General features: G+C 49.8%; 3 protein-coding genes across 4 annotated transcripts; 1 reads left to right on the top strand and 2 right to left on the bottom strand.

Annotated features, from left to right (window-relative positions):
* Nucleotides 1–1,145: 1,145 nt before the first annotated feature.
* On the bottom strand, nt 1,146–28,840 carry UNC45B (unc-45 myosin chaperone B). 2 transcript variants are annotated; one of them, XM_080681454.1, is made up of 20 exons: nt 28,434–28,840; nt 27,908–28,075; nt 27,362–27,398; nt 26,087–26,262; nt 24,738–24,827; nt 23,429–23,596; nt 22,700–22,868; nt 19,314–19,484; nt 18,194–18,365; nt 17,332–17,632; nt 15,725–15,819; nt 15,409–15,550; nt 14,518–14,658; nt 11,780–11,907; nt 10,817–10,883; nt 10,185–10,298; nt 8,820–8,935; nt 7,579–7,696; nt 5,144–5,299; nt 1,146–2,827 (listed from the first exon to the last, which is right to left on the bottom strand). In XM_080681454.1, the coding sequence occupies exons 1-20, from the start codon at nt 28,599–28,601 to the stop codon at nt 2,567–2,569; spliced, it is 2,958 nt and encodes a 985-aa protein (XP_080537580.1). In that variant the 5' UTR covers nt 28,602–28,840; the 3' UTR covers nt 1,146–2,566. The 2 variants fall into 2 exon arrangements, with proteins under 2 accessions (XP_080537580.1, XP_080537581.1); XM_080681455.1 differs by lacking the exon at nt 10,185–10,298 and having other exon boundaries at nt 1,147–2,827; nt 28,434–28,544.
* Nucleotides 28,841–33,086: 4,246 nt separating this feature from the next.
* NLE1 (notchless homolog 1) lies at nt 33,087–42,864 on the top strand. Its single transcript, XM_080679519.1, has 13 exons — nt 33,087–33,118; nt 33,255–33,398; nt 34,362–34,579; nt 35,178–35,257; nt 36,194–36,270; nt 36,417–36,514; nt 36,760–36,952; nt 37,464–37,599; nt 37,764–37,810; nt 39,701–39,903; nt 41,608–41,767; nt 41,863–41,933; nt 42,540–42,864. Exons 1-13 carry the CDS (start codon nt 33,101–33,103, stop codon nt 42,550–42,552), a joined length of 1,458 nt encoding a protein of 485 aa, XP_080535645.1. The 5' UTR covers nt 33,087–33,100; the 3' UTR covers nt 42,553–42,864.
* Nucleotides 42,865–44,338: 1,474 nt separating this feature from the next.
* On the bottom strand, nt 44,339–51,124 carry FNDC8 (fibronectin type III domain containing 8; the record flags this gene model as incomplete). The annotated part of the gene is made up of 4 exons (XM_080679631.1): nt 44,339–44,491; nt 45,051–45,287; nt 46,870–47,239; nt 50,919–51,124. The coding sequence occupies 4 exons, from the start codon at nt 51,122–51,124 to the stop codon at nt 44,339–44,341; spliced, it is 966 nt and encodes a 321-aa protein (XP_080535757.1).
* Between the last annotated feature and the right edge of the window lie 211 nt (nt 51,125–51,335).

Raw genomic sequence — 51,335 nt, 5'->3', positions numbered from 1 at the left:
GTGCGCGCGCGCGTGCGGGGGAAGGGGGGGGGCGGGGGACTGGATATAAGGCTTGACTGAGTAGGTCAGTTGGTCAAAGTGTTATCTGATATGCCAAGGCTGTGGGTTTGATCCCCAGTCAGGGCACATACAAGAATCAACCAATGGCCCAGCTGGTGTGGCTCAGTGTTTGAGCATCAACCTATGAACCAGGAGGTCACAGTTCAATTCCCGGTCAGGGCACATGGCTGGGTTGTGGCTCAATCCCCAGTGTGTGGCCTGCTGGAGGCAGCTGATCAATGATTCTCTCTCTTCATTGATGTTTTTATCTCTCTCTTCCTCTCCCTTCCTCTCTGAAATCAATAAAATATATAAAAAATAATCAACCAATGAATGCATGAGTAAGTGGAACAATAAATGGATGTTTTCCTCTCTCTCACTCAAAATCCATCAATAAATTTTTTTAAGTTAAACCCTGGATACATGGGAAGGGGGAGCCCAGTAGGACAGCTGAGGAGTGGGCTACAGGTCAGGATCCAAAGGAAAAGGGCTAAGGGGAATATATCCTGATGATACAAAATTATTGCTGATGGTAATGTGTATAATTAACAACAACAAGTTTTCTTGTCTGAGGCAGAGAATTTGGAAGTTAATTACTGTTAGATACATAGAAAACTAAACAAGCATAAAGTCAGATGATTATAAATCCTAAGTCAAGCAGAAAAGTGTACAGGAAATGAGATGTTCTCACAGTGTATGATCTAACACAGCTGTGACTAGAGAGTCATAACAAGATAAACATTGAATATTGTCCTAACCCAAAATGATATAACCATGTCAGCAGGATGTGCATAGGGGTAGACAGAGAGCAAGATTTGAGAGTTAAAAAGAACTGGAAATATTTGACTCCACTAGGAAGAGCAAAATAAGAATAACCATAAGCTCTGGCCAGTCTAGCTCAGTTGGTTGGGCATCATCTTGTGCACTGAAAGGTTGTGGGGTTTGATTCCTGATCAGGGTACATGTGCCAATTATGGGCTCTATCCCCCGTAGGGGCGTGCAGGAGGCAGCTGATCAATAATTCTCTCTTATCATTGATGTTTCTCTCTCTCCCTCTCCCTTTCCCTCTGAAATACATAAAAATGTGTTTTTAAAAAAGACAGTCATCACTATTTTTGACTTTTATTTTCACATACATTTCAGAAACAACTTACCAGTCTCTGCTCCCCTCACCACCACCACCACCTACCCCCCACCAAAGGCTCAGAGTTTGGTCGGTATTTCCTAGAGTCTATATGTCAATTTGGGGAGAATTTACATACATCTCTATAATGTTGAGTCATCCAATCCATGAACATGGTACTACTTCTCATTTATGTAGGTTTTCTTTTTTCCTCTCAATAATCCTATATAATAAAAGGCTAATATGCAAATTGTCCCCACAGAGCGGGAGTTCAACTGGTGGGGAGTTAGATGTGTGCTGACCACCAGGGGGCGGCGTGGAACATGGCAAGTGTCCTCCACAGGGCTCTGGCAGCGGGCAGCAGTGGAGGCGCTGCCAGCCCCAATGGGCCCTGATGAGAGCAAGACCATGGCGGGATGGTGGAGCAGGTGAGCGGGTGGAGCCAGGCCAAGGTGGGTGCGAGCAGGCCCCACTCCCCCATTGCTCTGCCAGTTGCCCCACAGATCATGCACCAGGCCTCTGGTAACTATATAAGCCTGGAGCTCCTGTGGACTATCTTCTCTACCACATGGAGAGAGGCTACCAGAAAATAAGGTCAACCCAGAGGAAATCAAAGTCAAGATACAGGGAGGGAGGGTGAAAGAGAGATTAAGACACCCACCTAGAAAATAATGTTGGTGACAATATTTGAACCCTGGACCTAATAATACCAGACCTTTCCCTGGATAGACAAGCTGTATGAACCAGTGAAATTGTTTTTCTTAAAGTACTTTGAGTTGATCTCATTTAAATTCATCATGTTCGTCTTGCTTGGAAGATTTACCCAAACAAATTGCAAAACTTATGTCACCCTGTTGAATGTGAGCCCTATTTCCATCATAGTTGAGCGATGGGATGTGATATGGGGCTGGGATAGGGCACTGCAGCTAAAACATACAGTTCTAGGCAGTTTTATTCAAACAGTATGGGAGAGAGAAGATGAAAACCAGCACAGATCAACATCCAGATACAATAGCACTAACCTTTATATTCACACACCTATAAGGCCCTACCTTACCACACAATTCCTTTTTCAAAATATTAAGAACTTCAGCCCATTATCCCGGCCTTTGGAATGGGTACAGAAAGAATTATCCAACTGTCTTCCAAATTACAGATAAAAATTATTCTAGGAATTTCTATGACATGACAGATATAGGGGGACAGGGAGCAAGAGATCTAATGGAACAGACACACTTTGGGAGAAGGAGAAGATTTACAACTCAGGGAACAATCAAGTATTTTTTTACATGGAGACTTCATTGTCACTACCACGATCCCTAGATGAACTGACATTCTAAGAGTTCCCTGCTCAGGACTCTGCACAATATAGAATCAGCCCCAGCATCCCTGGTGGGCTCCTGTCTAAGATACTGGTTTAATGAAGCCATAATCCATGCACTTGATGAGACATTCCCGGGCTGTCTGAATCACCGCTGCCCTCTTCTCGTCCGGTTCCTGTTTGCCCACCACAGTCAGGATCTCCAGCAGCTCACTCTCTACCAGCTTCTTGGCCAGCTCAGCATCAGCCTGCAGCAGGTTGTAGGCAATGACCAGGCCCCGGTGTTGGACAGACAGCTGGTCATGCAGGCAAAGCCGTTGTAGGATCTCCAACCACTGGGTTGTCTGAAGGGGGGAAGATGGATAAGGAAGGAATGGAGGAATTAGTGGGTGGACAGAGAGAGGAGATTTTGGACAAGATAAATAGAAGGCATTGGCCAGGCCCCGATTCTGGGCTCTGAAAGGGCAAGTAAGCGGGTACTCTGGTTATGTGTGTATGGGACTCAGGATATGCCTACTTGGGCCCCTTGGGACCAACTTCATGATACCCATCTTACCAGAACCCGAGCAGGAATTGGAGAACTAGAAGGAACTTGAAATAATCCAATCCCTTTCATTTTGTAAGTGGAGGGACTGAGGTCCAGGGAGAGAAAGTAACTTAGCCATCTATGGTGACACAAATCAGGAAATTGTAGAAAATAAATATCCACACATCCATTTATTTTTTAAGCATCTTAAGAAGCAAAGGAACAGGCTCACTGCATGCCTGAGCAGAATGAGGATGGAGGGTCTCAAAGAGGAGGATTCTAATGCTGGGCACATGGTCAAGGCCTGTTTCTGCTAACCCAGGTGCCCCTTGAGACATGAGCTCTAGGTATGCATTCCACCAGCCTTGACTTCAACTGGATCAACACTCTCTTCCATCCCTCTTCTCTCTCTCTCTCTCTCTCTCTCTCTCTCTCTCTCTCTCTCTCTCTCTCTCTCTCTGTCTCTCTTCCATTCTCAGGTGTGAAGCATCCCAACCATCGTGCACGGGAAGACAGGACTCTAGATCCTTCTGATCACCCCAGGAGACAGAGATGGAGCTGAGAATAAAACCAGGAGGCTTGGCTCTTAATCATTCAACAGACATACGTGGGAAGCAGAGTAGAATAGTTATCAGCATGGGTCTTGGAGTCAAAAGGACCAGTGTTCAGGTCCCAGCTCAGCCACTTACCAATGGTATGACCTGGGCTAAGTCATTTAACCTCTGCAAGCCTCAGGAGATGATCCGTGGAAAGAGCTTAGCATGGGAGCTGGAGCATAGTGAGAGCTCAACAAATAAAAGTGGACAGGAATGATGATTGTAGACCAGGGGTGGGCAAACTTTTTGACTCGAGGGCCACAATGGGTTCTTAAACTGGACCGGAGGGCCGGAACAAAAGCATGGATGGAGTGTTTGTGTGAACGAATATAAATTCAAAGTAAAGGAGCGGAGGGGAGAGCAAGAGAACCGGATAGAATAGCCAGATCCGGCTTGCGGGGCCGTAGTTTGCCCAAGGCTGTTGTAGACACTAACCCAAAGATGTCCTCTGTGCTTCCTGGTACCTGTTACCACACCCTCCATTAGTAAGCAGGAATGCCTTTCTACGTACACTGCTCTGAGATGGGGAGAGGACAGGGGAAAGAAAAGGCAAATTCTTGACTTCCAAGCTTCTAGGTAGACTTTTGCAAACTCTACACTGAGTCTCCTACCACAAAGAAAGTAAGTGAAAGTTCAGCTAGCTGTGGTAGGGTCCAGGGAAAGACTCAATGCTGGTGGACTGACTGATAATGGGCCCAGTGTCCATCAGTCCCTGGAATGAGCCGCTGGGGGTGAAAGGAAGGGTGATGATCCTGTTGGGATAGGATCCCAGCAGAAAAATCTATTGCCTGGCTTCCCAGGGCATATCCCAGCAGGTGTGAGACTTAGGCCCAGCATCCAACATGGCCCCAGGGTTGTACAAAAGATGGGCCTGGCCAGCTTCAAGGAGTCGTCAGGATGCCATTGTGGGTACAGGAATGCAGCCAATATTTCTGAGCCCCTCAGGAAGAAGGGAGACATGGCCAGGAGTGGGTCAGCAAGCCTACAGGATTCCAGTTCCTTTCCAACTAACTAGCTGAGTGGCCTTGAGCTACTTTTCTGCACTCAGTTTCCTCATCGGTAAAATGGGGATCATCATCATCACACCCACTGCACAGGGTTTGGGGGAGGATGGAGTGACTTAATATATATAAATACTCAGAGCAATGCCTGGGGCCTGTAAGTGGAAGAGTCACAGAGCACCCTGCAGAGGAGTGTCAGTAGGAGTTGTGTGGCCAGATACTTCAGCAGAGGCTGCTTAGGGCCGCAGTTTCCATGTGGTCCCCAGGCTGGAAGCACCCCACCCTGGTACCGAATCAGAATATCTGGGAAAGTACTTTAACCAGCCCACCAGGTGACTCTTGCACACCCTACAGTGTTGAGAAGCTTGCCTTAAGAAACAAAAGCTGAAGCCCCTTAAGTGGTAGAAACAGGGGGGCTGGGAGTGGTTACCACGGAGACAGACTTCTCCCCAGAGGATCACCCAGGGCAATATGGTCAGGATGAGGAGAGATTCCCTAGAGCCCATCCCCTTACTGGCCTCCAGGGCCCACTCTCACCACTTGGGTCATCTTGAGGCACAGTTTCTTGTGTGCTGCTGTCAGCATGGCCAGGGCCCCTGCGGCTGCATTCTGCAACTTGTCATCATCCTCCCCGCAGAGCAGTACCACCAGCTTCAGCCGGTCATTCCCATCCGCCAGGAACCTCTCCTGTACCTATGGGAGGAAGGTACATGGCTCAGAAAAAATGCCCTCACCTGCCCAGCCTGGGGAGGGAAAGATGCACCGGAAGCCACATTCCCTGACCCAGGATCTCTGGGAGCTTTCCTTTGAGCAGCTCACCCATGCCGCCTCCCCCTGGAAGTCTTCCCTGATTGGCTGGATGAAGGGGCTACAATCTCCTCCAGCTAAAAGGTTAGAGAAAATAAGGGATTCCCCAGATAGCGTGCTCCACAACCTCTGTTTGCATTCAGCTATCCACCCAGGGAAAGAGGCAGACAGACTTCTCAAGGGTAGATGTTGCCCCTTTGGGGGAAGCCTGGAATGTTTCTCTCACAACGGTTGGGCCTTCAGGGTCTGCCCTAAAATGACTTTGCACTCCCCAAAGGCACAGGGGCTTGGCAAGAGCAGGGGATGGTTGGGTAGTTTACCTGGTTTTAAGGAACAGCTGTACTGTCTCCACCAGGGGAGAGCTGAGGCTTTACAAGGATTCAGAAGCAGGAGAGGAGCCTCCTGGGGCCCAGGGCCCTGACAGAGCCCAATGACCCCCCCCCAACCCCCCACCCCCGCCTCTCCTTACTCCTCAGCTCTACAGTAATATCTGGTTGGTCAAGTTTAAGGGCATTTTGATGGGTCAGGTTTCCTAGAAGTGGAGCTCCAAAGGAGTCAAAGGTCACCGCTGCCCAGGTTATGACTCTCCCTTCAGTGGTCCTCAGAAGGGAGAGTATGGCAGGATGGTCAGGGCGGTCCCCCCTCCTGGGGCACAGTTGTGAATGGGAAGCAACTGCCCCAAAGGAGTATGTTCCACCACCCCTTGCACCTAGACGCAGTCATAACTAGTTCTCAGCAATGGGACGTGAGTGGAAATGATGTGTGTCACTTCCAGGCCACCATGGTAAAGAACCACGGGTGCCTCTCCCATGGTCTCTCTCCCCATTCACCATCGGAATAGAGACCACTCCCAAGGTGGCAGAGGGGTAGACACTGCTTGATGATCAAAGAAGACTGGATCCCTGAGTCACTGCTCGGAAGGGAACCACCTGACACAGATGCGAGCGAGAACTTACATGAGTGAGAGATGAACTATCCTGTTAGGGCCACTGTATACTTTTATTTTGGTTGTTGCCGCAGCTGGTGCTCCCACAGGGAAGGTTGCTGCCCCTCCCACTGTTTCTCCCCTCCCCTTTCCGTGGACACACTCTCTTCTCCCTCGGGGCTGCCAGGCCCCCAGCCCAGCCTTAGGCCAGCTCCCTGGCAGGCCCTGGTAGCTTTATATCTTTTGACTTTAACAGGCTTTTATGGGTCAAGTTTTTCTGCTACAACAGTGAGAAGATCTAAGACTTAAGTTGAGGAGAAACAGTGTGTCTCACACACTAGGCCAGCCGTGGGCAAACTACGGCCCGCGGGCTGGATCCGGCTGTTCTATCCGGTTCTCTTGCTCTCCCCTCCGCTCCTTTACTTTGAATTTATATTAGTTCACACAAACACTCCATCCATGCTTTTGTTCCGGCCCTCCGGTCCAGTTCAAGAACCCATTGTGGCCTTCGAGTCAAAAAGTTTGCCCACCCCTGCACTAGGCCCTCTGTGAGTGCCCAGGTGGCCTGTGTCTGCCTGCCCTCCTGTCCCCCCTCCCCCATTTACAGGGAACCTCAGGTTTACACCCTGTTGTTACCTCTGATCAGGTTATACCTACAGGCACAGCAAAATACTCTAGCAGGACGCCTTAGCTAGTTTGGCTCAATGGCTAGAGTGCCAGCCTGCGGACTGAAGTGTCCCGGGTTCGATTCCAGTCAAGGGCACATGCCCGGGTTGTGGGCTTGATCCCCAGTAGGAGGTGTGCAGGAGGCAGCCGGTCAATGATTCTCTCTCATCATTGATGTGTCTATATCTCTCTCCCTTCCTCTCTGAAATCAATAAAAAATATATTTTTTAAAAATATTCTTGCAGGATGGAAAGAATAAGACATGTATTCATCTTATGGGTACAATTTATCCCATTACTGGACCATAAGGTCATTGACGTGTTCTGGATTCATTTTATTATTATAAATCCTGTGATTATTCTGTGAAGAGCACAGATATAGAGAAATGTAGTTTCTATGGAAACAGCAATATTTCATTCATGTTAACATTTAAAATATTCTAAAATTGTAACTATTTCCACATTTCTTCCATATATATTCAATGCTACCTTAGTACCATTCACTCCCGGCCCTGGCCTATGGCCTGACTCTCCATGCCTCGATCACTCCCCATCCCCATGCGGAACCCCCTCACCTCCTTGTTCAACACCATGTTGCACATGCACTCGGTGGCCGCCTGCCGCAGCTGGTCATGATTCTCAAACATGTAGTTCTCGATGTCTGGCAAGGCCTTCTCCTTAAAGATCTTCTGCCTAGGGCGGGAGGAGTGGAGCAAGAGAGGCCACTGAGTTCTCCATCGTGAACAAATAGGATTCTGGGCCACCTAGGTGCCCTTTCCCCATCCTGGTGGTATCCCTCCCACATCCTCGGCCGGCAGGGCTCCTGTGGCATAGATCCTGCCCCCAGCTCCAGGAGGGGCACCAGTGGGCATAAACTAAATGATGTAGCACAGCATCCTGGCCACAGTCACGGGTTCCAGGGTGAAAACATCACTGCAACATGTGCCCTGACCGGGGAGAGAACCGCAGCCTTTTGGTGTATGGGATGACCGTCCAACCAACGGAGCCACCCGGCCAGGGCTGGAGGCTCTTTGGTATTATTGCTGAAGAAGAGAAATTCTCTTTGTCTCTCTTTCCTGCTGGATATGAAGATGAAGCCTTGTGACTGAGGGAGAGGGGGAAAGCCCATCTGAGAGTTAAAACACAGCAGGAGCCCAGCCGGCATGGCTCATTGGTTGAGCGTTGACCTATGAACCAGGAGGTCATGGTTCAATTCCCGGTCAGAGCACATGCTGGGTTGAGGGTTCTATCCCCAGTGTGGGGTTTGCAGGAGGCAGCCGATCAATGATTCTCTCTCAACACTAATGTTTCTATCTCTCTCTCCCTCTCCCTTCATCCCTGAAGTCAATAAAAGTAGACGGGAGAGGTACAGAGAACCAGGCCCCAGGACAGCTTTGTAACCCCTGCATCAAGTGCACCTGAATCCGGAGTCCCCAGACTGTATTTACATGAGCCAGTAAATACCCTTTACGCTCAAACCAGTTGGAGCTGAGTTTCCTGCCACTTGGTACCAAAAGAATCGCCACCCAATGCACTGCACCATCCCCTGCTTCTGAGAAGGAATACACTTCTCCCTACCCATCCTCCTGGGCATCTTTTTACAACTTAAGAAAGAAGTCTTTTCCGTCTCCTCTGACTTGCACGTTCACCATGTGGTTTGTCCCAGTTAATTCAAGCCCCTGCCGTTGTATTTCTTCCGCTGCCTTCGATCCAGTCCTTGGAGGAGCGCAGTTTTCGCACGTGGTATACGTGCAACTCAACCGAACACTCCATGGGACAACTGTCTTCACTCCTGCTCCCTCCACACCCCACTCACCGCAGTCTGTCGCTCCGCCCAGACAGGTTGGTGAGGCCGAGGAGGGCCTCGTAGTTCTGCAGCCCGTCCCTCTGTGTGTCCAGGAGTCTCACAAGGGGCCGCACCACCTCATACACCTGCGGGGGAGGAAGGAAGCGGGGGAGGTGGAGGAAGGAAGGAGGTGGAGGCTATGATCCCCCAGTCCCTGACATTTACAGGTGTCCAGCTTTAGAATTTCCAAAGCACTTATCCGCCCACTGGTCTGGTTTGACCGTAATGATGACCCTGAAAAGCAGGATCATTCCCTTTACTGGCAGGTGAGAGGAGTTCCCAGAGGACAGCCCTGTGAGGCAGGCAGAGCGAGGCCTGGACGCCAGGCGCCTCCAATCCATGGCCCTCTCCGTGACAACACCATGGCCCTCTCCGTGACAACACCATGGCCCTCTCCATGACAACACCATGGCCCTCTCCGTGACAACACCATGGCCCTCTCCGTGACAACACCATGGCCCTCTCCGTGACAACACCATGGCCCTCTCCGTGACAACACCATGGCCCTCTCCGTGACAACACCATGGCCCTCTCCGTGACAACACCATGGCCCTCTCTGTGACAACACCATGGCCCTCTCCGTGACAACACCATGGCCCTCTCTGTGACAACACCATGGCCCTCTCCGTGACAACACCATGGCCCTCTCCGTGACAACACCATGGCCCTCTCTGTGACAACACCATGGCCCTCTCCGTGACAACACCATGGCCCTCTCCGTGACAACACCATGGCCCTCTCCGTGACAACACCATGGCCCTCTCCGTGACAACACCATGGCCCTCTCTGTGACAACACCATGGCCCTCTCTGTGACAACACCATGGCCCTCTCCGTGACAACACCATGGCCCTCTCTGTGACAACACCATGGCCCTCTCCGTGACAACACCATGGCCCTCTCCGTGACAACACCATGGCCCTCTCCGTGACAACACCATGGCCCTCTCTGTGACAACACCATGGCCCTCTCTGTGACAACACCATGGCCCTCTCCGTGACAACACCATGGCCCTCTCCGTGACAACACCATGGCCCTCTCCGTGACAACACCATGGCCCTCTCTGTGACAACACCATGGCCCTCTCTGTGACAACACCATGGCCCTCTCTGTGACAACACCATGGCCCTCTCTGTGACAACACCATGGCCCTCTCTGTGACAACACCATGGCCCTCTCTGTGACAACACCATGGCCCTCTCTGTGACAACACCATGGCCCTCTCTGTGACAACACCATGGCCCTCCCAAGCCAGGAGCAGGGTGACAAGAAGAAAGGCCCCTAGGAGCAGAGGAGACCCCTCCCACTGCCCCATCCCACCCACCCAAACACCCACCCGCTCCCCGGGGAATGCGATGTCCGGGTTGGAGACAGCAGCGATCTTTGCTAGGGCATGGGCCGCCTTCACCTTGCCCACGTCCGTGCCCTCCAAGGCCAGGGGAATCAGGGCCTGCAAGAAAGGGCATGGTCACTCCTGGGTCACAGACATCCTGTGACATTCTGCAAAGTGTGTGCTTTCCCCCCATTTTACAGGTGAGGAAACTGTGGCTCAGGGAGGTTAAGTAATTTGCCCAAGGTTATGCAGCTGACATGGGGACGGACAAGGACTCCATGATGAGTCTTCCGTAGCAGAGTGCACGGTCTTGGTATCTGCACCATGCTTCCTTCCAGTCGCCAGGAAGATAGATGGGATTCCACAGGAAGTCCCATGACACATCACAGAATCAGGCAGAAATGGGATTGGGGCCATGAGAACAGACAGCGCAGTTACCTGAATGACCATATTCCAGGAGGTCAGGTGGAATTCCAGGAGAGGGTACATTATTCTTGAGTTAGGCATAGAGTATGCATGCATGTGCGTACACACACACACACACACACACACACACACACACACACACACTTATGCTCCTCCCTAGTAGAGTACCTTTTAGGATGCCAAGAACCTTATCCCACCCAATTAATTACCTTGCCACCACCTTGAGCCACAATGGTGCCTCGGTCCTTTGGGCTGTCACACAGTGCCAGGAATACCCTGTGGAGTAAGGATAAAGGGCATTTAATGTGCCAGCACACCCCTCGTAGGCATCAGCAGGCCAGCCGGTCAGAGCCCGGGAAGCCCTGGAAAGTGCTGCTGGTGTGCGCGTGCACCTTGGGAAGGCACTGCCAAGCACATAAGTGGCTGGGGAGGAAGTGAGGCTGCAAAGAGCCACCTCATCCTTATTTAGGGAGATAACCAATGGCTCCTTGCTGCCCACTCACCAGGAGAAACACCCCAGGACCGCTGTGACCTGGCCCTTGTCTCCCTCTCTGGTCTTACCTAGCACAACTCGCTCCTATGCACTCCGTGCTCCAGACATATTGCAGGAAAACCCCAAATGCACTCATTCTTCCTCCATCCTTGGTGTCTCTGCATATGCTGTTCCACCCACATGAAACCCTTCCCTCCCCTGCAGTGGAGCGGCTCCCTTGTTCCTTCAGGGCTCCCTTGAGTGGTCACATCCTCCAGGAAGCCTTCCTGGCTGCCCACCTCTCCAGGCTGGCTGGTGGGGTGCCACTGCTGTGCTCCAACCAACACTCTGTCTTTCCCCCATCATGGCACCCGCTGCATTGTATTGTACTGTGAGCCTGGCTGCCTGCCCCACCAGGTTGCACAGATACTGTGCCTTTCATCTCTGGAATAGCAGGTCCCACGCAAGACCTGGGAACCAGGCAACCGGACAGTGACCTCTTTCCTCCTGATGCAAACTTCCACTTGTGAGGACCTACCCGCCATGTCACTTTCAATGCCCATCCCCTTTAGGCTCCTCTCCAGCACTCCCCTTCCCTCCTTCCCCCCCCTCCCCCGCCATGGCTCATTCCTTATTTACTCCCGGCCATTTCTCTCTCCCTGCCCAGCCAGAGCCCAGCCCTGGCCCCCTGCAGCCACACCTGGCCAGCAGCTCTTTGGTCTGGTCGGTGAGGATGGCACTGTCTGCTTTCACCATGCAGGCCAGCGCCGAGATGACGCCAGCCTTCAGGAGCCGCTTCACCCGCATGTCTACGAAGTCCTTCTTGTCCTGGGGAGACAAAAGGGTGGCAATGGGCAAGGGGCCTGGGCACGAGGCCAATCTGTATTGGTACTAAGATGGCACATTTCTGACTTCTTGGGGTACTTTGAATAATGGGCCCTACAGGTGTCCATGTCCTAATCCCCAGAACCCGTGAATATGTTACCTTACATGGCACAAGGGACTTTGCAGATATGATTAAGTTACGGATCTCGAGCTGGGGACATAGTCCTCGGTTATCTGGGCAGGCCCAATGTCATCATTAGGGACTTTAACAAGGGAGGCAGAGGGGCAAAGGTAGCAGTGACCGCAGAAGCAAAAGGCTGAAGTAATTCAAGGTCACGAGCCAAGGAAGGTGGCTTTCAGAAGCTGAAAAAGACAAGAAAACAGATTGTGTCCTCGAGCCTCCAGAAACCACCCTACTGATTCCTTGACTTTGATCCAGTGAAATCGATTTTAGATGTCAGACCTCCAGAACAGGAAGATAATAAATTTGTGTTATTTGGGGCAACGGTGTTTGTGGCCATTGGTTATAACAGTAATGGAAACGAATACGCTTCTCCAGATTCCCTTTGTCCAAACAGCCGAGGGGGTTACCACATGTTCTGCCAATGTGAATGTCAGAACAACCCCTCCTCTTCCTTTGCCCCCCCACCCCTCCCAGCACAGAGCCTGGGTAGCTGATAGGGCAAGGAAATCAATCCCAAAGACTCTTCATTCACAGAGGAGTGAAATGAAAGAATGATGATCCAAAACACTGCATGACCCAAATGCTAGTTTTGCAAATGGCTGACTTGCCATTAGGGTATGTGGCCGGTGGGAGGGTAGGAGAAGGTAGGCAGTTAGACAAGAGCAGAGCAAGGACAATGGGCCAGGTACAGAACGTCACCAGGGTGCAAAGCCCCAGGTGCCCAGCACTGCACAATCAATTATAGGGTGGGACCTTGCCCCCAGAGTGACTTTTCCTCCCCTAACATATCGCTGGTCCTGAGGTTTGGACCCCTGACCTTTCCTCCATAGAGATAACATCTAGGCCTCGGGTGTGTTTCAGCTCCAGGCCCAGATAAACAACAAAACCAGCCATGGCTGACATCAGGACCAGCTGCATTGAATAATGACCCCCTGCCCTGGTGCCGGCCAGTCAATCCTGAATGTTCCACTGAGATCTTCCTCTGGGACCTCCCCTGAAATCTCCACCCTTAAAACCCTTAGGACGGAGGACCCAGGGCGCTCTCCCCACCCTGGGAGCACGCTCTTGCCTTTTTCTTTCCCTTCCCTCTCGCACCGACGCCCCCCCCACCCCTTCCAGGCACCATTAGCTTCCTCGCTCCCAAGCTCCAAGGGCCCTTCCTTTACCTCCTCCATAACTTGTTTCCTAAGCCCATTTCTTCTAGGAATTACCTTTTCTACCTCTGTAATTTACCCAATAAATGTTCTCTTACAGTTTGGGTCTTGCTCTGAATTCTTTCCTAGCCAGAGCCCAAATATTGAGGTTGCTGAACCCAGGTTTGGTCTGACCTCGCCCCTCCCCACCAGTCTGACACATGGTGCCTTTCTGCCGCCTACAATGGGGGGTATAGGCAGGAGTGAGAGGGGATATGTCAGACAAAACTGACATAACAATGGATCGGGTTTTGCTGGAAACCCAAAGTCAGCCCCAGGGTTGAACAGTCTTTACAGATGATCCTCAGAGTAGCTGGCGAGAGACTGACAGTCAATCGCTAGATGCCACCTTTGAGCATTACAGCAGCAGTGTATGCTCTGCACTCTAGCCTGCGTGAAATACTACGCAGCTTTGAAAAATGATTCAGAGAATGATGCAGCCATGAGAAAGCACAAAGTGAGTACAACTTTACAACTACATTCTGATTATAACCGCGAACAGGAAAGAAAAAAGGTGCATAGAAAAAAACAAAGCCTCTGGTAGGTAAAGTAACATACCCAAATGCCAAGGGTTGGGGGGGATGATGTCATTGTGAGCTCTTAATTTCTTTTGTCTGCTCTCCACCTTTTTATTTGTGTTGTAACATGGTTATATTACTTTGATCATTTAAACAGCCTACATTTTTTTCTGGTGGGAAATAGAATGCATATCTATTCATATGCAAACCACAAGCAAAGTATACCATTGTGTGCAGGGAATCATGGGGGCGGGGAGAAGGCAAGGAAGAGGGCCTCAAGGGAATTTGTGACATCTTGGCTACTGCTGTTCCATGTCTCTCCTCTCATTTTTCCTACTTAGCACCCATATCCCTAAATCCAGATATCCCAGAAAATAAAATGTTTGTGTGTTGGGAACATAAAATGCAACTGTCTGATGTCCATCAAATCAACAACATAAATTGCAAAACGATCATCGTGGCTGTCTGTTTTCTCAGACTACAGATTGTGTTCCTAACCTCCCCCAAACCGCTCCCACCTCGCCAAGATAGAACATTAAAACTAAGAAAAACACGAGCGCCACCTCATGGGAGAAATGTACCATGATCATCTTCTGTTTACCTTATGCCAAATTCTCTCCCAAACACACCCACCAACACCCTGACATCACTATTTTTCCTTTCTACCGCTCTGGAGGACGGGTGGCACAGACCCCTCCTGGGATGCCCCCGTCCCCACCTTGGGGTGCTCCTCGGGCACGTGCTGCTTGGAGAACTTGGCGAGCTGTACGAGCTCGGGGATGACCTCCTTGACATCGTAGCTGTTGGTGCAGTTCACCAGGATGGTGGCCACCGAGTACAGGATGGTCTTGTCAGAGGTCTGGAGGCAACGGGGCGGGGGGAGGCGGGAAAAGGCAGAAAGAAAACTTCAGAACAAACTTCTGCTTCCAAGAAGGCTCCCTCGCATGGTCCACAGCTTGGTTTGGGCGGACCGAGTGTGTGGCTGGTGCAGTTCAGCTCGGAGAAGTGCCAGCGGCACAGAGGGAAAGTAGCTGGCTCTGCTGGCACAGGGGGCACCCTCAACAGCACCCCTGAATGCATGGGAGGGAGTCCTCTGAGTACACCCCTTGCTTTGTGCCTCTTTGAAAAGACCAGGCCAAAACACACTTTCACATAGTGTGACTACCTCCCCTGGGCTGGGTGGGGATGGGATGGGCGGTGTACTCCCTCTGGTCTCGCCCTGGGGAAACTCTCTCACATTTCCCCCTTTAGTGGTGAAAAGGAGGAGGAGCGGAGTCTGAGAGGAGCTCAGAAGGAGAGAGGGCCCAGAAGAGGCGAGGTACTGCCTCTTGGTCCTTCAGACCTCACTTCCTGAGGATCCCAGGGAGAAAATGCCATCCTCTTGTTCACCCTCCCACTGCCTGGGAGGCATGGAGAGAGCTGTGAGCCCATTTTATAGTCAGGTAAAATGAGGATGAGAAAGAGGCAAATGACTGATCCAGGTTACACAGGGAGTAGAGGGGACAACCAGGATGAAGACACAGGGGTCCTTTCCCAGGCTCAGCGGAAGGCCCTGTGAGCCTGAATCTAATAGATCTCTCCCGAGGCCAGAGGCCAGGGCTCTACTTGCCTTGGCCATCTCAAACATGGCCTGCAGGGCAGGGATGTCCTGGACAAAGTCATCCTTCACATCAGCGTCCAGCGTCAGGTAGGCCATTCCCTCCACTGCCCATCGCCGGGTCCGGGTGTCTATGGACGCATTGCACAGCCACCTGGAATCAGGGAGGGAGAGATGCTGGGAAGGGCGCCAGGGCTCAGGTCAGGGCGGTGAAGCCACTTCAGGGCAGTGGGTAGCAGGTGGGGGCCTTTCCCAATCTGGTGGACACTAGGGCACCCCCCCCCCCAGGGAGGAGAGGGCAGGCCTGGGGAAAATAGGACCCCCTTACTTGCGACACTGTTTGGCCAGCTTCTCCGTGGACCCTTCAGCAAACTGCCTGAGACCGTAGTCTGTGCCACCTGCAGAGCCGAGCTTACAGAGTCCCTGTGGAGGAGATGAGACAGTGGACATCTGGAGGATCAGAGACACCAAAGCTTGGGGACAATGCCCTCTCAAACAGGTCCCTGTGGCTGGAACACTTTGCCCCCTTTTCTTTGCCTGGATAAACCTCTATTCATACTACAAAACTCAGCTCAGGTGTCACCTCTTCTGAGATGCCTTCCCTGAGGCATCCAGGTGAAGGAAGGGGCCGAAAAAGCTGGAGGTATGTATATACAATTGATTGATTTTAGAGAGAGGAAAGGAGAGAGAGAGAAACATCAATGATAAGAGAAAATCATTGGTTGGCTGCCTCCTGTACACCCCCTACTGGGGATCAAGCCTACAACCCGGGCATGTGCCCTGACTAGGAATCGAACCCTGATCTCCTGGATCATGGGTTGATGTTCAACCACTGAGCTACAACAGCCAAGCAAGCTGGAGGTGTTTACCCTAACCATTTTCCTCCACCATTTGACCCCACGGATGTTTTGAATGCCATTTTGAAAAATCAGCACAAGATAATACTAGTCCTATCTGAGATTGCAGTGGTGAGATTTGTGAGAGCACAGAAATCGGCAGAGAAATCCTATCTTATGGGTTAACAAATTCAGATGTGCAGAATTTTGCTCAGGAAATTTGGATTTTTTTTTTTTTTTTAGGAAAAAAAAAAAAATCTTCCATAAGAGAAAACTCACAGTGCCGGAAGCTAAAATTCATTTTTTCTAAATTGATACAAACAAAAGAAGATAAATGACTCAAATCCTCACTATAATTGTTCACGAGGAAAAGGTCAATGAAAATAATTTCTGTAAAACGAAGATGGAAGAAATAAAGCAGGTTTAACTGTGCCGTATAGAAACTGATTAATCAAATAGACTGACTTTCTGGAGTTTGCTCTAAAAATATTTGCTGGATGAAACTCATCAGTGTTCATACCTTTCAGAAGCATGAAGGAGGTGAAAAAGATGAAGGGATTAAGAAAAACAATAAACAAAAAAAATCATTTGTTCATTTGGTCACACCACCTTGTGTGTTTGCAGCTAACACTTTGTGTCCCTGTGGGTGACTTCAGGAAAATCACAATGTGACATATGGGAGTTTCACAAGTTATTTTAAATTATTTTTCCTGATTATAAAAGTCATATGCACATATTATTAAAACTTGAACTCTACAGAAAGAATAAAGAAAGAAAATAAATCCCCCATAATTCTAAAGAAAAAAAAAAAAAAAATCCACAACTCTTAGACAAACAACAGTATAGTGATTACCAGAGAGGAAGGAGGGTGTGGGGAGGGAGGAAAGGGTAAAAAGGAAGAAGAAAGCACGGAGGTGTCGGAGGTTAAATGTAGGTCCGCCATTCCGAATCCGTGTTCTCACAGCCTCCTACATATCACACTGCTCTGCAGGGCCCCGTGACGCCCTCCGACTGTGACCTCCTCCAGGACAGGGGCTAAGCCTCATTCATCCTGATGTCCCTGGTGCCTGGCATGGTGTCGGGTACCGAGCCCACTTACCACCAGTGTGCGGATCTTGATCTTCTCATTTTTAGTGGTCTTGTAGATCTGCTTGAGCAGTGACACGCCATTGGTGATGATGAACGTGGCGCGGCTGAGCTTGGTAGAGGCGTGGATGAGGGCCTCCACGGCCACCAGCTGGTCTACCTCACGATCCGAGCCACACAGCGCTACCATCATCTCCATCACACCTTTCAGCCCCAGCAGCTGATTGCCCAGGTCAAAGGGGCCTTGCAGGACTCCCGACACTGTCTGGATGGCAATCACATTCTTGTCCATGTTCTGGGGGTCAAACTTGCCCCTAAAAGAGAAGGCGAGGGTGGTAGAAAGTGTGAGATTTGGGGGCAGACAGAGTTGGATTTGCTTCCTGGATTCACCATGCATATGCTGTGTGACCTTGGGCAACTCACTGAACCTCTCTGAGTCTCAGCTTCTTGATCTGGAAACTAAGGATAGTACTACTACTTCACAGACTTGCAATGAGGATACATGACATAACAGATGTGTCAGGGGTTGTGTTCCCCAAGAAGCACACTCTGAGACAAGGATTGACATGTAGGAAGATGTTCACCCAGGGAAGAATAGAGACCTCCCATCAACAACCAGCACCAATGTGCCAGCCAGGTGAGTGCACCATCTTAGAAGCAAATCTTCCAGCCTCAGTCAAGCCTTCAGATGACTGCAGCCCAGGCCAAGAGAACCCAAAGCGAGAACCACCCAGCCGGCCATTCCCAAATTGTTGTCTTTTTATAATAAATGGTTGATTATTATTGTTTTAAGCTGCTAAGTTTAGGGGTAATTTGTTACACAGGTATTGATTACTAATACAGAGGCTGACCCATGAGGCCTCCAGGAAACTCACGTGATGTACTCCTCACAGATCTTGCGGAAGTGATCGCGTTCAGGGTCGCAGCGCAGGTCGTCATAGAGCTTGTTGATGAGGATAGAGGCCAGCATGCGGGTGTTGTCGGTCAGGGGCAGGCAGGACGGCAGATCTGGAACCTGCCCCACCACCTTCAGGATCTTCCTGAGGCCTGCAGGACGGATGGAAGCGGCAAGTGTAAGACCCCTGCTGGGCTCTGTCCAGCCCAGTTTGCAAAACATACAACCTCAACATTGCAGCTTTTCATTAGTGCGCCAGGAATTTAAGTCCACATTTTTACACACGTGCTATTCATTTTGATGCCTAGAACAATACTATGGCTCCCCACCCATCCTACACCATAAACCGTGTGGTTGGGCCTAGATCCTCGTGCAGAGGGAAGAGGTCTGCTGTTGGTGCTCAGCCTTTGTAATATATGCAGAGAAGTCCAGAACTGGGGCCAAAGTGTTGGGGGTGAGTCTTAAGCACTAGAGTAATTCATTAAGGTGCACTTTGCGGAGATCTGTGAAAACCAAACAAGGGAACTGCAATATCAAAGTAGAAGGAATTTCAAGCTGGTAAAGCTGACTTGAACCTTTAAGAACAATGACTAGTGTAAATGCCATTAAATGTGCGAGAGGATTTATTGTAGCAGATTATACAGCCACAATAAAAGGCGTTCATTTAGGAGAGGATAACACCCTGGAGCTAACAAATTCCGCTACTATCTGCTAGAACATTCTTCCTGGGCTTGATATAACGGGCAGGTGATGCCATCTCTCCCTTCTAGAAGGCCTTGCCAACCATGAGACTTCAGGAGCGTGACCCTGTGGATGGTGGAATCCTGTTTGTCCTTTAACACTTACCCCTGTTTGTTGGGAAACTTCACCCAGATAAGATGTTTTTGGGTATATTTAGACATTTACTGGGTATGGCCAGGCCCGTAATTCAGAGACTTGACCTCTACCTTCACCAGCCCGCTAGTGGATCCTAACATGCTGATGATTTTTCCTGGCTTTTCCGTTAGGATTGAAGACTTCTTCCACTTTCTGCCCAGGCTAAGGGACCCTGGTGTCCACGGGGAATGCTGGAGTGAGCCCAGACCCGCCCACCTCCTCACCGTTGTCCACCACGTAGATGGTGCGTGAGTTGTCGTGAACAGAGAGGTCTTTCCTGGGGACGTTCTTATTGAGCAGGTTCAGGGCCTGGTCCCTGCCCTGGCCGGACACCTTCTTACTGACCAGCATGTCAAGCAGGTGACTGGTGATCTGCTTCAGGTCCTTCTTGGTGTCTGAGGAGGAGAGGACAGGGATAAAGAGAGAGGACCAGGGAGCCTCAGGTATTTAGGACCAGGAATGGAAGAGGCTTCTAGAAGGACTCTGAAATATCAAATCTACTGCTTCCTGGATATTGGAATTTCCCAGGAGAGTATAGTATTGTCCATCTCAACCCCCAAAAGGAGGGAAATCCCTAGACAACACTTGGGGGTCCTCCAGCCATTCTGAGCGTTGACTTCGATTACAGCCCATTCCATCCTTGAACAGCTAGTTCTTCCTTCCGCTCATGACTGGCAGGGATCCAGGGATGTTTTGTGTAATTTTTAATGAACTGACTTAATAAAATGCTTTTCCAGAAAGGAAATTTGTACTCCTTACAGACATCTTACTCGGCACAGATTCGGGCAGGCCAGGCGCCCGAATGCAAGCCTCTTTCTGGGGTGCCCGGTCCTCCCTGCCCACTGGGAATCTCAAAAGGCAAATGCCTTTTCCTGCTTTGCCCTGTCTGACCTCTCTGAGACTTGGAGACTTTTGTTCTCATTCTAGGTCGGAGCCCAAAGGCAGGCAGGCAGGCAGGCAGGGAGGAAGGCTTTCCAAACCGTGTCCTGTAAATAAATGATGAAGGAATGAGGCTATCTGGCTAGAGAAGGAAAGATGTAAGTGGACATGATAGCCCGTTTTCAGACAGAGGTTTGTCATGAGGGTGAGATAACAGACTTACTCTGTAAGGCTGTGGAGAGCAAAATTGGGACCTGAGGTGGGTGTAAATCAATATATAAAATATATAAATATATATAAAATATTTTAGCAGATAGCTAATAGCTCACTGCCTCGCAAGGAAGTTGTGTCCCCCAATAAACTGCACCTGTCATTATTCATGCTCTTGGGGAGTCCCCTCTCACACTGGGCCTGGGCTGATCATGTGACTGACAGCACACCCAGGGGCTTAAAAAGCACTTGCACACTGGGGCTTGTCCATTTAGAATCCAGCTGCCATGGTACATAAAAATCCAAGCTGGCCTGGCTGGCATGGCTCAGTGGTTGAGTCTCTACCTATGAACCAGGAGGTCACCGTTCGATTCCAGTCAGGGCACATGCCTGGATTGCAGGCTCAATCCCCAGTAGGGGGCGTGCTAGAGGTAGCCAATCGATGATTCTCTCATCATTGATGTTTCTATCTCTCGCTCCCTCTCCCTTCACCCTGAAATCAATAAAAATACATTTTTAAAAAAATCCAAGTGCCCTAGCCGGTTTGGCTCAGTGGATAGAACGTCAGCCTGCGAACTAAAGGGTCCTGGGTTCTGTTCCGGTCAAGGGCACATGCCCAGGTTGTGGGCTCAATTCCCAGTGGGGGACTTGCAGGAGGCAGCCAATCCACCATGATTCTCTCTCATCATGGATGTTTCTGTTTCTCTCTCCCTCTTCCTTCCTCTCTGAAGTCAATAAAAATACTAGTATATTTAAAAAAAAAAAAATCCAAGCTGCCCACTAGTGAGGCCACAAGGAGTAAAACCACAATGCCCTGGCCAGCATCTCCAGGTAACCACCACCCACACGAGTGAGGCCAATTTGGACCTTCCAGTGATTCTAGTGCAAAAAGGAACTTTACTTGCTGACCATCACAATAGTAAGTCCGAATCCAGGACTCCAAAAGTTAATAGTATTAATCTACAAAGAGCTCTTAGGAATCAATAAGAAAGCACTGACGTTCCAGTAGAAAAAAATAAGTAACAGTGTGAACCAACCACTCAAAGACAAAGGCATCCAAATGGCTAATAAAGATAAAGAAAATGATTAATCACACTAGATCACTTTTGCCTGCTGAGAAGGAGAATCTGTTTAAGAATGATAGCATTCAAATCTGGTGAGAACGGTTTGAGGTTGGAACGCTTCTCGTCACTTGGTAAGAGTACAGGTGGATGTACCCTCTCAGGAGGGAACTTGAAAGTAAGATGGAGAAAGAACATCCGTTATGGTCATCGCCTTTGACCTAGTACTCCCATTTCTCAGAACCTGTTCCAAGAAAATAATTACAAGTGCAAATATATATTTATGTAAAGAATGGCTGCTGACGTGTTTCACAAGCATGCACTTAGAAACCATTGAAATCCAATAATATAAAGCACCTGATGAATCATGATACATCCATACAATTAAATATAATGAAAGTATCTAAAAAATCGCATTCCCTTTGAGTGAACCTGCTTCGGTGACCCTCCCAGGCAGGGCAGGGACTTCTAAAAGGATGCCTAGGACCTGGATGTGCAGGAAGAAGCAGGACTGTATATGTGCATGTATGTAGGAAAGAAACAAATGTAAAATTAATATGATAAAATAATTAAAGTCAAAAGGAACCCTTTTAAAGAATATTAAATGGTATGCCATACTAACATAATGTTCAGTGAAGAAAAAACACAAAACCATCCATAGCCAAATTCCAATTTTGTCAAATAGATATTTATATGGATGGATAGAAAAAACGGTTACCAGGAGGGGTAATTACAGGTGAGGTTGTTGGTGTTTTTTTTTTTCATGTTTACATATTTCTAAATTTTTCCAAGTTTCTCCAATGAGCCTCTGTTACTTTTTAAAATTGTGGTAAAGTATATATAAAATAAACATTTTAATCGTTTTTAAGCACCGAGTTCAGTGGCATTAAGTACATTCACATTGTTGTGCAACCATCCCCACCATTCATCCCCAAAACTTTTTCATCTTGAAAAACTGAAACTCTGTACCCATTAAATAACTGCTCATTCCCCCCTACCCCATCCCTGGCCACGCCATTCTACTTTCTGTTTCTAAGAGTATGACAATTTCAGAAGCTGCATCTATATGCAATCATACCAAATTTGTCTTTTTGAGACTGGCTTATGTCACTTAGCATAATGTCCACAGGTTCGTCTATATTGTATCATGTGTCACAATTTCCTTCCTTTATAAAGCTGAGTAAATATTCCATTGTGTGTGTGTGTGTGTGTGTGTGTGTGTGTGTGTGTATACTTGTTGTTGTTGTTTATCCACTCATCTGTCAATGGACACTCGATTTGCTTCTACCTTTAAGTTATTGTCCATAATGCTGCTATGCATCGGTTACTTTTATCATCAGAAAATAAGTATGACAATAACACCAGACAATGTCCACACACAGGAAATTCCCAGTCTGAGGTGGTAACAGACTCTCCCTTGCCCCCAACCTCCAGAACCAAAACTGAAGACTGTCTCCTACCTAGAACCAGGGCCTCCTCCTTCCCTTGATGCTCCCGCTTGTCCTCCCCAGACAGAGAGTCAATGATGGCCTGGAGCAGGTTGCAGACGGCCAGAGATATCTCCTCATTCTCCACTGCCATGAGGCTGCAGATTCGGTCTATCCGGACTGCGTGGAGAAGCACTGTGGCCTAGACCCCCAGCAAACCACAGTCAGTTGTGGGTCCCTCCCTTCCAGCTGCTGTGCAGGTTAGGGAGTGGGAGGTAACCACCCATGCAGTAGGGAAATAAGCCCATGCCTCCTGGCCCATGGTCTGGGAATGCCCTTGACACAAGCCATGGCCCTTTCCAGAGGTTCAGAGCCACTGGCCACATGGAGTCATTGAGCACGTGTACTGGGGCCGTTCACGTTGAGAGAGAGGTGCTATGAGTGTAAAGTATACACTAGATTTTGAAGATTTAGCATGAAAAAGTGTAAACTGTCATAGCCTTTGCATTCAGCTCTTCCTCACAGGTGACTTTCAATAGCCTTATCTTCACATAGACCCATTTCCAGCTCTGAGGAAAAACAGAGGAGTGATCTCTGTTGAATCTGGAACCATAGAACCAAAGTTGGAGGGGATACTTCAGATTTTGTATCAGGGTCCATTTATGCCAGCCACACCCTGCCCACATGTCACCCTTCCAGGTCCTTGGCTGGGCAGCCATTCATGCCAAGCACCCAGACCCGGGTCCACGCCCAGGCCCTCACCCTAGCTCGGTGGCCACTGCACATGCCCGACAGGGTCCGCACTGCAGCCAGCACCAGCTCTGGCCTCTTCGTGTCTATGAGCTGCAGAAGCAGGGCCACTCCGTTGTTCTGGAAGATCCTTTCAGCCCCTGCTTCTTCACGACCCAGTACAATGAGGTTGTTGGCAGCCTGAAAGAGGGACGAGAAAGTGACGGTCAGGAGGAAGGTTTGGCTGCGAAGGCCTCAGCCCTGGGCCAAATGCAGGGTCTGGTTCAAGAACTGGGTCTTCAAAACCTCTTTATATTCTTTCTCCCTATAATCTTACTCCTGGAAACATAGGCCAAGAATATAATTCAAAAGAAAGACACAGTAACTTGCATAAAGACCAACTTGATGAAATATATTGCAATGATTAAAGACATAAATAAAAAGACTACCAAGCAACTTATAAAAAAACAATACTTAGCAGAATCAGAATCATAGATTCAACTCTGATTACACTAATGTTAAAATAAAACTGTGTAGCCCTAGCCAGTTTGGCTCAGGGAATAGAGTGTCAGCTCATGGGTCCCAGGTTCAATTCCAGTCAAGGGCACATGCCTCGGTTACAGGCTCGATCCCCAGCCCTGGTCAGGATGCATTTGGGAGGCAACCAATCAATGTGTCTCTCTCACATCCATGTTTCTCTCCGTGTATCTCTCCCTCTCCCTTCAACTCTAAAAATCAAAGAAAAATATCCTCAGGTGAGGATTTACAAAAATAAATAAATAAATAAACAAATAAATCCTATGTAATAAAAGGCTAATATGCAAATTGCCCCCTCAGGAGTTTGACCAATCAGGAGTTTGACAGCTCGCTATGATCTGCACTGACCACCAGGGAGTGGCCAGCAGCTGGAAGCCAGCAGCTGGGGGAAGGAAGGCCCTAATTGGCCCTTATTGCCAGCCAGGCGTAGGAACCCTACCCGTGCAAGAATTTCGTGCACCGGGCCTCTAGTAAATAAATAAAAAATAAAACATTTCTGCTTATGGATAAGGACTTTAAAAAGGTATAGAAGCCCTCGCCGGTTTTGGCTCAGTGGATAGAGCATCGGCCTGTGGATGAAGGGTCCCGGGTTCGATTCTGATCAAGGGCACATGCCCAGTTGCAGGCTGGATCCCCAGTAGGGAACATGTAGGAGGCAGCCGATCGATGATTCTCTCTCATCTTTGATGTTTCTATCTCTTTCTTCCTCTCCCTTCCTCTCCCTTCCTCTCTGAAATCAATAAAAAAATATATTTTTTTAAAAGGTAGAGAAATGTTAACTTAATTAAACAAGGCCAGCACTCACTTTCTCCAGCCTATCAGCTTCACTCTTTTCGTCCAGGAGGATCTCAAACATATTCTGTACCCTCGAGTCTGTGGAGAACTGCACGTGCAGCTGTGGAGGGAAACAGGCAGAGATCCACATTTCAGTCTGCTCCATGCGAAGTTCCTCTCAGTAAATATTAGGGTGTCTACTCTGGGCCCCTGCACTGTCATTCATTCATTTATTCATTCATTCAACCAACGTTTACTGAACAACTACTACGTGCCAGACGCTGTTGCAGGTGCTCAGATGCTAAGGAGAAAATGGTGAACAAAAGCAAGTCTTTGCTCCACAAATCTCACAACCCAGTTACATCCACTATCCCATTTGGTCATCACGCATCTTGGAAGGCAAGGGATCATCACCCCAATTTTGGAGTCTAGTAAGCGGTGAGCTATTAGACATTTCAATATGGGCTAAAACAGAAATATACCTCCAGGATCAGAAACCTGAAGCAGTTTTTAAAGTGGCTCCTCAAGCGATTGAAACCATTACGTTTAGATGCCTCATCCTTCACAATCCCAACCCCAACCCCAGTGCTCTGAGGCTTTCATAAAATGACCAAACTGATCATCATCCCCCTCTCACCAGCTCCTTCTGTACCTCCCACTGTGTGGCTGTGCTGGTCCACACTCCCTTCTATTTCCATCCTGGCCTTCAGGGCGGGGAGGGTCTCTCACGCATGGCCCTTTCTTTGCTCACTCCTTAGTTTGTGTTTCCTCAGCTCTGAGTCTGCACTCTGGACAGTGGACCCACCATGGGGTCCCACCATGGGGTTGCCCCAGGCACATAGGAGTTACTGAGTCCGGGAGCCAGGAGCTGAGTGATTTGTTACCCTCCTGGTCTTACAGAGGAGAAACTGACACCCCCAAGAGGTCCCTCAGAAAATTGGTAGCTAAGGCAGGACTAGGGTGCAGGAGCTCTCATCTCTGGTCCAAGTTCTCCTCACTGCACTCCATCTTCCTAGAAAAGATGTCCTATTTCTACTGGCTCCTGACTCTACTCTATCTGCCACCAATTACCCCCTCCCCCGTTCCCAGGTATCTCATGCTGCCTTTATCCTCCTAGAAATAGGGGAAGAGTTATACTACCAAAACCTCCATCTGGAATGTAAAAGACCCATGTTCTAGTTGTGCTGGCGCGAACCCTTAAACAAGCACCCCAGCATCTCTGGTCACTCACACAAGGGGCAGCTGTTCAGCTGTCCTGAGGTACCCGCTGTGCCACGTGTTCACAAGGACTAGCCTTGCCCTGACGTCCTGCTTCTCTAACATGCCCCTGCCAGGAACGGGGGGAGGTAGCCAAGACTTGTGGGCGGAGGTCTGTCTCACCTTCTCCTGAATGCTGGTATTGAGCCTCCTCAGTGTCTCCTGGAAGTTCTGGTTCCGTGGCTCAAGGGTGGAGCAGCGCTGCACATCCTTGAAGGCCTGGTCCAACTTCCCCAGGTGCTCCAGTGCCTGGCATCGCCGGTACAGGGCCTTGATGTCCGAGGAGTTGATGTCAATGGCTAGCGAGGGTGACAGGCAGGGCCTTAGGGGGCCGGGCTACAGACCGCCTTTTTTCCTCCCCTGCCATTGCCCCCAATCTCTTCCTTTGAGATTACCTACCCATATAGACGATTGACCCAAAGCTCCCCTTTGTTAAGGAGAGAGTAAAAATCATAGTCTCGAGGCTGGAAGGAAGTTTGAGGGTCATCTTGCCCAACTCCTGATGCTCCAGAATCTGCTACATGACGATCCCTGCCAAGCATCCCTCATCCAACTGGTGCTTGCATCCCTCAAGCAGTGGGGAGCTTTCTCCTTCTGCAGGCAGCCCGGCAGCTCCACCATCAAGCCCTTCCCTTTTCCTCCCTGAAATCTATCTCTCTGTAACTTGGCCCTTTTCTCCTACAGTCAGCCCTGGAAACCCCGAGATGAAACCCAATCTCTCTTCCTCATGACAGCATTTGCTTTTTGGGGGGTTTGAAGGCAGCGCTCCGTCCCACCTGGGAGTTGCCTTCTCTGAGCTAAATATTGCCACTCCCCTTGACTGCTGTTCACAGGATGTTTCCAGTCCCCTCTCCAGCTGGTTCCCGACCTTCTGAACTCACTCCAGGCTATCTGTTTCTCCTAAAAGAATGGTAACCGGATCAAAACCCAACACAGACCTGCAGCCAAGGGAAGTCTTCCCATTTTGATCATGCACTTAAGCCAGTGTTGACTTATGTTTATTTTTTTATGTTTATTTCTCCGAGTGGTTGTGGCACAGGCTAGGGCCTCCCTCTTCCCCAGAGGAAGCCTGGCTCCCACGGCAGAGGACTGGGCTGGTGGACCCGGTTCCGGGGATCCCCCATGGCAATATCCTAATTTTCAACAAACGGGGTGTGTGCCACACCGTGAAAAAGATTTCCAAAAGCATCTCTTAAGCAAAGAATCATCCCAGCCACTGCACCATACTTAACATGCAGCTCCATTTGCAAAAATGTGACTTAGACATAGATGGCACATGTGAAGCCCCGCCTACAAGGCCTACGATGAAGTTTACACAATTTGTAATTCCTTGGAGTGTCAACAGCCTCTCAGACAAAACAGAGGGGGGTGGGGCAAGGGCCAAGGGGGGTGGCTCACCTCTGGAGGCATCTGAAGCTGCCTGAGCATAGCTCTCCTGAGAAAGAGAAGGAGGAGACTTGGTTAACGTGGGCCCCATGCAGAGACAGCCTGAGAGGGTCTCCACGGGAAGCGGGGGGCAGTGGCTGGGAGCTTCGAGCTGTCAGAGGCCTCGGGGAGGGCCCCTCGCTGGTTGTGGAAAAGTGGGTGAGCTTTGGCATCAGGCAAACTCAGGTTTGAATTCGGGCTCTGCTACTAACTCCCTGGGAAATCTTCGGCAAGTTACTGAACCCTCTGAGCCTTGGGATTCTTACCTACAGGGCGGGCAGCTGCCTCACCCGGCTGTCGTTAAGATGCCACAAAATAGCCTATGGGGAGCCCCTGGCTGGTTTGGATCTGGGGGAACTGCTGTCTCCCAGAGGAGTGGGTCGGGCCGGTAGGCCTAGGAAAGCAGTGAGAGGTGCCCCTCTCCAACCTGAAGGGCCCAGGTGAGCGGGCTGGGATGATGGAGGATGGATAATGCCTGCATCCCAGCCCCCGCCCTCGGCCTCCCGCCCGGCTCCACACCGTTTTCAGGCCACAGGCCGCCCGGTTCCGGTAGAGCGTGGCCAGCAGCGCCTTGTCCTTGGTCAGCTTCAGGGCCTGGCTGTAGCTCTTGGTCGCGGCCTTGTAGTCCTGGAGCTGGAAGTGCCGGTTCCCTTCCTCCTTCAGCTGCACAGCTTCTGCCTCCGCCATCTGTCGGGAAAGGGCGGCTCTGGGTGGCCAGCTACTCACTCCAGACCCAGGGCTGGCCTCCGGGCTTGAGGTCTGGAGCGCCGGGGTCCCCCCCAACCAGGACAGAAGGTGAGGATTCTGCCTGGAAGAGACGTAGGCCCAGCACCCCTGAGGCCATGGCCCCGAAGAACATTACAGCTTCTGCTTGGAGCATGAACCGCGATGAGAGGGGTCTCCGCATCCCTGTGCCTCCCTCCCAGCTGGGCAGGTGAAGTCACCACGACAAAGGCCTGAACTCTCACTGCAGACCCTAAAGGTCCGTGCCAGCCCCCCTCTCCCTCCCCGTTCCGGGAACAGTCCGACTGGCCCACTTTCTCACAAGGACAATGCTCTGGGTCTGTTCTCCTGCGACACTGCTCCTCTGAGCTCCGCTGTGAAGCCCCAGCCAGTCAGCCTCGGTCTGCCCCTCCCGGGAGACTTTATCGCCCCTGCCAGTGGCTCCAGACCATATTTGGACACAGGGGCAGGTGCCCCTGGAGCCTGTCATTGATACTCTGGGCCCTCCCCCTCCCCAGACTGGACAGTCAGTACCACGTGGAGGTGGGTGCTGACTAACGTCTGCCCCAGCACCTTGCTCAGGGGCTGTCCTAGGGGCTCAGGCACTCATATCTCAAAGAGAGAAAAATCCAGAAGGTACGGGAACCCCCCAAGAGATCTGCTTCTCTAGGCACAGCTCCGATGCCCCTTCTCCACCTCCATCCCAAATAAACAACCTCTCCTCCCTCCCCCAACCACAGCTATTTTGGGAGCAGAGTGACAGCTGAGGGGCTGACAGACATGGAAGCACAGGGCAGCTGCCCAGGTCCCGGAGGAACTGGAGGCTTCCAGAAATTCCCTCTGGAGGGAGGAGGGAAGAAAAGGGAGGAAAGTTCCTTGCCCTGTTCCGCTTGTCCACAACTTTCCTACCCTCTGGCATTCACTGGTTGCAAATACCCCTGCTTTACAGAAAGACCAGCAGACTTGTTCACTCTGTTGAATGTAAGTGGGTTCTGAGGGAAGGGGCGGTGGGGGAGGTAGAAGAAGGAAAAGAGGAGATAAGTGGTGATGGAAGGAGACTTGACTTGGGGTGGTAAACACACAATACAATGTATACAGATGACGTCGTGTAGAATTGCATACCTGAAACCTGTATCATTGTATTAACCAATGTCATCCCAATCCTATATAATAAAAGGCTAATATGCAAATCGACCAAATGGTGGAACCACCTGTCACTATGATGTGCACTGATCATCAGGGGGCAGATGCTCAACGCAGGAGCTGCCCCCTGGTGGTCAGTGCGCTCCCACAGGGGGAGCGTAGCTCAGCCAGAAGCCGGGCTCATTGCTGGCGAGCGAGGTGGCGGTGGCAGGAGCCTCTCCTGCCTCCATGGCAGCGCTAAGGAGCGGGCCTAAGCCGGCAGCCGGACATCCCCCAAGGGCTCCCGGACATCCCCAAGGGCTCCCGGACTGTGAGAGGGCACAGGCCAAGCTGAGGGACCCTCCCCCCAAGTGCACGAATTCCATGCACTGGGCCTCTAGTAAATACAATAAAAAAGTAAGTGGGTTCTGTTTTATATTGTTGACACTATTACAGATGTCCCTGCCCCCTGCCCCCCTTTAGCCTCTTTGGGTTCTGCTTTGATCTGCATGTCTTCCCATGTTCCTTCCTCCTCTTTCGTAGTGAGTGGATGTACTCAGCCTGCCTCTCCTGTCTGACTGGGAACTCCCTGAGGATGGCTTGTATATCCCCCATCAGACTGCAGTCTTCCCCTAGGGCAGTGGTCGGCAAACTCATTAGTCAGCAGAGCCAAATATCAACAGTACAACGATTGAAATTCCTTTTGAGAGCCAAAAACCGACTTCTGCGCATGGGCCCCGAAGTTTCAATCGCACTGTACGTGCGCACCTGCACGTGGTATTTTGTGGAAGAGCCACACTCAAGGGGCCAAAGAGCCGCATGTGGCTTGCGAGCCGCAGTTTGCCAACCACTGCCCTAGGGCAAGAGCTGGGTCAGTCTGGGAATTCCCGGAGACCAAGGACTGTACCCCCTATCCGGCTGGGAGTTCTTTTGGAACAAGCTGAGTCTCCATCATCAGAAAGGAATCTTCCTGGGATGGGAACTATGTATTCACCACTAAAGAAGGTCTCCCCCTGGGGGATAGGACAGGAATTGCTTCTCCCCATCCAACTGAGGGTAACTGAAGCAACTTTATGAGGTTGTGCCCACTTGGACGCAGAACTCTCTCGCCTTTCTGTGTCTCCAAGCCTGGGCTGTGAGCTCCCTCTTGTAGTTTGACTTCCCCTAGTGCAGAGCTGGGCAGAGTCTGGATAAACAGAAGAATGAATGGTGTCTTCATGCTGATGCTTTGCTTCACTTACCACTAATGTGCCCCCCTCCCTATGTATCTTCAAACTTACCAGACCCTATGCTGAGAAAGACATTGAAGAAAAAGCTTAAGTGGGTTACCCACACTAGATTCTGCTCCTGGCTCTATGACCTTGAACACACAGCTATGACCCTGGACAAGTTGCAGCCGTGATGCATGTTGGTCTAATGTATGTTTGTTGACTAAATAAATAAATAAATGGATGGATGGATGGATGGATGGATGGATGGATGGATGGATAGATGAATTCCATGAGCTTATGGTGTCCCAAACCCTGGGTCCCTTTGTGGGTCAAGTTCTCTGTTCCATGAAGTAATATGACAAAGGATCCTGCCATTGGCAGAGAACTGCAGTTCTGTGACTTAAGGTCTGAGGAATCCCAGATTCAAATCCTGATTCAGTAATTTATTCCACAAGCATTTCTTAAGCATCTACTATAGGCCAAGAACTGTAAAGGATCAAGAAAACAGAACACTCCTGAGGACAGGATTTATGTCGATTTTGTTCACTTACATAGTCCAAGTGCCTAGAAGAGTGTGTGGGTGTGTAGTAGGTGCTCAATAATATTTGTTGAATCAATGGTGAAATAATTCCATAAGTCTGCAATTTTAAATATGAGGAATATCAGGATGTTTTGAAAACATATAATAGAAAAGCACAAGGCTTCCCTGAGTAAATGATTAAAGGAGTTAATATATGGAGAGCTCCTGGAACAATGCCTGGAAGAGAGTAAGTGCTCAATATACCTGCTGAGTGAATGAATGAATGAATGAATGAATGAATATTTAAGGCAAGACCTGGAGAATGAGAAACTTCTATTTTAGTGTGTGGTAGCTGCCATAACAAAATACCACAGACCGGGTGGCTTAAACCGGTGGTCAGAAGTTTATTTTCTCACAATTCTGGAAGCTAAAAGTCTAAGATCAAGGTGCCATCAGGGCTGGTTTCTGGTGAGACTTCTCTTCCTGGCTGGTAGGCAGCCAACTCTCACTGTGTCTTTCCCTAGCCTCTTCTCTGTGTGAGTGCAAAGAGAGAGAGCTCCGGTGTCTCTTCCTCTTCTTAAACGGACACCAGTCCTATGGGATCAGGGTCCCATCCTATGACCTCCCTTAACCTTTATTACCTCCTATAGGCCCTATCTCCAAATACAGTTACTTGGGGGGTCAGGGCTTCAGCATTTGAATGGGGGAAGGGGGTGCATAATTCAGTCCCTAACAGTTCCAGGCAGAGAAAACTGCATGTGCATAAGCACTGATGCAGGAAGGGTCATGCCTTGGAAGAACTAAGAACCCAGAAGGATTTGATCTTAAAGCGACATGAATGGCTGCAGAGATAAGTAAGGCTGAATGGACCATTATAAGGAGTTTGGATTTTTTTTCCCTGCATGTAATATGAGCCACTACAGGGTTTTAAGTGGAGAGAAACAGACCAGACATTTTTATTTAAAGTCATCACTCTGGTTGCAATATGGAGAATGCATGGGAGGAGGCAAGAGTGGAAACAGGGAGGCAAGTGAAGAGGTGTAGGAAACCATGTGACTCAGAGCAGAGTGTGGCAATGGAGAGGGAGGGAACAGATTCAAGACAGGTTAACCGGGCGTAACTGACAGCTTGAGACTGCCTGGGTGTGCGGGGCTAGGGAGAGGAGAGCTGACAAGGAAAGTCCCAGGTTTCTGGTAAGAGCACTCATGTTCTTCGTTCTCTGCTTCAGTTCCTCATCTATAATATGGGCAGAAAAGGGTTGTTGTGAGGATTAAGAGGTATATGTGTAAAACACTTAGAACAATTGCTATCATTGTCATTATTATTGTTTGACAGTAATGAGAACTGTAGGCATTTTCTGCTTTTGTACTCATCAATTATTAATTGATTTGATCAACTTAAAAAATAATAATAAGGGGAAGCGAGTAGGGTGAGGTTGAAGAGGGTAAAGGAGGTCAAATATATGGTGACAGAAGGAGACTAAACTTTGGGTGATGAGCACACGATGCAATATACAGTTGATGTATTATAATACTGTACCTTTGAAACTTATATTATCTTATTAACCAATGTCATCCCAATAAATTTAAATGTTTTTAAAGAGTGATTTATTTCTGAGTGTGTAAAGTTAATAGTGATTTTTATTTTATTCTTTTTCTTATCCATATATTCTAATTTTTCCAAATGAACATGTATAATAAAAATACAATAAAACTCATATTTTCAAATAAAAAAAGAAAAGAACAATAATTTCTGCCCTCAACCCAATAGCCTCTGGCTTTGTAAGTCATCCCCTACAGGGCTGCTTGCTGCCTGGAGCCTATTCAGTCTTCTGTCATTTTCTATCTCTGTGACCTTTGGGAAAATAAACCGCTCAGAGCCTCGATTTCCCCGTCTATAAAGTGGGGCAAGTATCCCTGTTCTGAAGAGACAAGTCTGCATTCTGCAAGGCACTGGGAGGGACTAAGTGGGGCGGCAGCGAGCTGTCCAAGGGAGGTCATGGGTACTAGGCCTGGCGCGGCGTGACACTTCCCCTCCGCAACACCAGAGGGCGATGTCGCGAGTTGCGGCACCACCCGACCACAGGGGCGGCGCTCCGTCCCTCCAGCGTCTTTCTTCTCCACGTGGGGACGCAGGATGGCGGCGGTAGTGGCGGTGGGTGTGCGTGGATGGGGGCGGCGGCGCGCGACGGGGCGCTGGTGCCCGAGGTCCGCGATGAGGGAGGGAGGCGGGAGTGGGGACCCTTCCCTCCCAGGCGCGTGGCTGACGCCCGCTGCGCTTGTTGGCGCAGGACGAGGCGGCGGCGCGCGACGTGCAGCGGCTGCTAGTGCAGTTCCAGGATGAGGGCGGGCAGCTGCTGGGCTCCCCGTTCGACGTGCCCGTGGACATCACCCCGGACAAACTGCAGCTCATATGCAACGCGCTGCTGGCCCAGGTGAGCGCCCGCGGGGGATCAAAAGACCTAAGATCGGGGGCTCAAGGGCCCCCACCACTCGCCCACAGTGGGTGATACACCCCTGCGCGAGCCCATGGGGTGCCACCCACCCCCAGGGGAGGGTCAGAAAGATACATCGGTGTGAGCGCGATTTACATGCCGACCAGGCCGACCATCGCGGTCCACTTGCGGAGAGAGACTGCGTTTGGAAGGCATCGGATGCATTGTCAAATGAGTCCTCGCCACGGCCCCTCCTTAATTCGCCCCATTTTACAGGGTAGCCCGGAGGCATTGTTATTCGCACGATGCTCCGTGGTAGATGGTAGTTTGGAATTGGAATCCAAATGTGTCAAACACAAAGCCCATGCTCTTTTAACTCCCAAGCCAGTGTTTTCAAAGTGTTTCCCCCTGTTGGGGTGGGAGGAGCTTAAAAATGCAGAATTTGGACTCCACCCCAGACTTACTACATCAAACTCGGGGGTGAAGCAGAGCCTGCATTTCCAAGCAGCTTTTTGGATGCTTCTTACACATTATACAGCGAGGTGTGGTGGTTTGGAAAAACCTGCATAATGGTGTCTACTAATCCTGGACTCGAGTGTTCTCCTTAAAAGAACACTAACGAATCTGAATTAGTCATTAGCAATAGGATGTTGGGCTAATTTCTTAGTTGCTTGGAGCCTCAGGTGTTTTTTTTTCCATCTTTCAAGTGGGAATATGAATGCCTACCTCCCAGAGTTGTTGTGGGATGCAGATAAAGGGGTTTAAAGTGCTGTGTAAGTCTCCCACAGTTCTTCGAGGATTAAGAAGGTCTAACTCCGTGGGGAATGATGGGGGTGTAACTCCAGCAGGGTGGCTGAAAAGAAGGAAGTTTTACCTCCCACCGCCCCGTGGGGAGCCTCCCTGGTGCAGGGGGCCCCTGCCCATCATTTGGTAGGAGAGTTGCCCTCTGCTGTTGCCCTCCAGGAGGATCCCCTGCCACTGGCTTTCTATGTCCACGATGCTGAGATCGTCTCCTCACTGGGGAGGACGCTGGAGTCCCAGACAGTGGAGACGGAGAAGGTCCTCGACATCATTTACCAGCCACAGGCCATCTTCAAGGTCCGCGCTGTGACCCGCTGCACCAGCTCCTTGGAGGGTCACAGCGAGGCAGTCATTTCTGTGGCCTTCAGCCCCACAGGAAAGTAAGGACAGCTGCCCAATTATGGAGGGGAGTGTGGGGGTGCAGCCTCTGGGTGGGGTGAGGAGGGTACCCCCAAGTGATGATCAATGTGGCCTCAGGCGGCCTATCATAGACCCAAGCTCTGGGCTCAGGTTCCAAGTAGCATTTCCCAAGGGAGGTTTGCCCCACAAAGACCAAGGACACCTGCCTTGGAAGAGGCCTTCCTGGACTTGATCTCAGGAGATTGAGCTGCACGCTCAGCTCTGCCCCTTCTAGCTGTGTGACCTGGGTAGGTCACGTAACCTTCTGAGTTAATTCCTCATCATCTGCGGAACTGGGTATCTTTGCTTCTCATGGTCCTGCGAGGATAGTGAGAAACTTTAAATCTGGTTATAGCTGTGGCCATTCCTTTTAGGAAGGAAGAGAAGCGAATGACCTCTTGGGGTCTTCTCCCAGGTGGCAGCAGGGTTACGTTTCTCCTTTTCACGGGAGAGAAAAGTCTAGTCCCAGACTGTAGTCCCAGAAGACAGTTGCACAGGCCGCAGAAATGGGCAGTGTTTCGGGGTGGGCCCTACCCCTGCGCCCCACTGCAGAGGTCAGGCCACCTCTCTCTCCTCCAGGTACCTGGCCAGTGGCTCTGGAGACACCACCGTGCGCTTCTGGGACCTCAGCACCGAGACACCGCATTTCACGTGCCAGGGTCAGTATGCAATTAGCCGTTTAGGGGGTCTGACGGAAAGGGGGTCTGACGGCAGGGGGCGGGGGGTGACCCATTCAAGCTCTTTAATTCCTGAGGAGGCAGATTCCAACTCCTTCATGTCCGTTTAGTGATTACCTGTCCCTGAGTAGAGACTGTACCCTTGAGCCTAGCCAGCCTCTTAAAAACAAGCACACTAGACCAGTGGTCGGCAAACTGCGGCTCGCGAGCCACATGCGGCTCTTTGGCCCCTTGAGTGTGGCTCTTCCACAAAATACCACTGGGCAAGTCTATTTTGAAGAAGTGGCATTAGAAGAAGTTTAAGTTTAAAAAATTTGGCTCTCAAAAGAAATTTCAATCGTTGTACTGTTGATATTTGACTCTGTTGACTAATGAGTTTGTCGACCACTGGACTAGACCAAAGAGTAAGTGAGGGGTTGTGGGAAGGGGCTGACTGGCTAGTAGCAAGGAGGACCTGGCTTAAATCCAGCCTCTGCCATAGTGGTTCTCAAACTTAAACGCTCATCGGAACCACCTCTAAGTGGTGCTGAGCCCACACATTGGCTGGGCAAGGGACCTTGTGTGTGTGAAGAGCGTACGCCCTTTTTAAGCTTCTGTTCTCTCTTCTGGAAAAGGGGAGTGATAATTCTTGCTTTGCCTCATACCTTAGTGCTAGTGTGAGAATTTTAAGGGATGACACACATGAAAACACTTTATATCATGTGTCATGTGAGGAATTGCAGTGTTATCTGTACAGCAAGACGCATGGTTCTAGCACTTGGGGTGTATTCTCCTGCTGCCTAGGAAACCTTATCTCCTTTTGTTAGATCGTTCACTTATTCAGCAACTGGTTTAAGAGTTCCTGCTGTGTACCAGGCGCTGCTTGGAACTGGGGATAAGAACGGATGTCCCTCCTTTCTCCCTTCCCTTCTTTCTCAGGACACAGACACTGGGTCCTCAGCATATCCTGGTCCCCCGACGGCAAGAAGCTGGCCTCAGGCTGCAAGAACGGCCAGGTAGATGGTGGTCAGGGTAACTAGGCAGGGACTCTGGGCTACCTTCCTGGAGCTGGGTCACCGTCGGGTTCTGGGTCTTTAGGGAGGTGGGTGGGTGGGGCAGGGGAACGTTAAGAAGGCTTATTATGTGAGCTTCTGTCCTTCAGATTCTCCTATGGGACCCAAACACAGGGAAGCAGGTGGGCAGGACCCTCGCCGGCCATAGCAAGTGGATCACGGGCCTGAGCTGGGAGCCCCTCCATGTGTAAGTGATACTGACAGGGCTGGGATAACGAGGAACAAGGGGTTCGAAGCTCTCCCCCTGCGCACTTGACGCAGACAGGGCTGTTCATCACAGGGCCTGAGAGCCGCCTGCAGGTGCCACTAAATCTTGGGGTCGAGAAGCTGTGTAGACATTGTCCTGACCCTTGAATTGGGAATGGGGAGGCGCCATGGGAAGACAGGCGTTGCCGGGTCAGAAGTGAGGTCACCTCTCCCTTCCCCTCCCAGGAACCCCGAGTGCCGCTACGTGGCCAGCAGCTCCAAGGATGGCAGCGTGCGGGTCTGGGACACGACCTCGGGCCGCTGTGAGCGCATCCTCACCGGGCACACCCAGTCAGTCACCTGCCTTCGGTGGGGAGGAGACGGGCTTCTCTACTCTGCCTCGCAGGACCGCACCATCAAAGTCTGGAGGGCTCACGACGTAAGAGCTGGGAGGGTTCCGAAGCCAGTCTGGGCAAATCTCAGGCCCCGGGATGCCAGCGCTGGGGGAGCGTTGACCAGTGTCTCCGAGCATGTTCTGAGAGCCAGGTCGAGGAGACACTTTGGGAACAGGGGGTCCTGTGGTCGGTGCTGCTCTATAAGGGAGGTTGCAGTGTCTGTTAGCATAGGCAGCCTCTGGAAATTCCTGCGCTGGGAAGCCTATTTCACTGCATTGAACCTGCCTTATTCCAACCTTACTTGACTGGAGCCTTTTCGTTCTGACATACTTAGCTTCCTTCCATGAGACGTATTTTCTGAAACATTGCTCTGGGCTAGTGCTCTCTTTTTACAAATGAGGAGAGACTTGAGGCCATAAGGGTGATTTGATTAAGATCACAATGAATGAGGGTCCTGACTTGGAGTGTCCTGGGACTAATCTGGAGGTGCAGTTTCCCTAGGGTAGAGAGTGGTATGTGTCTCTGACCTATCTGACCTATCTCCTTCTCCCCTAGGGTGTGCTCTGCCGGACTCTGCAAGGCCACGGCCACTGGGTGAATACCATGGCCCTCAGCACTGACTATGCCCTGCGCACAGGGGCCTTTGAGCCAGCTGAGGCCTCCGTGAACCCCCAAGACCTCCAGGGGTCCTGTGAGTGAGCGGGAGAAGGAGGGGAGAGAGCTGCTTGGTAAAGAGCCAGTTCTCTAGCTTAATGTGTGAGAGTTGAACCTAGGCTGGGGGTGTTTGCTGTTTGTGTTGGATTTTCTAACCAGCCTTACGCCTTACCTTCTCTCCCCTCCGGTACGTGGACACAGTGCAGGAGTTAAAGGAAAGGGCTCTGAACCGGTACAACGTTGTGCGGGTGAGTATGTGCCACCTGCTGGCACGTCCACCTCTGTGCTCGGCTGGCTTAGTCCCTGCAGCCCTCTGCAGATGCTCGGCCCCTCTGCCTCTAGCCCCACCTCAGAAAGTACTTTTTCTGGAAAGTTATTCTTGAAAATCCTACTTTATACTTCTAAGATCTTCATGTGCTAGGGATCATTTTATTGTATTTGGTTCTGTTTGTTTCTCTATTCATTGCATTCCCAAGATGCCTCTCTTTTTTATTTTGGTTAGTTTAGGTAACACATTCACATGGCCAGAAGTTCACAGAACACAGAAAGACAGATAGTGAAAAATCTCTCATCCGTTCCTTTTAGAAGCATCTAGTGCCACCAGAATCTTGTTTCTCCTTCCAGAGACTTCATATATTCACACATGCATGTATATACGTACACTGTATACAGTACGTGCTGCATAAGGACGTTTCAGTCAACAGCAGACCACATGTGCGACGGTGGCTCCATAACATTATAGTGAAGCTGAAAAACTCCTGTCGCCTAGCGATGTCACTGTCCCCACGTCCTCTCACAGCGCATTACTTGTGTTTGTGGTGATGCTGGTGTAAGCAGACCTATTGCACTGCCAGTCGTATAGAAGTACAGCATGTACAGTTACGTACAGTACGTAGTACTTGATAGTGATAATAAGCAGCTGTTACTGGTTTGCGTATTTACTGTGTTGTTATTTGCGTGTACTCTTTATACTTGTAAAAAAAGTTTGCTGTAAACAGTATGCCATGTTCCAGCAGCAGCCTCATTCATATGTCTCATGTTTACCTTGTCTCTTGATTGCATAATTTTCTCTTGTGCTTGAGTTAATCTCGTGTTTTGTACAGTAACGTGCTATACAGCAAGCATGTCAAACTCAAAGGCTAACACGGGCCAGATAAACAAGGTTTAAGTTTATGTGGGCCACAAAAAAAACAAAAGCTTCAATTTTCATAGAAATGTAGGTTTATTTCGATAGAGACGCTGAATACAAAGGACTGAAATAAATGAGTAATCGTTAACATAAAATAATAGAACATTTTAATAAAAATTAATATTTTTTCTTGAACATTAACTTACCAGACACTGAATAACTGTTCAAGTTAATAAGCGTAACACAAATAACCCTGTTTTTCTTGTTCTCTGAAAGCAAAATATTTCCTGTTGCACACACCAAACAAGTCAGTCCAAGACTAATGACCTGGCAATCGGCTGCTAAAATACTCGCTGCTAGTATTAGTGGAGAGAAATGGTGCACCTGCGCGTAAGGCACGCAACACGATTATAGTAATCAGTCATTAGTGAACGTTGTAGTTCGTTAATAATTAGGTATAACAGGATATTGTAAAAATTTAGTTACAACATTTTTATTAAAACGTTTCTTACATACCGTTATATTGGCTGGGCCACAAAAATACTTGTTGTGGGCGGGCCGCGAGTCTGACATGCTTGCTGTTCAGGCTCCGCCTGGCAGCCGTAGGCTGTGCCATCTAGCCTAGGTGTGTGGTAGGCGGTACCATCTAGGTCTGTGTAAGTGTACTCTGGGAAGTTAGAGCAGTGGCAAAATGGCCTAACGACACATTTCTCAGACCGTGTCCCCATCATTGAACAGCACAAACGCTTAATCCTTCCCCTTTTTTAACACACCACTCCGTACCTGGCTTTTTCATCTAATTACACATCTTAGAAATGGTCCTGTGTTCGTAAAGTTTCTTTTCGGGGTCTGCGGGAAGTAACTCCTCTGAGTTGGTAGCTGGCCCAAGCCTCACTGCTTTGGGTCCTGGCCGCCATGCTGGTGTGGAGTCATCAGTAGCGTGTTTGTTGCTGAGGTCGGAGTTTCCCGTCTGAGACCGTGTTTAACACTGTCTTTCTGCCTCCCCTAGGGCCAGGGCCCAGAGAGGCTGGTGTCTGGCTCAGACGACTTCACCTTATTCCTGTGGTCCCCAGCAGAGGACAAGAAGCCCCTCGCACGGATGACGGGACACCAGGCCCTCATCAACCAGGTGCTCTTCTCCCCGGACTCCCGCGTGGTCGCCAGCGCCTCCTTCGACAAGTCCATCAAGCTGTGGGACGGCAGGACGGGCAAGTGAGTGGAGGTCGGGGAGGGAGAAGAAGGCCACTGTTGCTCCGGGAGGACCTGGTTCTGCCACTGCCCAGTGTGTGGCTAGTGTCTGGGTTGCCTGAGCTTCTGTTTCCTCTTCTTTCATAAGAAGACGCCTGACCCGTCAGCCTTGTTACAAGGGTGGAATGAGATGGTGTATTTAGCAGCCCCATTCAGTAGGCACTGAAAACGCTAGTTCATTTCACATCTAAGGGGAGAAATGATCTTAACACCGGCCTTCCTCAAAGTGTGGTCCAGAGACGAGTGGCAGCAGTAACATCTGGGAATTTGATAGAAATTCAGAATCTCGGGATCTCGTCGATCAGAATTTTAGATTAGTTTTCCAATTATATTTGGCATACAAGATTATATTAGTTTCCGGTGTACAGCATAGTGACTAGACATTTAGATACCTTAGGAAGTAACCACCCAGGAAGTCTGGTACCCACCTGACACCATACATGGTCATTACAGTATTATTGACTATATTCCCATTGCTGTGCTTTACATCCCCACGACTGTTTTGTAAATCAATTTGTTCTCTGAGTTTGTTTTGTTTGTTCATTTATTTTGTTTTTTGATTCCACATATAAGTGAAATCATATGGTATTTGTCTCTCTCTGACTTATTTCACTTAGCATAATACCCTCTAGGTCCATCCATGTTGTCACAAATTTCAAGATTTCATTCCTTTTTTATGGCTGCGTAATATTCCATTGTCTATATGCACCCCATTTTCTTTACCTGTTTTCTGTCAATGGACGTTGAAGTTGTTTCCATGTCTTGGCTAATGTAAATAATGCTGCAGTGAGCACGGAGATGCATCTATCTTTTAGAATGAGTGTTTTGGATTTCTCTGGATAAAAACCCAGAAGTGGAAATACTGGGTCATATGGCAGTTTTATTTTTAGTTGTTTGAAGAACCTTCATCCTGTTTTCTGTAGCGGCTGAACCAATTTACATTTCCACCAACAGGGCATGAGAGTTCCCTTTTCTCCACATCCACTTGTTTGTTGATTTATTGATGATCGCCACAGCATCTGCATTTTAATAAGGTCACCAAGTGATTCTGCTTGTCGCTAAGTCTGAGAAGCACCATGTAATGAGGCCCGGTGCCCTTGGGGTTAATTAGTTTGGAGGAGAGGCAAGGGCATGGGCAGGAAGGAGCAGAGAAACCCTTGGCACCTATGTGTCAGTTGTGTATTTTTACACAGAAGCCCTTTGAAATAGGCCATTCAGTTCCTTTTTAAGGTAGGAGAACTGAGTTGCAGAGATGCCTAACAACTTGTCCCAGTAGACACAGTCTGTATTGATCTGAAAGTTCCAGGTGGGCCTGGCCCAGTTTTACTCCATGCCACCTGTCAGCAAGCAACTGTCATATTGGGGGGATGTCAGGCAGATGGGCTAAGCAGATGGCTGCATTGGATTCTAAGGCATGCAAAGTTGAGTGGTATGGAGGCCTGGCAAGAGGCACCCTAGAAGCAGCTCATTTGGAGAAGTTTTAAAAACACATAATGGGCAGTAATGATTAAATTGGCCTGGGGTGGGGCCAGGCAGTGGGATTTTGTAAAAGTTCCCACGTAATTCTAACATGCAGCCAAGGTTGAAAACTATAGCTATCGGCATAGAGGACCCTTCAGATGTGCTTGATGATCTAATCTCCATCATCATCTTCTTTCCTTGGCCCAGGTACCTGGCTTCCCTGCGTGGCCACGTGGCTGCCGTGTACCAGATTGCGTGGTCAGCTGACAGCCGGCTCCTGGTCAGTGGCAGCAGTGACAGCACATTGAAGGTGTGGGACGTGAAGGCCCAGAAGCTGGCCACAGACTTGCCAGGCCATGCGGATGAGGTACAGCACAGCCGACCCTGTGGGTAGGAATTGAAGCCTGGCCCTTCCCCTTCACCTCCTCAATGGCCCGCTTTCCTTCCTCCTCCTCGGTTTAGGTATATGCTGTCGACTGGAGTCCAGATGGCCAGAGAGTGGCAAGTGGTGGGAAGGACAAATGCCTCCGGATGTGAGTTGGGGGAGGTGGTGATGGGTGTGCTGGGCTTTGCTGTCACTCTTTGTGACTTTCCCTTCTGGCGTAGAATTCGGAGGGTTTGCCAGGTTCCCAGGACGGGGCATTGTAGGGATTATGGGAGACCCTGACATTTCTGAGGCTGCTCTGTGGAGGGGGGTCCAGGGTCGCTCGAGCACGAGGCAATAGTTCTTTGTGAGCACTGGACTTGGGAGTCTTAAGACCTAGTTCAAATCCTGGTTCTCCCTTCAATGTGCAGTCTTGGAGACCTTGGCTAACCTGTGTCTTGGGGTTATCAAACCTTAGCAGAAAGGAAGATCAAAGGTAGGCAGTGAACACACCTTGGAACCAGAAGCACCGTGTGCTTGTAAAGGACTGTCACTGTCATTGGACAACTTGCTGGGCACCCCAGGGGCCGGGCCTGGTCTGAGGCCCTGGTGAGGCAGGCGGTGGATGCCCAGCCTGAGTGAGGCTGAGACGGTAGCCAGGCTCTGGATGACTGAGGGGAAACGACAGGTTCTCCCTGTGGTGGGCTCCTGGGATTACATGGCAACCTCCCTTTCCTGCGGGTCACTTCCCAGCTGTTCCCTCCCCTCTCCACAGATGGAGGAGATGACCCCCACCTGGACTTGGCCTGTGCCAGCTGCCTGCCCTGATAGAGACCAAAGGCCGGAGTGGTGACCCGGAGAACGAGTGTGGCCTGCTGTCCTTGCACAGACCCTAGAGCAGGAGATCGAAGGTCACAGGAGGTTACTACAGAGCTCAGCCCTTGGCCGTCACTCTGTACCTTCCTGGTACCGTCAGGGGTGACAGGAGGCCAGGCAATGACTAGATCCCTGCTGCTGCCCCTGCCTCCTTTCCCAGCTGCCAGCTCTGTTCAGAGTCAGACCCCAGATTCTGTGACCAAATAAATAACTTATATTTTGTGTGTTTGGGTTATAATCCCTTGTCTAGAATCCCTGGGCTCAAACAAGGTCTGTGCTAAGTCCGTTTGTTTAGCCTCCTCTGCACTGGGCCAGGAAGTCACCTTTCCTCTCTCCCCACCCCCTCGTGCCTGGAAGGGAGAGACCGGTTGAGGCTGGGTGATTGTGGTCAGAGAGTAAGCCAAAGCTGAGCTGTCTGATGTGTATGCATGAGCCACATGTGGCTCTTTCCATTAACTAGCATTCCCTGCAGTTAGAGATGCTGTTCTCAGTCGCTCCAGCTCCAGACTGCTGACTGTATTGAACAGCACTGTCGTCATCACGGAGTTCTGCTGGCCAGTGCTGCTCTGTGGGGCGCCTTCCTCAGCCCTCACCAGCACACTTCTCGAGGCCTTGCCATCCCTGAGCACTGTGCCCGGCTCTCGGGATACAGACAGGTGACGGCCGTCCCGGAGGATTCTCTAATGGGGCGTGCAGGGGTGAGAGCTCCGGCAGAAGTGGGCGAAGTGTGTTATGGGAAGATGGTTCTCTGTCCCCTGAGGACTTCAGGTATGAAGGGACTCCACAGACCCTTGACCAAGATCTTGCCCTCCATGCATCCTGCCTTCACTTTCTCCTGTTCCAGCGCTAAGGCAGATTGCTGAGGTTGAACTTCTAAACCATCCTTATACGTACTGCTCAAGGTCACAGCATTTCTAATCTCGTGTTTCCTCACCCGCCCCCACCCTCTTCTGTGCTTTTATACATCCCTCATAGTAGCCCTGCAGCTGGTCTCATGTCCATATATATTATATATGTGTTTTCTTAATCCTCACCCGAGGATATTTTCTCCATTGATTCCCCCCCCCACCCCCCGCAGAGGCTGGGGGAGGTGGGGGGCGCGGGAGAGAGAAACACCAATTGGTTGCTTCCCACATGTGCCCCGACCAGGGCTGGGGATCAAGCCTGCAACTGAGGTATGTGCCCTTGACCGGGAATTGAAGCCAAGTCCCTTTGGTCCGCAGGCCGACGCTCTAACCACTGGGAAAAACTGGGGCCAGGGCATGTCCCCATATTTTTTATAAGGAAACAGCCCAGGAAGCTTAAATGGTTTGCCCATGCCCTCACATCCAACAAGAGCCAGAATTAAATCTGACACTGCCCCAAAGATTGTGTAATTTGCACCATGTCCCTCCAGAGTTCGTCTGATCCTGATGGTGTGCAGACTGCCGCCACCTCTGCCCAACGTTGCTGTTTTTCCTGGCGTGTGTTTTAGTCTGGATACCAGTCTCTTCCTGCCGTGGGGAAGAAAGAGGGTGGTGCTGGCAGAGCCAGGCGGAGGAGGTGGTGGCTGTGCACAGCATGAAGCAGAATGGAGAGGTGCTGAGTGACCTGCAGTTCTTTAATGAAGGATCTGGACTTAGCCTGCATCTGGGGAGGGGGTGCCTACAGCTGTGGGCAGTGGCTGACCTGGCCTGCAGTGCCCTGGAACCCTCTCCCTTAGTAGGGAAATACGTTTTCCAGATCTTCCATCCTCCGCATCTCAGCCTGCCTCATGGTCACTGTTTTCCTCTGCGATTCCTTGCGCCGCACAGTGATCTGGATGGGGTTGTTCTCAGGGAAGCTGGTCAGGTCATTGGCCAAGGTTGCAAACTGAAATCACACGAGAGAACCCCTCAGACTTCCTTTCCAGACCTGACCTCTCTGTCTTTGCCACCCCCGTTTTGTTTGTTAAATGGGATCTTAGTGGCATTACCAACCTACCTATCAACACCAGAAACAGGTACAAGGAGGTATGACTCAAACCTGTGATATTTCCAACCACAGGTGGACTTGGGCCTCTCCCTGACCCCATGCCCCTACCCACCCCCGGGCTGCTCCCTTCTTTGTCCCCCTTCAGCCCAGCCTCTGTCCTGTACCTGTCAGTGCCCTGGACTTCCTGACCCATTCACAGTCATTGGTACCAGGTTGAAAGATGAACGTTAGAGTGATGCTGATGAGTACATCAGTTTGCATTCCCAGTGGGCACCAGAGTGGCTTAATCCTTAAGCCTCCCAGAAGAGAGCAACTCGGAGTTGAAGTGTAGTTGCGCAGGTAGAAAGAAGGAAAGCAAGCAGGGAGATGTCGTGGGGGTATAGGGTGTCCCCAACCTCCGAAGCCCCTGGTGTAGACCTCTCCCTAACCCCGTGGGCCCCCATCTTTCAGGGCTCACTTTGTAGGGCTTGCACCACTTCCCCGCCCCAGCTGTGTTGATGGCGCGGACGATGAGGCAGTAGCTTGTGTTGGGCTTCAGCTCCATCAGCTTGACAGTGGTCCCCAAGATCTTGTGGAAGATCCACGGGCAATTCTTGGTCTTGGGAGCCTCATTGTCATTTTTCTTGGCCATCTCCTGCAACAGGACCTGGTAGAAACTGACCGGCTGCCTGCTCATGGCATAGGTCCAGGAAATCTAGTGGGGAAGAGAGCCCCCAAAGCTTCCTCAGACCTGGCCCGAGCTGTCCTCCCATCACCCCGCCTCGCACCACCCACGCCACATGGGTGGGAATGCCCCTCTCCCATCCCCTGTCCCTGTTGGAGCTGAGGCAGGTCTGATGGGAGGTGCAAGGTGCTCCACCTGGACGTGGAACCACCAGCACGAAGCATATGCGGCTCTCCCTGCACAGCCCCACTTACCTTGGAACGTGCCTTCATTCCATTTCTTCTAGACCAGCGCCTTTCAACCAGCGTGCCCCAAGAATTGCTAAAACATGCACTACCTGACACTAAATAGTCAACCGGTACCGCGGCACATGCATGTTTTGAAAATTCTCGCAGCCCATCAGGGTTGAGAATCGCTGTTCTAGACTACGTCAGTTGAGAGGAACCTTAAGAGATGGTCTTGTCCACCTCATTCATTGCATATGGGTTCAGAGGGTAAGTGGCTGGCCCACGGTCACATAGCAATTAAGTGACAGGGATCAAACCAGTAGCTCCAGAGCCCATGTGCTTTGTACTACAGCCGTGGTTGCCAAGCACGCCTGACTAAGGACCCCAGGGAGTTTTAGTAACACTGCAGATCCCTGGCCTGCTGTCTCCTGGCTGGTCTCCATTTACAGTTCCTCCCGTCTAGGCCAAGTAGTCCCCAAACTGCTGTGCATGGGAATACCCTGGAGGACTTGTTAAAACAGATTGCTGGTCCCTGCCCTGACAGTCTGTGAGGCAGTCGGGTGGGAGGGGGAGCGAGATTTAAATTTGTAACTAGCTGCCAGGTGATGCTGACCCTGGTGGTGGTCTGGGAACCACACTTTTGAGAAATGCTGCTCTAGGCCTTCCAACAATGGAGCTTCCAGATTTATCTTCCTAAAACACAGCTCAAATTGCTTCCATCACCAGAAATCAAGCTGCAAAAAGATGCTGCAAAAAGCTGTTCTCTGTTGCTTATAGAAAAATCTTTAAAGGAGCCTGACTTCGGAGGATTTCTGGAAAATGACCCCACGCTAACTTTTCCCCATCTATTCCGCTAGGACAGCGCTTCTCAACCTGGGGTCCGGGGCCGTCAGCACCACCTGGGAATTTGTTAGCAGTACAGATTCTCAGCCCCCACCCCCAGGCCTACTGAACCAACCAGATGAGGACCAGGAGTCTTGTTTTTAAGATGATCAGATCTGCAGGCACAGGACAGTGTGCATTGGGGCCTGGGTGTTTCCTCCCCCACCTTCCCACCCATGAGCCTTTCCTAGTGTCAGCCCCCCAGGCAATGCCTTTCCCCCATCTCTAGATGTTTAAATCCTACCTCTACCCCAGCTCCAGTGTTACCAAGAGCTAATTCCTGCACCTGGAAGTAATGTGTCTTTCCCTCTGACTTCCTGGTGGGCTTGATCTGAACTCTTCCTACAGCAATGAACCCTTTCTAGCTTGCACTGGAGTTCTTTACAAACATGCCCTCTCTCCTAATAAACTCAAGGTCAGAATGCAGGTGTTAGGCATCTTCACACTCCCCACAGAGCTCAGCTCAGTAAGGCTTTGCCAAACGCATGAGGAAGAAAACGCACCACGGCCGTGTAATCGCTGACTGTGTGTTCACAGATAAAGGGCGCCTCCGGCACGTCTGTGACCACAGAGGATTTGGAAGAGGTCGAGGAGGTGTCTGTGTCCAGCTCAGGGTTGTCAAGGTCCAGCAGGCCCCCAGGGGCTATTTGGGATGTAGATTGATGGGGGCAGAGGGCCAGGTCCTCCTTTTCTGTATTCTTTGCCACCGAAGTGATGCTGAGCTTGTTCAGCTCGCCTTCCAGCAACCCTGCAAAGAAGCTGCTGTTGGGCTGGGTCACGGCCAGTTTGATGGGATTCAACAAGGTAGATGAGATGGGGGAGATGCTGGTGTCGTCGGAGCTGCATTCAGATTCCTCCCCTGGCATCGCCTTCCTGGAGTGCGAGGGGAGACAGGTGAGCACCCAGCCAGCCCATGCAGCCTGGAAGCTCCCGGAGGCCAGGCCTTGGGCCTGACTTGCAAGGGTCCCAGCTGCTTCTGAACAGCTCAGAACATCCTTACTGCTGTGCAGCAGTGCGTCTACACACCGGGCACAGGTGGACAGCGCAGATTCCTGGTCCCTGGTTGGGATGGAACTGGGGAACTGCTAAAGTTAATAGGATCCTCGGACGATTCTGAGGCAGGTGTTCTGAGAACCAGAATTTGAGAAACTGCTAAAACTTTAAGGCTTCCCTCCACAAAGGGCAAAGGACCACAATGATCTACTAGGGTATGGAAAAGTATCTAAAAGAAAAATCAGGCTTTACTAATATGTATTCACTATTTAATATTTAATGTAGTTACTAACTTATTTACTTAGAATTTATAACATTTAACACTAATATATAGCATGTAAAATTAACAAGTACACATATATTGGGATGAATGCTCAAAAACTTTTTCCTTCCATTCTACTTTTAAAATCATGACCTATTTTAGATATAGCCAAAGACATCAAGAATAATATATTAGCCTGGCAAGTGTGGCTCAGTAGTTGAGCATCGACCTATGAACCAGGAGGTCACGGTTTGATTCCTGGTCAGGGCACATGCCTGTGTTGTGGGCTCGATTCCCAGTGGGAGGCGTGCAGGAGGCAGCTGATCAATGATTCTCTCATCATTGATGTTTCCCTCTCCTTCTCTAAAAGCAAGAAAAAATATATTAAGAAAAAATAATATATTAATATAATAATATATTAAACCTATGTGATCATGTCAACCAATGTCACCCCAATAAATTTAATTTTAAAAAAGAATAATATATTAAGCTTTTATTTAGCCATCATTCAGCTTCAGAACTAAAGCCTCATCAGAATAGTTGAAGGCCACTGGATACTTCTCTCCCCACCTTATCAGAGATAACCAGTACAGTAAATTAAAAATTTTTGTGTTTATTATTCTTCGTGTGTTGTTACATATGTATGTTATCCCTAAGCAAGATATATTTTGCATATTTTTAAATATGTTTTTATTGATTGAAGAGAAAGGGAGAGAAACATCAGTGAGGAGAGAAAATCATCAATTGGCTGCCTCCTGCACGCCCCACACTGTGGATCGAACCCACAACCTGGGCATGTGCCCTAACTGGGACTTGAACCATGATCTCCTGGTTCATAGTCAGTGCTCAACCACTGAGCAACACCGTCCAGGACATATTTTTAAACTTCACATAAATAAATGGTATCATTGATTACGTATCCATTGGCAGCTTGCTTTTTCACTCAACATTGTGTGTGTGTGTGTGTGTGTGTGTGTGTGTGTGTGTGTTTTTCTATTCGTCTGTATTATACAATAGCTCTGGTTTAATCATTTTAACTGTTGTTTGGTTTTTCATTATAGGGATATCTGTATTGTTACTAATTATTTCCTATTAGAAAGGAAAACCTTGTACAGGTTTCCACTATTTAAATATTTTTTTACCAGTGAAGTGCAGAACCCCCCAAAACTGGCTTTCATATCTTTTTTTTTTTACCTACCTTTACCCAAAGTAAGAAATATATATTACATGGCAACCTAGTATACTCATGCATACACATAAAACTAAAGCACACTGCACAAACCAGTTCTTCCTGTATGTGTGATGTGCTCTGGAACTTTTTATTCTGTTTAATTTCATTTTTGTGATACTGGTCTCCACCAACTAGAATGAGTTCCTGACCCATTAATGGGTCACAACCCACAGTTTGAAGAGCACTTGTCTAGAAAGAGCAGTCAGGGTCACACAGTGAGTTGATGGCAGACTTGGAACTAGGACCCAGATCTCCTAGGCCCCAGGCCTGCCCCATGCTATGCAATTCCCATCTGCCCCTGGCACTTTCTGGCTCATCTCCTCTGCTCCCTACCCCATCTCCATCAGCTGCTCTGGCCAAATCAGCAACCAACACGCTCCCCCGGATCCCTTAACGCCAGGGCTGCTTCTGGCATCATGGTTGATTGATGGGCTAAATATTTCCTCCCTGAGCTCCAGTCCCATTGGCCTCCTAAGAGACCTTGATCAGCCCAAACCTTCGGTGCTAGCCCATCCGTGGTGGGCATTTAGAATAGATGATTCCCCCACCAAGGTCACTGTAGGCAGAAGAGTCTGAGTATTGATGCCATTTATACTTCAGGTTGTCCTAATGGATCTCTGTTTTAGACTTGCTTTTTCAAAGACCAGTGCTGATGTGGGCATGGAAGGCAGCTAGCACTGGGCTGTATGCTGCACGTGCTCTCTTCTGATATTTACAATAGCCCTGCTGGATGAGTGTTAGCCCCAATTTCCAGATGAGGGACTAATCTTATCTACAGCCATATACTAAGTAGTAGAACTTGGATTTGAACTTGGACTCATAGCCCTAGGTCTTCCCACTAGAGCATGAAGTTTCCTATAAGCATCCATCACTTTAGCCATACCTACTACTTACAGGCCCCTTAGGAAATGGACATCATATCCCTTTCATATAATCAGGACCAGCTACATAGTTGGTGGGTCCCTTTCTTCAAAAATTATTAAGAATATCAAGAGAGCCAAAACCGGTTTGGCTCAGTGGATAGAGCGTCGGCCTGCGGACTGAAGGGTCCCGGGTTCGGTTCCGGTCAAGGGCATGTACCTTGGTTGCGGGCACATCCTCAGTGGGAGGTGTGCAGGAGGCAGCTGATCGATGTTTCTCTCTCATCGATGTTTCTGGCTCTCTATCTCTCTCCCTTCCTCTCTGTGAAATATCAATAAAATGTATTTAAAAAAAAAAAAAAGAATATCAAGAGAATGACAGCAGGACATTCAACTAAGCACAGGGCCCTTCTAAATGTGGGCTGTGTGTGACTATAAAGGTCACACACCATGAAACTGCCCTGCAGATAACTTCCTCAGGCCAAATCCACCCCCTTCACTACTACCATATCAACACCACTACCACCCTTCCCGGCTCTCCTTCCCTTCCTAGACATTCAGCTCACATATCACTTCCTCCAAGAAGCCTGCCTCCCTCTCCCAAGCTATACTAAGCCTCCTTCATTTTCTCAGTCTTAGCACAGACCATGCTGTATTATTCTTGATTTTTGACATATGTGCGCACGGACACACACACACCCCAGGCTGGGAGCTTCTTAAATCCTGGGCCAGACACCTTACAGGAGCTCAAAGAGTTTTGTGGAATGAAGTAAAGGGGACCCAGAACCACCAAGGAGAAGCAGTTAACCTCGGTCTGAAGACAGACTGGTTATTGGGGGGACATAATCGGGAAGGGGAAGGCACCAAAAGGAAGGATTGTGAGAGGGGAGCCATGGAAGAGTGGAAGAGGCAGGGTGTCTGGGGGAGGGGGTGGAAGACCCTAACTAGACTAAGGGGATGAGAAGCCCTGTCAACAAATCTCTGACTAATCCCCGAAGGCCTCTGGAGTAGGAGGCCTACATGAGTCTAAGAACTGACGTGGGCCCAGGAATCCACGGTGCAACCTGCACCCATGCTCTCCCCTGGGAGTCCAGGGCCCAGGTTGTGACAGGTCCAGGAAGTACCTCCTCTTCAAGCCTCTCCCCACCCGCAGCTCCAGCCTTAGCAAGGAGGACACTGGATACTATTTAAGGACTTGTATCTTACGGTAGGTTGGGAAGGTTGATGGTATCTTCCTCCATGAAGTTAATCAAACTGCCCCTTGAGGAAAGAGGAAGTCCTTTGGTGGCAACCATCCTGTTCATAGACTTGGGGTTTAGAAAGGGCTTCGACGTTTGGTTCAAAATGAGAGTTTCCTTTTTCATCATGTTCTCCTCCCCATCTCCCACTTTACAGAACACCTCTGATGCCATCGAGTTAGTTTGGGACCACAGCCGACAACCAAGCTGACAGGAAGTAGAGAGAAACTGGGGTCAGGGGACCCACCCTTAGTTTGGCTGGGATGGGGGTACAATGAGCTGACTTCATAATCATCGCAGAGTGTAACAATTAGGGGACAGCCTCCCCCTTGATCTGAGGCTGCTGCTACCCAGGGCCAGGGCCAGGGTCTGGAGTGAGGTGGAG

This window comes from Plecotus auritus (assembly GCF_963455305.1).
Source record: "Plecotus auritus genome assembly, chromosome: 7".
Lineage (NCBI taxonomy): Eukaryota > Metazoa > Chordata > Mammalia > Chiroptera > Vespertilionidae > Plecotus > Plecotus auritus.
The sequence above is the reverse complement of the archived record's forward strand: the minus strand, read 5'-3'. Positions and strand labels throughout refer to the sequence as shown.

Coding starts and splice junctions, on each gene's coding strand:
- UNC45B (XM_080681454.1), bottom strand. CDS start 28,601: ATGACAGGCTCCAGGGGCACCTGCCCCTGTGTCCAAATATGGTCTGGA. Junction 22,869..23,428: donor GCAGTGGCCACCGAGCTAGG/GTGAGGGCCTGG, acceptor CTGGGGGTCTAG/GCCACAGTGCTTCTCCACGC. Junction 15,551..15,724: donor CTGGCCAAACAGTGTCGCAA/GTAAGGGGGTCC, acceptor CCCTGATTCCAG/GTGGCTGTGCAATGCGTCCA.
- NLE1 (XM_080679519.1), top strand. Junction 35,258..36,193: donor ACCGCATTTCACGTGCCAGG/GTCAGTATGCAA, acceptor CTTCTTTCTCAG/GACACAGACACTGGGTCCTC. Junction 36,271..36,416: donor CAGGCTGCAAGAACGGCCAG/GTAGATGGTGGT, acceptor TCTGTCCTTCAG/ATTCTCCTATGGGACCCAAA.